At 49.0% G+C, this 71,760-nt stretch overlaps 1 protein-coding gene across 1 annotated transcript; it reads right to left on the bottom strand.

Moving 5' to 3' along the window:
• Positions 1 to 11,061: 11,061 nt before the first annotated feature.
• Positions 11,062 to 56,882, bottom strand: LOC147718159 (lymphocyte antigen 6D-like). Its single transcript, XM_086919232.1, has 4 exons — positions 56,763 to 56,882; positions 28,207 to 28,323; positions 21,257 to 21,502; positions 11,062 to 13,039 (listed from the first exon to the last, which is right to left on the bottom strand). The coding sequence occupies exons 1-3, from the start codon at positions 56,812 to 56,814 to the stop codon at positions 21,258 to 21,260; spliced, it is 414 nt and encodes a 137-aa protein (XP_086775358.1). The 5' UTR covers positions 56,815 to 56,882; the 3' UTR covers positions 11,062 to 13,039; position 21,257.
• Positions 56,883 to 71,760: the final 14,878 nt, after the last annotated feature.

Raw genomic sequence — 71,760 nt, 5'->3', positions numbered from 1 at the left:
CCAAGGAGCATTGGAATTTCAAAGTGGAGTCCACCATGCACGAAAGTTGCGACCCAGTCGCTGGAAATACAAGGAAACCGGATGGAACAATCCTTTACTGTCATGTACGCTAAAGAGGTATACCGCAACAACCTAAATATTAAAATTTCGGCAGAATGGCGTGTGTCCTGGAACAAGTCCACTAAGAAGATGACCTATATGCCCATACCCGCTGATTTTTCTCGCAGTCGAGATATTGCGCATGCTGAACAGTAAGCCTCAGAGGCGTGCACGATAAAGAGCCCGAATAACTGAAGATCGGAAAAACTGTTTGAATGACGGTGCCCAACGCACCGCTACTGTGGCACTCACCCGAAGGGAAACACTTGCACTGATACTATTGGAAAGTCATCCTCGCATTGTAGATTGGGTCGTACAACAACTGAGTCGCGTAGGATTGAGATAAACCTGGAAATCTAATCTAAGAGCCACAAATGTATGAAGGTTATAACCGGGCTATTCCAGCACATCATAATCCGATGTCTGAGAATGCGAGGCCAAGGCCTGTTAAGATAGACCTATCCATACATATATATCCCACTAACTAGAAAGGTAAAATAACTCAGTACTCAGAGGGTACTAGAGAGCTGAGAGCTTGGGATAACCTATACCCAGCCTCAACCATTAGAACCGCCACCGGAACAACTGCCAATGTAGGGAAGGAGGAGACCTCCAGACTCTCTTCTGAACGCTATGTGCCAGAAGCTGCGGAAAACGATGGAACAGAACCGATCAACTAGTAGGAATGTGACCACAGGCAAAATACGTCTACCCTTTATACCCGCAACAATAATATTCTGTCCCAGAGGGCCCTGTCGCAAAAAGGCCTACCTGGATTGGGTGTCCTAGTGCCCAACCTTATGAAAGGCTTTGCGCCTCTCGGACGATCTGGCGCAAATGGCGTCATACCGAGGCCTATCGCTGATCGTGGCTGACTAAGACATTGATTTGCAGCCTGTCAAATCTGGGAATCCCTTTCTAAGACGACTAAAAAAAAAAGAAGCCTGGAGACGCCGTCGGGCAATTCCTCAGCTATACCCAAAAAGGGGGGGGTCGCAACGCCCTGGGCTGAATCTCGTCACAAGCGCGCGGCTGCCTTACGTATTGGCGAAAAGGAAATACGAAATAAAAATAATAAATAAAATAATAAAATAGAAAATAATAAGTAAATAGATAAAAACAAAATCATGCTCAAGGATTTGTGGTAGCAGAACGATAATGGGCGTCAATCAAGCCATGTCACTCTGAGTTAGAGAAAGTCATACTCGAGGCCCTGTTGACCACACATGAACGTGAAGAACCTGGGTGTCAACATAATTAGTTCAGGTGGCTCTTGCGCTCCTATCGGTTAGTTGTCATCCTCCAATATATATATATATATATATATATATATATATATATATATATATATATATATATATATATATATATATACCACCATCACCCTCAAGGGATATCTGTATTCAATATATAGTAGTGCAAAGCACAGCGCAATGGAGGAGTAGAGGGGGAGCCAACCCTGTGCACACTAAAACAGAGAAATGAATAATGTATAGGCTCCTCAGCAAAGCTGTAGTCGTTATACCAGTCCAAAGGGCGTTGGAGTCATTGTAAAATACAAGGAGCGTGTGCGCACTCCGAGGGTCAGCCTATTGTTAAAGCCTGGAGGCTACCAGGCAATCTGCTCAGGTAAAGCAGGAGGCACTGAGACCTTGAACCAAAACAAACATGGGACGCGTGCGACGTGCGTAGGCCAAAGCGCCCAAAATTAAGCCCAAGTGGGTTACGCACACCGGAGTGTTATGACTCCATAACCGCACTCGGCTACTAGGGAAAGCCTTTGGCGGAGAAAGCGCGAGGCCGCACAATAATTCAAACAACCCTATGGAAATGACAGGAAAATCTTTGCAATGTGGAAACAGCATCGTTGGAACCTAATCTAGGAGAAAAATACTAGACACAAACCACAGTTACCCATTTCATCATGGAGCAACGCTAGCGCTGCATTTCAGCTCCAGAGGGAGCGTTTGATTCAGTTTGCGGCCGAGCCCAGGCCTCTCATGAGGATCAATGTCGCCGGCAAAAGCAGAGCGACCTCTCCACTCCCGCAGGAGCGATCTGAAAGTTGTATCGGTGGGTGAAACCAAAAACGCTACCAAGCGCACACTGCCGTCCAGTATAAATAGTGAAAACAAACACCAGGAGAATATTAAACTTAAAATTGTAGGAAAATATAAATTATAAACATTATTTGATAATTGGAAAAAACATGACTCGGGGCACCTGGGATCGAACCCTGCACCATGGAGATAAAAGGCAACAGCCTTGCCCCGAGGCCACGTGTAAACCAATAATCTCAAAGCTGATGAGGCCTGAAGACCCCGGCAGGGAAGCGTGGCATTTGAGGATCAGCGGGAGTACAGAGAGCCTGATAAGGCCACCCGCGTAGAGGATACACCGCCGTACCCACAGTCCCAGGATGGGGCAACGAGGCGACGAGCGCCTGCCTTTATTTAAGTGAGCCATGAAGCTGTGCGGTGTTCAGCGGCCAACAGGGACTGAAACTGCGCCCGAACGGGCTAACAGAGCAATCTACAGACTCTGCTGCGGGAGGAGGCGCAACACCTGTATGCCGTACGCCGTTCCCCGCTATAAAACACTGCCATGCCCACAGGCCATCGGGGAACGTAAAGCCTGGCCGGAGAGGCCGAACCGTTAAGTAAGCCAAAGCGTCCACGGAGTACGCCGCTCCCAGCGGGAGCCGCTCTGCCCTCATTAACGGTAAAACAACCAATGGCGCCCGCGAGTGCTGACTCAAGAAAAGTATGGCAATGCTGCTTAAGTCGACAAATACACACTCCTAGTACCAAAAACCACCTTCTTGCCACAAGCATTAAACATAGCGCGACATAAGAGCAAAGCATTTTAACATTGTGCGATCTAAACGCAAAGCATTTAATATAGCGCGATATGAGCGCAAGCATACTGGTAATAACATCAAAGCTAATCCAACAGTCAACTAAGACATTAATCATAGCATAATGTTGTGAGCACTTAACTGTCTGCGTGAGCAGCAAAGGAAGAGGAGGAGACACAGGGTACAGCAGCTCTTATTGGGCTATCCAGGATGTGATGTATGTACAAGCATCATGGGAAATGTAGTTTTATTGGCATACAAAACGTTTTTCATTGGCTGCTGTGAGTAGCAAATATAAGAAAGAGAAGCATAATCCGAAGCCTCGGGTCCTGTAATAGAATACTGCGCTGGTCATGTAACTCCCATCTGCTCTGCTGAACATCGGGTGTAGGCATAGTTACCCCTAGCAGCCTCTCCATTATTTCTAGGGATGGTGCAGCTTTCCAGGGCAGGGCAGCCTTACCTTACTAAGAGAGCTGTTGATGAGTGGTTTGAGCCTGAGAAGAAGAGGCGTGTCAGCCTCAAAACGCGTCGCTTGTTTGAAAAATATTGGGCAATTACGGATGCGAGCAGCAGCGAGGCAAGGAATCCTTCATGGTGGGGAGCGCTGGGAGTGCTCTTTCAAAGCTTCAGGGCATCTTTGTTTCCATACTTATACGTATATGTACTTTGTGGGCTCTGGAGATCAGCCCTAGGACTTGTCTGCTTCCTCTTAGAGACTTTCTTCTGTTCAACTGCCTCTATTTAACTGTCTTGATAGAAAACGACCAGCAGAGGTCAGTAAAATATTAGAATCACTTTAGCATTCTTTAGATTTTGGCCCATGGAAATTGTCTTCCACAATGACCTTGAGCTCGAGCAATCTTGTATTTTCAGTGGTATGACCACCAAAGACCCTGATTTTATATTAAAAACAGAGGTTGTACTAAACCAGTTCCAGCTGAAAGGCAACATTTCTCTCCATGTGTTCCCATACCAGGCGTGTCAAGCAGTTTGGTGATTACTTTCCCTCCATGTTAAAGAACATTAGATGTTTCAGCACCCAGGCTAATGTGCTGCATATCTAAATACATATAAGGTCCCAAAGGCAAGAACAATTGCATTGCAAATGCTTGTTTTGTTTACCATAGCTTTTTATTAAATTTCACAACACATCAACACACAAAGCATAAGGACCACTCGTCAACAATTGTATGCAATTCCAGGTGACACCGGCAGCAGAGATATAAAAGTAACAGCAAAATCACCTACATTAGGTGCATCTGTTTAAAAACTGCAGCGCTGCCTTAGATCTAACAATAACAAAAGCCCTTCAAGTGCATTGTGTTGTGGAAGTAGTTGAAGTATTAAGAGTAATAGTGGAGTATTTGTATGGTGTTGAGCATTTTGCTGCAGTCGGCATTGTGATGCCATCCTCCCCTAATCAACAGTCCCCATCTATGCAAACCTGTGCTCGATCTATCACTACAGTGCACCTACTGCCATGGAGGGCACATATTTCATCTAGGTCCCAATTTTTCCTGGGTAAGTTTCCCATTCAGCAAATCGGGAGCCTCTACCAGGCATCACGTTATTCTTGGCTTGGGCCCATTTCCAGAGATCCATCACCTGGTCTCCGAGTGTCGGTTGCATTATGGCTTTCCATGCCATCGCAATACTTCGCTTAGCAAGCACCAATGCCAGATCAACAATCTGTTTCTTCGTGCTGGTCATTAACCCCAACAAACACAGCAAGACATCTGTAGGCATGAAGATCAGTTAAGTATTTAAGTTTTGCGCCCAAGAATCCCACTATAACTACAGTGCCATACCATATGCAGGAAATAGGCGGACTGCTCTCCACATCCTGGGCATGCTGTTTCGGCTTCCGGAGACATGAAGCCTATTCTATGGGGGTTAAATACGTGTGATGGGGGTAATATACCTCATATTAGCAATTCTGGAGACCCCGTTCATCATTTTTAAGCTTTTCTCCCATTGTTGGTCTGATAAATCCAAGCCTAGCAATCACTCCTGCCATTCCCTGAGATGTCTCAGTGACTGTGCAGTGTTATGCAGCAGTGCTTTGTAAAGCAACTTGACAGCATACCTGCTGAAGCCAAGTGTCAATGATAATTTTCGTGGTTTTGAGTAGGGGTGGGCAGAGAACTCCGCTCCACCAGCAGAGCGGAGTAAGCCAGCCACCCCTCCCACACCCCAGGTGCCTGCCCAAAGCCCAGGCCCCGGGCCCGGTCCCTGCTTCTCAACCCAGCCAGGCTAGAGGGATCCGGGAGCCTGCCTGGCACAAGGGACCCTTGTCCAGGGCACACAGACTCTCGGCTGGCCACAGGATGAGGGCTCCTATTCCACAGATTTTTTTCATAATTCAGTGGAACTCTGCGTAGTGCCACTACGCCAACTCCACCCAGGGTTAATTCCTATAACCTTGCGGCAATCAACAGAACTGTTTTTGAGTGCTTAAAGTGCTCAATGAGGTCAAGTACTGACTTTTGGACACTATTTTTTGAAAGAAAAATCCATTGGAGATACAAATGTGGTTTTGTATGTTTTGCATACGATATTGGTCATTATTGCCATGCCATGCATGCATTGTACAGCAAATGTGCATGTAGCACTGTTCAAGTGTCTGTAATCTAAGACTAAATGATGTGAACAGAAACAAAGGATTAATCATTGTGAGGCGCAATTTTCTATTACACCCTAATATTCAAGTTGTGTGAGCATTTCTCTAACTTGTTTTTTGGCCTCATGTTTAATGGGATATTTTCTTTGTGGTTGTGGGCTGGACCTCACAGGTATGGTCTGGTAAGAGAATCCTTTGTCACAGCCCACGTGGTTGTGATATAATGTGGGAGCTTTTGCTAAGGATCACTCCTTGGCATGGGTGAGGGTGTGTTTTACTGATTTTGAAATGAGGTCAGAAAAAGCTGGGAAGATTACTGTTTCTCATAGTGGGCAATCCTTAACAAATTTAGATGGCCAAACATTTTTAGCCGAGAGAATGTCATAGCCGATTGAAAAGTTCTCTGAAAGGAAAACATTGATAATACATGGTATATTCCCCCCTCCATTTAAAGGTGCAATTCCACCTGGACGTAGTCACTCATTGCTGCTTCCACCAGACTCTCCATCAGATTCTTTTCAATTATCAGGACTTCTGCCAAGCTGTTCAGCATGGTCAGAACCAATTCCATGGTCAGAAGCAGAGTAGTCCTCAATATCGATGGCATGCTTGACTTCAATCCCAGCCACTTTCTTCTTTTTAAATCGAAGCTTTTTCTGTGTAGGTTTCTCTTCTTTCTTTATTATGAAGTCAGAAGAGCATTGTGAGTCTTTCTTTGGTTTCACATACTCCTCTGATCTGCGCTCTGATCATCCTCCTTTCTCTGAGTGTTTTTTGGATGGTTCCTGGCAGGAACAAGAAGGGCCTGTATCAGTATCCTGATATCCATCAGGCTTCTTGATTGTATCACAGTTGCACAAATTGTAGTGCTTATTAAAGGACTCCTGTTGAGGAGATCCACCCTGTGTTTTAGTCTTTTATTTTTTATTAGTATTATCCAATTGTTTTTTAGAAGACTCCTATGCCTGTTATACTTTTTAGAGTTTCCCTTAAGTTGTGCTTTATTAAGTCTGGCTTCTGAATGATCTCCACCTACGAATTTCTAGGTTTCTTCAATAATTTTAGGTAATTTGCACTCCTGATCTACCTGAGCAAACTGCGTGAGCTGCTGGCATATAGCTGATGCTGCCACTTCCCCTTTTACATTACTAAGTATTATAGAGGATAATGTAGAATACTTGCCTGTTAGTTTCATCCCCCAAGTCCAGAGCAGGGGCTGCCCCATTCTGAATCTGGTTAAGTACCTCAGGCAAAACATCTAATGATGGTGCACCATGCATTCTGGTATAGATGGCAGCATAAACTGTGTCCCGAGTGATGCAGTCTTCCGCTGGGTGGGGTATGTTCCCCATTGGCAGGCATATTATGTTTTTCTTGGGGTCCTGTATGGGGAAATACCATTTTAAGCTGATTCATTTTTTGTGCAATCCAGAATGGAATCTCATCCAGTCCGTTGGCAGCCTTACCCAATATTGCATTAATGGTTATTGGGCTAATTCCAGGCATATTCAATTGTGTTTGCGAAGCTTGAGAAGCCCTTTGTAGGATAGCCATTATGGTTCACATAATGAATTGTACTAGACGTCTAGAGAGTATAACTCAATCTGTGTGTAGTTCTCCAAGCTCTATATTTGTAATGTTTACTATGTCTGGATGTGGTGTATAATCAGTTAGGACTGGTCATGTTGCTCCCTCAATACTGAGAGGACATAGTCTGACCTTTTCTAATGTATGTGGTAGGGTGCCTAGGAACCAGTTCATGTGTTCCTGATAACTGAGTGGGATTTCTAAATCCTCATATTGCGCTATATTGGTTTGCTACTGTTACTTCAGTGTATGTGTGAAATATTCCCTGTGTTGGCATCTACTGCTGGGAATGTGACCCATGAATTGAATATCCCTGCTTTGTACAATTCATTAGCCTCAACCAAAAAAGTAACTTCCCTTCCTATTTGTCGGAGCTCATGTTATGTTAACATTTGTGTTAATGCATGTCTCTAAATAAGTGGCAGAACAACTTGTTATAGATAAGCCATTGAAGTATTTGGAATATCCGGAATTTACAGTAGGTACCTTCGTGGGGTGATTCATTTAAAGGTTCAATCAGGAACAACCTACATCTAGTAACAGGGGTTCCCTAAATAACTTAGGAGGATTTTTTTCCTAACACCACAGATGTCTCCAGTTAATTGGTGAGTGGGTGTTTGGGCACACAAAAGAAAAAACAACTCGGGAGACCCATTAAATAGGTACTCAAGCTAGTTTGTTGGTGGCGCCATTTTGTATGGTAGATACTTTCTCAGTAAAACTGAGCCTTTTTTTAGATAACATGAAAGTCAAAATTGCACTGGACTGAGCCCACGCAATCGATCAGTATATGTTGTCTTAGTCCTGGCTAGATCAGAGTGCACCATCTGTACCCCTAAACATGACAAGGTAGCAATTGTATTGTGCAACCTCAGTACATGACAACCCTGTATCCCCAAGTAAACCATGAAAACAGATTTAAAGCTGTTTCCTTTGATAGCTCAGGCATGACCAAAGAAAGACACAAGTAATACTGGAACTGACATTACAAGATTTATTGAAGCAATAAGATTCACATGTAAAATACGTGCACTGCAATTATCAATATAAGGAAACAGAACAGAGTAATCAGCATCACAAGAATGGTAACAAAATGAACAGTTCAACCATTATACTGTTATATAGATAATATGCTTGCATATAACTTTGCGCTCCCTTTCCTAGTGTGCCTAGGGTGAGGGAATTTGCCAGAATCCTATGTGATCTAAAACCTCAGTTACGTGTGGGTATGTTTCATCTGGAAGCCCGTCTTGGTGTAGAGCTGGGAACCATCCTTCTCAGGATGTAAATCGGATTCAGCTGGGCAGAAATTCCAGCCTGGGGAGACCTCAACAGTGTCAGCGAAATGCTCTTCTTCATCAATAAAGTAACCCTGGGCGAAGAACTACGCTCCGTTCGCGGAGTTTGCGGAGTTTCGGCAATTCCGCGCTCCGCGGAGAACGCGAAGTTGTCGAAAACTCCGCAAACTGCTGCGTAGCGTAGTTCTCGCGCGCTCAATAGCATTTTCGCGTGCGCGAGGATGCTTGTTGGTAAGATCGAGTTGCCGAACACGCAGAAACTGCAATCTGGCACAGAATAACTCGCGAACACGTTAGTAGTGACCGGAAATAAGGGGACGCGAGCGGGCGGGACAAACCTCATGGGTAACTTCGCGTGCTACACATCCCAAGCATGCAGGCAATCAATCAATCAATCAGGATATTTGTATAGCGCGCTACTCACCCAGAGGGTCTCAAGGCACTTGGGGGAGGGGGGTCCGCTACTGCTTGAACAGCCATGTCTTGAGTTGCTTCCTGAAGCAGAGGTGGTCTTGGGTCAGGCGGAGGTGGATGGGGAGGGAGTTCCAAGTCTTGGCTGCCAGGTAGGAGAAGGATCTTCCTCCCATGGTGGATCTTCGGATGCGTGGCACGGCAGCGAGGGCGTGGCTGGTCGATCGTAGCTGGCGGGTGGGAGTGTAGAAGGTCAGGCGGTTGTTGAGGTACCTGGGGCCCAGGTCGTGGAGGGCCTTGTGTGCGTGGGTGAGGAGTTGGAACGTGATTCTCTTGCTGATGGGGAGCCAGTGAAGGTCTCTCAGGTGTCCGGAGATGTGACTGTGTCGGGGGATGTCCAAGATGAGTCGTGCGGAGGCGTTCTGGATGTGTTAGAGTCTTTTCTGGAGTTTGGCTGTGGTTCCGGTATAGAGGGTGTTTCCGTAGTCCAGTCGGCTGGTGACGAGTGCCTGTGTGACCGTCTTCCTGGTTTCGGTGGCAAGCCATGGGAAGATCTTTCGGAGCATGCGTAGGAAGTTGAAGCATGATGATTGGACGGCGTTGACTTGTCTGGTCATCGAGAGGGAGGAGTCCAGGATGAAGCCCAGGTTGCGTGCGTGGTCCGTTGGTTTGGGTGCGCTGCCCAGGGCAGGGGGCCACCAGGAGTCGTCCCAGGCGGAGGGTGATGATCCAAGGATGAGGACTTCCGTCTTGTCTGAGTTAAGTTTCAGGCGGCTGTTCCTCATCCACTCGACTACGTCTTTCATCCCTTTGCGTAGGTTGGTTTTGGTGGTTCCTGGGTCGTTGGTGAGGGAGAGGATCAGCTGGGTGTCGTCGGCGTAGGAGATGATGTTGAGGTTGTGTTGGCGTACGATGGCTGCGAGGGGGCTCATGTAGACGTTGAAGAGGGTGGGGCTGAGTGATGATCCTTGTGGTACGCCGCATATGACTTCGGTGGCCTTGGATCTGTATGGGGGGAGGCGGACTCTCTGGGTTCTTCCGGTGAGGAACGAGATGATCCACTCCAGTGCCTTCTCTTGGATTCCGATGTTGCTGAGGCGCTGCACTAGGGTGCGGTGGCAGACCGTATCGAATGCTGCGGAGAGGTCCAGGAGGATGAGGGCCGCTGTTTCCCAGTTGTCGAGCAGGGCTCGGATGTCGTCAGTGGCTGCGATGAGGGCGGTCTCGGTGCTGTGGTTGGCGCGGAAGCCGGACTGCGAGTGGTCGAGGCTGGTTGGGCGAGCGCAATTGGTGATCCACTGTGTGAGGTTGTTGGCTGCTTGGTTGGGGTCCTTTGAGCTGGCGGGCGGGTTCTGGCTCAGTGAAGTGGTGAGCTGGTCGGTGGTGATCTTGTTCCAGTTCCTGCGGGGAACCTGTTGCGGGTGGTGGTGAGTCGTGGTCTTTCTGAAGCTGAAGTGGACGCAGCTGTGGTCTGTCCAGTGGAGTCCGGTGGAGTGGCTGAAGGAGATGTACTTGCTGGAGGAGAAGACTGGGTCTAGCGTGTGTCCGGCGCAGTGGGTGGGGGTGTTCACCAGTTGCATGAGTCCGAGGTTGGCGAGGTTGTCCAGCAGGGTGGTGGTGGTGTTGTCGTTGTTGTTCTCCAGGTGGAAGTTGAGGTCCCCTAGGAGGATGTAGTCAGCGGAGGCGAGGGCGTGCGGGCTGATGAAGTCTGCGATGTCTTCGCTGAATTGTGTGCGAGGTCCTGGGGGTCTGTAGATGAGGGTGCCTCCGAGTGTGGTCTTGGGGTCGGTGTGTATCTGGAAGTGAAGATGTTAAGCGGCTGTGAGGGTGTCGTCTGAGTTGGTCGTGATGCGGATGGTGTTCTTGTGGACGATGGCGATGCCTCCTCCTGTCTCGTTGACGCGGTCTCTCCGGATGATCTTGTATCCGTCCGGGATGGCGACGGAGATGTCGGGCGCTGAGGAGGCGTTCATCCATGTTTCCGTGAGGAAGGCGACGTCTGGAGATGTGGTGTTGAGCAGGTTCCAGAGTTCCACGGCGCTCCCGAAGACGAAAAATGGCTTGCGAACGGGTCAAGCAAGCTACTACGCATGATCGCGGAGCTATGCGTAGTTCGCGGAGTGCAAGTGCATCTTCGCGTAGCTCGCGGAGTGCGGCTACGCGAACTACGCCCAGGCTTACAATAAAGGAGTGAAGTCCCCAGAGTTAAGAAAGCATCATGGGGTGGTAGCAGTTTTGTCCACAATACTAGTCAATTTTAAAATAAAATGCAGATGCAGCTTAAAAACCAGACGAACTTCCTCTGCTTTAGCAAACGGTGAAAATCGTAGTCGTTTTCACTTGCTCTATAAACTTCTGTGGCATTTAAGATCTACAGGAGCCTTTGATTGAGGAATGTGCTAGTGTCAAGACACCTTCAGACAATTGCACCCTTTACAGAATTTTAATCAAATCACATTTAAACCAAATGTCGTTTGATTAATAAACTTTACCCATGTTACCATGCCAAAGGACCAGTCAGGCCGCAATTATTGATTCTACCTTTACAGAGCTGTCACTGAGCTGACAATAAAAAACAACACTTAGCCCTCACACAAAATGTCCACGGCTCTGATAATATGCCTATGATGAAATGTAAATGTAAGCTAAGTTATTTCATAAAATATTATCCCATACAGGCATGCAAGCAAATGTGTGTCAAGTGTCAGCTTTCAAGAAAGATGTCAACTTTAAACGTGAGTGTGTAAAATGGTGGCATTCCAGCCAGGTCCTAATGTGACCAGATAACAAATCCAGACCCATGGCGTGGCTCACCCAATTCATTGGCTGGGTGCCCTCCTCCATTTACAACTCAGACTTAGTACATGGGGCAGTCGGTCACTTGATAAAATGATTTGTAAAAGCCATGGATGTGAAACAAAGAGCCATATCAACATGCACAAATTTGTCAACACTACCTTCAAGGCTTCTCGTAGCAAAAAGGAAGGAGAGTGCTGACAATGAAAGAATGTTTAAAACAAGTGATCTCTTGGCAGGGACTCCCGACCATTGTTTTGTACATGAACATAGTCATGAGTTACCAGAGAGAACTACTGCACACAGGTGGGAAAGAGGTAGGCACATAGCTACAGGCGGGGGTGGGGGGGAGGTGTTTGCGTTATGACACCTCTCAAAATGCATTTTTAATTTGGTAGTTGGGCCCAGTGGCCAGATTTAGTTTGCTAGGTCCATACTGGTTGTTCTTGTTATCATTTCACAGAGGTTCTAGTTTGTTAATTTTTTGGATAGGGATATTAAATCTGTATCCTGACAAGTTTACAAAAAATATAGTAAGTCTGCACCCATTTAAAGACCCTCTGAATGGGTGCAAGGGTACTACTGTTTCAAATTTCCAAACTTTGGCAGTAGTAGTCTTGGAAAGCTGTAGCAATTTCAAGACTCCAGGCATGTTAATGATAATCAGACAACCAAAGGTGATGAGATGAATGCTTGGAAATAGTCTAACCAGTGGCAATTGCTGTGGGCAGCAGACCAACCCATTGTTTTTTGCTCACTGTGCCGCTCCAGACAGAGGCTGACCGAATGCAAATCAATATTGACCCTTTTCCTCGTGGGAACGGTCAATCCCAAACATCGGTCATCTGACCCACCACCTTGCAACCCACTGCAGTTTTAGTTCGAAAACTTGAGATTCATGTGCCCTGAATTTCACAGACTAAGCTGCGTCCCGCATATTAGACCGTTTCCTTCACCATCTAGTGAGTGGTAGAACCACCACATGTGTGGCTCCCTCTAGTTTGGTATTTATTAAGAAATTTCACAATAGAAACCAACAGAGCTGCAAAGTGACTGTAAAGCTTGCTGGCACCAACAAGCACCAAAGTAAACAAATAGGTAAACAGAGAGGAGAGAAATCCGTATTCAAGAGTTACACAGAAAGTTAAGTGTTCTGTACATCTTTATTTACAAAGTAAAGACTGAGAGGAAGTCTTTAAACATTTCATCCAGAGACAGCAGGCAGTGTCTATTCATCTTTATTCATTTAAAAACAGAGTCAGCTTTCTTCACCCAGGAGGCAAGACCTGCCTTCCATGTGTCCTGAGATAATGTCTTCTTCATGTGGAGTCGGTCAGGAGTGTGCAGCCTGGAGCCCCTGATCCACATCTGCAGAAAACAACAGAAACAAAAAAATCACCTTCTAGTAGGAGATACCTCATTGATCTTTTGTGAACAACACGTTTTACTTAAAAACCAAAGGCACAATATGTGCCCGGATACATCAATGAGACTTTCGACAAACACACCTCACTTCGATATTCCCATGCTCCCTTGCAAGCCAGGGGTGTAGCTTCCATTGGTGCATCAGGTGCAGTAGCACCCGGACACTGAGGCCTGAGGACCTCTCTGAATTCTGATGATTTCTGTATTTCATAGCTAAAACAGATGTTCCATCAACTTCCCAGTCCTCAGGTGACTCAATGGCTTCACAAATAGTTCACAAATGTATCAAACACATATTACACATACGAGCGATCAAGCCTGAAATGGATTCCTATGTTAAATAATGGGTGATTTGATTTTCTTGGACAGTGAACCAAACACCTTTCAACTGACACAAGGCAACCTTTTTGGCGGTATTTGGATCAGACTGTGATGAACTGTGCAAAGTTGGCTGGCATCACCGCGCTGCACCATAGCAGCAGCACTTCTGTGAGTTAGAGGTGTGTGAGTTGTAAATTCCAATCTTTTGTGACAAAGATTGTTGTAATGGCACAAGTTCCTACAAGAAAAAGATGGGAATGGGGAGTTCTTTCTGCAATAGAAGTCTGCAACAAAAAGTTGATATGGCAGGTTTAAAAAAAACTTGGAATGGGTGAAGTTGGAGAGTTAATTCGGGGGAAGGATTTCTCTTGTGACCCCCTACTGTCGCCAAGGCTCCTTTCTTGAAGGCAAGTGGAGCTAAAAAAAGGTTAATAGTCCTTCTACTTGGCCACACATGCTAAACACCAAACTAAATGCACAAACTAACCCATCCCTTTTACGCTAAACAGTACCAGTGGCAGCTGGCTTCAATACAAAATGGTGAGGGGTGAAGGTGCTCGACTCTCCGCTAATGCGGAGCTGGAACTCGACCGGTGCAGCACTTCTGCTTTCCACAAGCAGGAAAAAGAAGGTCTTCCTTCCAGCTTGTGGAACCCAACTCCCACCAATCTTGGAGCTGCCTGCATGCTGTGAAAGCTGTTCCAGGATTGGTGGGAGCAGGCTCACCCAGTGCTCCTTTTGAGGCTGGGAGCCAGAGCCAGCAATCCCCAGACTGTTTCACAACCTTTGGATTGCTAGATCTACACATCGCATGTCGGGCTGGCCGTTGCAAGACGGCTGGCCACTCTGACATGCCCACTGTAGACAAGTGCTGTCATCTTGCCTTTGCAGGATTCAGCCCCACCCTCACGTTGTACACAGCACAAGCTGGTGGGGTACTTAATAAATAAAATGGGATTGAATCGCCATTCTATTTATTTGTGTTTGTCTGCTGCACTCACAGCAGGCGGGGCGACGCTCCTGACTACGAGCCGCCCTTGCAAATTACCCTCCCTTTAAGGCTGCACAGAGCAGATCCCCTCCCACCTTTAAATTTCCATGTCTTAACAAGTTTAACTAAGAAATCCTATTTCTTACTCTTTTTCCTTCAAGCTTCAATGTTTCCTAATCTTCTCAGGCTACCTCCAGTTCCTTCTCCAATCAGTCCATTACATCTCTTCTCTTGCCCTCCAATCTCTTTCCTTGCCTTATCCTCGGCTATCTCTTTTCCATCACCAGAGAAACCCTCCGCAGAGGTGTTCTTTCTGACCCCCAAAGCCCTTGCCATCTTCTTCCAAACTTCCATTGTCCTCTTGAATGAAACTGTGTTCCCCCACCAGAAGCAGTGCCCTCGGAATACCGGAAATAACCTCGGCCATTTTATTGTCCAGAGAAGGAGTAGGTTACTCATTTGCTCACAGACAGACAGTTGGTAGACAGGCATCGAGGAGTCAAAATCCCTGGTGTGGAGTAATGGGCAGGAGCTGCAGCCAACGATATGCAACGTCATGTGCGACAAAATGTGATACCCAGCTTTGGGTTAGATGCTTGCGGGGGGTTAAGCCACCTTCATGTGGGTGGCCACAGGGCCGGGCCCTGTAGACAAGGCCCTGTGTGCATTGCTGAAGGCCATGGAGTGGGAGTTTGCGCAGGGCCTGGCCACAGACGAAACATGGGGGATAGGCTTTACGAATGACAAATTATATTAGGTTAAAGTAACATTAAAGTTAGGTATGATAAAAAATATTTGTTTTTGTTTACGAGAAACCTCAGATATTCTCAAAAAACAGAAGGTTAAAGGATTGTTATAGTTAGGTGAATATGTCAGTGACTACATTAATGGTTTGAACTAAAAAAACACAGAATTTCACCAGTTATAGTTAGCAAAGATAACTATAACTTGCACCCCCGCCATGCACCGCTTGTAACCTCTCATATTAGCTCACTCATAACATGTTCTATCACATAATTTATGACATCACTGATGACATCTCAAATTACATCACTGATGGCATCACATATTACATCAACCAATGAGTGTGCTAGTGTGTTGTATAGTTTACATATTGGCAGATAACTACCATATTACTTTTCTATCTATTTCGGTTATGCCTGCACAGCGTGAAATCTCTTGTATTTAATATATCTTAAAAGGGAATCTTATCAGTTCCCCGTGCTGAATTACTGTGTTCATTGGCTTTTGTGTGGAACATTTTTTTGTTAGCTTCCCCTGGCTGCATGCATTTACAATACTTCGACAAAAGCTGTACACACTGTTTTAGCCCAATTCACTGTTATGATGAGACCTCTTCCCACGGAAAAAGCAGAGATCTTCTAACAGTATGCTGGAATGTTTGCTTTTTATTACTTAGTTGTGTAAAGCAGGTAATTTAGCCTTAGGTCGTTTGTGGCATTTCCTATTCATGCCTCAGTACACTTCTTTGCACTTTGTACGCTCTATCGGATTGCTTTTTTCAACGTAGTCTATTTGGTCATTATGATCAAGTTCTTAATGTTGTAATAAACTTTGCATGTTGAAAATAAAGTTAGTATACAAGAGCTATGCTAAACACATAATATCGCTATATTTGACTACTAAACAGGCAGTCACAATTGCAGTTACTACGCAGTTAAAGGGACTTGATTTGACAGATGCAGTAGATGCAGTAACACCAGGACCAAAAGCTCTAGGCACCCCACTAAACCCACCTCATTGCTAAATTTTATGACTAAACAAGGCAGTCAAAAGTGCATTTATCTAGCAGGCAATAGGGTCATGAGTTCAATGGTGCAGCAGGTGCAGTAACACCAGGACCAGAAGCTCTGGGCACCCCACTAAACCTAGAATATTGCTATATTTTACTACTAAACTGGCAGTCACAAGTGCAGTTACCTTGTTGGAGCTCCAGGCTTCTACCAGCCATTATAAGCCCAGAGCACTCCATTGTTTTCAATGGAGCTCCCAACATTTCAGTGTTCTAATTATGCTTTGACTAGGCATTTTACCTCTAAATGTCTATACAGAACACTGGAGTGACTCAAGTGAAAAGACAGGAAAACGTGAATTATGTAGAGGAGGAGTCCACGATTTAGCCCATGTGCTGTACATTTATCCCAATAAAGAATTGGGAGAAGCCAGGCATCATTCTTTAAAACCTACATGTTTTAAATATAATCTGCTAACTATTAATGACCAGATTGTCTTAATTAAAACCCCCCAGATGAATTTGGCTGGCACAATTTCCATAGATTCTTAAAGTATTTTTTATCATTATTTTAAAAATAAATTATGTATATGGTCTGTTAACATTTTATAAAAATTTATAGATGCTGTATTTATCTTAAATTGACCATCTGTGAAGAGGTCTAAATCAATAGAACTGAATTGAAATTGACTGGAGGTTCTTCCTCATGTTTCCAGGACAAAGGAGTAGCTTTGAAGGGTCATTTGTCAGACCTCCTCATCATGCCATAGAGACACTTCAAGACAAAAGACGGTACCCAGCTGACCAGTGGCATTTCCATGTTAGAAATTAGCAGAGTGGTGTATCCTGGGATAGCCAGATGCCACACATCGCAGAAAGTGGTCATCATGAAGGAGGGAACCTGTTTATCCATTGGCTAACAACTGCATTCTCCCAAGTGTTCACAATTTGCTCTTCAAATGATGCTTCACCTTTGAAGATCACCTTTTGGGCTAAAACCTGTGTGGTTCCAGCCTGGGAGAGGTAAAACCTCTCTCCGTGAAGGCTGCTAATGTTGTTTTTTCCTGGGAGTTACTTGCAAGTCTCCCCAGCAGGGCAGAATGTTGTCTGAAGAGGAAAATCCCTGTGTGGCTGTGAATGGGCAAAGGGAATTTAAGGCCATAAAGTGGTAACTTTGTAAAAATATTTACATTAATTTCAATTTAGGCATCAAATTCAGCTGGTCTAAGCCATAAAGACTCAGCAAGAGATAGACAGGCTCCTGTGCCCCTATTACATACAGTGCCCTGGAAGTGCAATGGGATTGTGCTTCCATTTTTGCACCCCTGGGTTTCTGCCAGTGAGAGGTCCAGCTGCTGGGATTCGTCAGTAAGAGGTGCACCTGCTGGAATTCTGCCAGTGAGAGGTCCAGCTGCTAGGATTCTGCCAGTGAGAGGTGCAGCTGCTGGGATTCTTCAATGAGAGGTCAAAACTGGTGGGATTCTGCCACTGAGAGGTGCAGCTGGTGAGATTCTGCTGTGAGATGTTCAGCTGCTGGGATTCTTCCAGTGAGAGGTGCAGCTGCTGGGATTCTGCCAGTGAGAGGTGCAGCTGCTGGGATTCTGCCAGTGAGAGGTGCAGCTGCTGGGATTCTGCCAGTGAGAGGTGCAGCTGCTGGGATTCTGCTAGTGAGAAGTGCAGCTGCTGGGATTTTGCCAGTGAGAGGTGCCAATGAGAGGTGCAGCTGCTGGGGTTCCTCTGTGAGAGGTGCAGCTGCTGGATTCTGCCAGTGAGAGGTGCAGCTGCTGGGATTCTGCCAGTGAGAGGTGCAGCTGCTGTATTCTGCCAGTGAGAGGTGCAGCTGCTGGATTCTGCCAGTGAAAGGTGCAGCTGCTGGGATCCTGCCAGTGGGAGGGGCAGCTGCTGGATTCTGCCAGTGAGAGGTGCAGCTGCTGGATTCTGCTATGGGAGGTGCAGCTGCTGGGATTCTGCTGTGAGAGGTGCAGCTGGCGAGAGGCCTCAAGCCGCCAATGCCAAACTGAACAGAGCAGTTGTGATGGAGGCTTGGCACCAAACCTGGCTCTGGACTGGTGTGAGCCCCGTGTGCCCAGTGCATTGTGGTCCTCATTGCATCAGTGAGCCGCATACATTTCTATCTTTACAAGGAGGGCTGCGAGGAGACAGCACCAGGACCCTGGCAGGGTGCAAGGATATATCGACAGGCATATGGATGCCAGCTGTGAAAGGTGCCGCTTGTAAAAAACACCTGAATTCACGGTGTGGATTGTATGGGAGGGCTGTCCCTTCCGGAGGCTGCAAGAAGCCACAAATGATTGCTTGTGATGGCACGTGATGGAATGGAATGCAGCTCCGAGCAATTGCTAGTGGCTGAGATTCATGCAAACATCTTAGCCATATCTTTTTGTCTAAATAAGTGTTTGCAAGTTGTTTATATCAGATGTGGCCCCGAGCTCACCAATGAGGCCCAGAAAAGATGTAGTTGGGCTAGCAAGGCTTGGGCTCTGGGTCAGAAGGGGCTGGACTGTCTGGCCTGTCCCTATTGGAGGAGGGAAATGAAATGAAATGAAATGAGAGTTTATAAAGAGCGAACTACCACTCCTAGCGGAGTCTCCTGGCACTATCAACAACAGATCAAGTGAATAAAATAGGCCTAAAGGAGCTTTTGGCAGCAAGCAACTGATAGACCAAAGATCCACGTCTTTAACTGTTTTCTGAACTGCCCCTCATGTTCAATGGCTCTAAACTCATTGGGCATGCTGTTCCAGGCTTTGGCTCCCAAGACGGTCGCTGGTCTTCCGCTTCTGGTGACTAGCCATGCTGGAACACTGAGCAGGTTGGCCGTGGTGGACCTTAGCGTTCTTGTCGTGGTGTACGGCCTAAATCTTGCTGAAAGATATCCTGGGCCTAGATGACGATGGGCTCTAAATGTTGTCAGTAGGAGTTTGAACAGGACCCTCTTACAGACCGGGAGCCAGCGAAGGGTCTTCAGTGGAGCTGAAGCCAACGCCCTGCGTGGTAGTCCTAAGACCAGTCTGGCCGCTGCGTTCTGGACTACCTGAAGTCTCCTCAGGAGGATTTTGTTGGTTCCTGCAAGGAGACTATTACAGTAGTCCAGTCTCGATGATATGAGGGCCACTGCTACAATCTTTTTAGCCACAAGGGGAATTTAATTAAAAATCTTTCTCAAAGTTTTTTGAACCCAAAACAGGTCCCGGTCAGTTTCAAAACATGGGGCTTGAAGGAAAGGGCAGAATCAAACCACCCGCCTATGTTTTTGGCCACTTCCACCGTTGATGGCGGTGCTGTGGTGTCGTCTGGCCACCAATCCTTTGCATGAGGGGACAGCGAGAACCCCTTTAGTTGTAGTGTGTCCCTGTAAGTCATGGCACTGAGGAGACAAATGATGATGGAATGGAATGTGATCCATAGTAATTAACACTGCCTGAGATGAATACACCCAGCCAACCTTCTTTAATTGAGATTACTAGTCCTGTTTAACCCACAACGCAAAGCGGGGAGTGGTTTTCCAGGTTACAACGGTACTAATGAGGTAACGTTGTACCCCAGGCCTATGGATGTCTCTATCACTGCAGCACCTTCACCACAAAATGCAGCTATGTTATGTTATGTTATGTTATGTTATTAAAGCTTCTAGAGTGCACGGTTACACTAGGGTGTACTGTCGCTGAGCACTGCCTACATGATTACAAGAAATGATAAGACTGTTCAGGAAAGAGCCCGGTTTTACCTCTGGGGAGCCGACCCTGGCTTCAGGTCTCCTCCCTGGACAACTGGAACCGAGCCCAGTTCGCCCACTCACCATTAGTGGATTCACAGAGGCACTGGTTAACTCGTTTGGTTAACTAGTCCTCCCAATAACTTGGGATGCTCTTCAGATGGACACTGGTCACATTTGTTAACCAGAGAACATTAAAGGAACACACTGCAGGTGTAAGGGCTCGTGGAAAGCAAGTTAGCTGGACCTGACGTACATCCTTGGAAGGTAGGAATGACCTTTGGCCGTGACTGCTGCGTCCCCGCCCCAAACATTTGGAATGACCCCTGCTTGAAACCAGAGGAGCCTTAACTGAGGTCCGTCCCAGGACTGAGGATATAGAATGTGGCAATGCACTGACTGAGCTGACACCAGGGGGCAGGGTCAGGGCTGAAGCTGCCTGAGCATAACAATGGCCCCTGCAGACTGAAATCAGGGTCTGATCACAAGCTGCAAGGCAATGGGGGTGTGAAGTCAGCACTGGAATCACCTCTTTTGTGCAGTACCACCCTACCAATACACTGCCAATACATGTCTGACCTTACATGTTTCTTTTGAACTCATTTTAAGGCTGGAAAGAGTAAACCAACTGAGCCAGGTGGGACGCATTTCTTTGCGTGGATGACGTTTGCGTCAGAGCTCCTGTGTTACCTAAAACTTTAAGACCCATCATGGCGCAGTGCCAGTTTTAGGACTGATTGTGCTGGCCAGGGTTTTAAGGACTGTCTCAGCTCCATCTTTCCCGTTGGTGCATCTGGTTCAGCGCCACTGGTCACCTTGGCGTAAACAAAGACCTGGGCACTCAGTTCATGGAGAGTGCCATGCCCTGGAAACTGACTGCACCAACCAACTCATTGCCCAGCAGCCACAGACTCACTCACTCTGAGCTCAGGGGGGTAGCTTGGTCAGTGAGATTGGGGAGGGGATCTGGGGTGGGCAGGGGCTTCAGATTCCCCTGCAATCTCGCTGGCAAATAATGTTCAAATACATACACGACAAGATGGGCGCAAGAGAGAGGCTAAAAGGACACAAGTGCGGATTGGCAGGGGGAGTAAGTGAGAGAAAATACAATACTTTGTGTAAAATAACCAATGTTTTTGAAGACTTTCAATGTAAAGACGGAGAGTGTGTGTGCGTTTTTGTTTGTCTTTATGTAAAACTTCCTGGTGAAATTCGACAGACATCTCACCAAACCCGACCGAAAGCACCTGTGCCCAACATAATGCTAGAAAATATATGTATTAGGGGGTGTAGCACCCCAAAAACCCCCCCTAAAGCTACGCCGCTGTCTGAACTGAGGTCGTACTGCCACGGACATACCTTAGAGACGCACTCCCAGCAGCAGGGCAGTGACACCCACTGCGACGTAGAGCACTGCGTAGCTGGACCTCACACTTGGAGCCCCAGTGGACTTGGCGGTGGTGCTGGGTGCAGTTGTGACCGCGGGTGCTGGTGTTCCGTTGCACAGGTCGGTGGTGCAGCAGCTGTTAAAGCCAAAAATGTCGATCGTAGAGACTTGGTAATTTGAGCAGGCTGCAATACAGCCCTTGAGGAGCAGGCTTCCGGCTAGAAGACAAAACACAGAGGGGTATTCAGGCCCGGTTGTAGCGGGTGGGACAGGCCCACCCAAACATGAGCCTGGCCCCCCCAAAACATGAGCCTGGCCCACCCAAAAATGAGCCTGGCCCACCCAAACATGAGCCTGGCCCACCCAAACAGGAGCCTTGGCCCTCGCAGTGAGGGCTTGAAGGCAGGTGCCCACCGGCAGTGACCTCAAATAGTGTCTGTGTGTGTGTGCGCCCGGGCTGAGACAGCTTCCCGAGGGCGCACACACACACAGACAGTTTTTGAGATTATCACAGCCGCACCGAGTGCTTCACAGGTCTATAAAAAACCATTTACATATAAACGCGGCTTTGTTTATTTTTTCACCCCTTCACATCTCCACATGGCGAAATGCAACCAATCCTTTCTTTGACATGGGTCACCTTTGCCTACTGTTCTGCTGCTGGATAATTCTTTTTCTATGCAGCACAGGAGAAAATAAGTTTGTTTATTCCTCTTCACCTTTCCTGACCCCTGCAGCTGCTTATCACACCAGGCTGCCTGTGACACAAAGTTTGACTAATGGAGTAGTAGGTAAGAGAACGTGTTACTATTTGTTTTTCTTTTAAAAATCTGCACAGGCCCAGCACAACACATACTTCATGTGTGCTTCATTTAAACAGTGTTATCATTATCATGGCTGATGCAGGACAACAATTAGACAATACAAAATGCCCAGATAACGCTGGTGATGAAGGATCCTCCTGGAGAGCAATCATTTGTCTGTTAGTAGTTTTTAAATGCAGATGAACTGTATTTTATGTGGATAGCTCGGTGGGTTACTGCCTTTCTCACAGAGATCCTTGTGTTACTTGAAGTTCAAAAGTTACATTCCTAACATAGGACAGTGACCAATGAACTGTCAAAAAAGAGCGACATACAAACATGAAGGTATAGTTAGAACTTGGCTTTTTTTGTTTTGTGATATAGTTAGCATTTCCTCAGTCTTTCATTATTCTAATGTTGCTAATATGAGTATGTTTGGACAGATATACATTTTTATCAGTAAAGCTGACCCCCATGGAATACTTTTTAAATCCTAAGGTTGGGTTTCCACAGACCAAACCCTTTTAAAATATACTGCCCACCAGAATGGGTGACGTGATTCCTACACCTTGTAATCCTCATTGGCTAATGTGACATGCCCTGTAGACTGATTTACATACTTGTATGATTAATTGTCTCTGTATAATGTGTGCATGGTGTAAAGTACTGACACACACTACACTGATATGAGTAGCGCTATACAACAAATGAAATGCATATGAGAGAGTGACTATGTAGAGATGAGGGAACTGGAGGAGGGTGGCAGTGAGGGAATCAGAGGAGGAGGTCCATGGGGGGCTATGGAGAGATGAGGGGCGCTGGTGAAGGCTGGCAGTGAGGGAATCTGAGGAGGAAGTCAATAGGGGGCCATGGAGGGATGAGGGGCACTGTTGGAAGGTGGTAGCAAAGGTATATACGGAGAAAGAGGATATTGGTGTGGCGCCAAAAAAGACTTTCGCATCAGCGCTGAAGCTGGCCCTGTCATGGCCTTTCTGTTTTTGTTTATTTAATTAGCAGAGGGGTTACTGTGGAACATGCTTTAAAGTGCCTGCTAATTATATTTACTGCTATATTCAATGTTTTAAGTTTGAAGGTGATTTTACTAATGTTTTTACCAAGAAAAAATTAAGTGGAGCCCGATGGTGCCTGATATGGGGTTGGGGCCCAATGTCAGCTGTGAGATAAGGTGCACTGGAGAGGAGTAGTGGATAATCAAGCCTGTAAGAGAGTGCGTTGCAGAGTCCAGGGTCAGGTGGAGGTAGGTTTGAAGAGTGATTCTTCCACAGAGGAAGCCCGTGAAGGGTCACTTGCCTGATACTCCCACCTCAGAAACCTCCTCTTCCCTTCAAAGGAACATTACATGGAAAAAGCACTTTTGAGAGTGACAATATTTAGAAAGAGATTTGGAAAAGAGTGTGTTGTACTGGGCCTTGTAAGACTAAGAAGAAATAACGGAGCGCCCTGAAGCAGGTCTGCCTAGACATATATCCGACAAATCATGCCCGCAGTGGCCCATCCAAATGCACCCTTGGCCCACCCAAATACAAATTCCTGGAGCCGGGCCTGGGGGTATTCATAGACTGCCCATGCGAGGAGTGACCAGATGGACCATCTACGCAGCGCGGGTCCATCCTCCAGAGGAAGGGGACGCATGGGCCAGGTGGCTCCTGAAGCCTTACCCATACCTGTACATGAGGTGAATCAGGAGTTTAAGGGGCGTCGCAGGCCCCCAAAAGGGAGGGCAGGGAAGGGTGCAGTGGGGCAGCGAGTTCACATGAGCAGTCACATTCATGCAGACGCAGAGGCAGGTTTTAGTATGAGAACGGGTGCATGCACATGAGGCAGAGAGCACAGAAAGAGCTGCCAGAATTACAAATATGAAGAGGCACAGAGAGAAGGGTGCACATGACGCTGAGAACAAAAAAAGAACTGCCAGAATTACACATATGAAGAGGCACAGCGAGAAGGGTGCACATGAGGCAGAGAGCACAGAAAGAGCTGCCAGAATTACAAATATGAAGAGGCACAGAGAGAAGGGTGCACATGACGCTGAGAACACGAAAAGAACTGCCAGAATTACACATATGAAGAGGCACAGCGTGAAGGGTGCACATGAGGCAGAGAGCACCGAAAGAGCTGCCAGAATTACACATATGAAGAGGCACAGCGAGAAGGGTGCACATGAGGCAGAGAGCAAAGAAAGAGCTGCCAGAATTACACATATGAAGAGGCACAGCGAGAAGGGTGCACATGAGGCAGAGAGCAAAGAAAGAGCTGCCAGAATTACACATATGAAGAGGCACAGCGAGAAGGGTGCACATGAGGCAGAGAGCAAAGAAAGAGCTGCCAGAATTACACATATGAAGAGGCACAGCGAGAAGGGTGCACATGAGGCGGAGAGCACAGAAAGAGCTGCCAGAATTACCATATAAAGAGGCACAGCGAGAAGGGTGCACATGAGGCAGAGAGCACAGAAAGAGCTGCCAGAATTACACATATGAAGAGGCACCTAGACAAGGGTGCACATGAAGCAGGGAGCATGTAAAGAGCTGCCAGAATTACAAATATGAAGAGGCACCGATAGAAGGGTGCACATGAGGCAGAGAGCACAGAAAGAGCTGCCAGAATTACACATATGAAGAGGCACAGCGAGAAGGGTGCACATGAGGCGGAGAGCACAGAAAGAGCTGCCAGAATTACCATATAAAGAGGCACAGCGAGAAGGGTGCACATGAGGCAGAGAGCACAGAAAGAGCTGCCAGAATTACACATATGAAGAGGCACAGCGAGAAGGGTGCACATGAGGCAGAGAGCACAGAAAGAGCTGCCAGAATTACTATATAAAGAGGCACAGGGAAAAGGGTGCACATGAGGCAGAGAGCACAGAAGAGCTGCCAGAATTACACATATGAAGAGGCACAGCGAGAAGGGTGCACATGAGGCAGAGAGCACAGAAAGAGCTGCCAGAATTACACATATGAAGAGGCACCTAGACAAGGGTGCACATGAAGCAGGGAGCATGTAAAGAGCTGCCAGAATTACAAATATGAAGAGGCACCGATAGAAGGGTGCACATGAGGCAGAGAGTACAGAAAGAGCTGCCAGAATTACACATATGAAGAGGCACAGCGAGAAGGGTGCACATGAGGCGGAGAGCACAGAAAGAGCTGCCAGAATTACCATATAAAGAGGCACAGCGAGAAGGGTGCACATGAGGCAGAGAGCACAGAAAGAGCTGCCAGAATTACACATATGAAGAGGCACAGCGAGAAGGGTGCACATGAGGCAGAGAGCACAGAAAGAGCTGCCAGAATTACTATATAAAGAGGCACAGGGAAAAGGGTGCACATGAGGCAGAGAGCACAGAAGAGCTGCCAGAATTACACATATGAAGAGGCACAGCGAGAAGGGTGCACATGAGGCAGAGAGCACAGAAAGAGCTGCCAGAATTACAAATATGAAGAGGCACCTAGACAAGGGTGCACATGAAGCAGGGAGCACAGAAAGAGCTGCCAGAATTACTATATAAAGAGGCACAGGGAAAAGGGTGCACATGAGGCAGAGAGCACAGAAGAGCTGCCAGAATTACACATAGGAAGAGGCACAGCGAGAAGGGTGCACATGAGGCAGAGAGCACAGAAAGAGCTGCCAGAATTACACATATGAAGAGGCACAGCGAGAAGGTTGCACAGGAGGCAGAGAGCACAGAAAGAACTGCCAAAATTACCATATAAAGAGGCACTGAGAGAAGGGTGTACATGAGGCAGAGAGCACAGAAAGAGCTGCCAGAATTACAAATATGAAGAGGCACGGAGAGAATGGTGCCCATGAGGCAGAGAGCACAGAAAGAGCTGTCAGAATTACAAATATGAAGAGGCACCGAGAGAAGAGTGCACATGAAGCTGGTAGCACCAAAAGAGCTGCCCGAATTACTCATATGAAGAGGCACAGCGAGAAGGGTGCACATGAGGCAGAGAGCACAGAAAGAGCTGCCAGAATTACACGTATGAAGAGGCACAGCAACAGACGAATGTTCTGCTATAAAGAAACATACCCCCAGCATTAGCCTGTCTGCAAATATCAACAACACAGGTAAACTGACATTTTCTACATTTAACAAAGAAAGTGTGTTAAGGGTTTGAAGCATTGAAGACATTCTGTGTTTATGCCCGGACAACGTCGGGACAGGGGGCTAGTTGCATATATAAACAGGCACAGCGAGAAGGGTGCACATGAGGACGGGAGCACAAAAATACACATATGAAGTGGAACAAATAGAAGGGTGAACATAAGGCTGAGAGCACACAAAGAGCTAGCAGAATTAAGCATATAAAGTTGAGCAGGAAGAAGTGTAGTGTAGTTCCTATTTTCCCAAAAGGCTCTGCGCATTGGAATAACATAAACAGCAGTGTAGACGTAGGACTGAGGTCATCTAGGTCTCTACTGACTATGTTAAACTTAATTTAGGTTTGCGCCAGCTAGCTCAGAGGTCACTGGAAACTTTCTTGAATGAATAGGGAGGGACAAGCTCCCCTGGCTCAGACAAGAAGGGATTCAGTTTCCGACAACCGCATAAACATGACAACTTTGCTCTCTCAGAATAAGAGTATATCTCTAGAGTCGTGTGAAAACAATAGACAGCTATTTCACTCAGTCAGCAGTGCATACTTAGTTTCACCAGAGTGCAGATAAATAGAGAGACGGGCGTTTTTCAATAAAAGGTGTTATTTATTGAGCAGTCATCTTTCTCATGCAAGAGAAATGAATTGCCACAATTGCAATAATTAAAGTAAAGTAAATTGCGTACAGTAAAAGTAGTATTATGAAATAATACTGTAAAAGCATTGATACGGTTTCTTAGCCATATGATACTTTAAAATGGATAAAATATATACATACATAAATACACTGACTAACGTACTCAACTGGTGCTTCTAACTAAGCCTACCCCGGTGTACCTGACCTAAGCCTAATACGTGGGATGGGACGACTAAGTATCAGTTTTTAGTTAAGTTGGTTAAGATAATTTTGCCAAGAATCTGCATCAAGAATTCTCCTAAGGGTTTAGTCAGCTCCGTACCTTGGTAATAGAATGTGGGAGGTCTGGTATCTCTTTCTTCAGGACTCGATATCCCAGCAACCCGCAAGGGTAGGCTGGAAACACCGGAGCTGGATTTTCTCAGCTGGAGAAAAAGACAGCGTCTCTCTCAGTGCGTCAAACGGGAGGGGCGGCTTCCGTGGGCACTCGCATCAGTGGGCTCTCGGGCAAGTAGATGGCCACTCTGCTCCAAACCACTGTGTGTTTGCTTAAGGCAACTGTTGGTATTTTATACCTGGAAGGTGCCAAGTTTGACGTAAGGTTGGACATAAGACGTCACTAAGAACTAACAGTTCTTTCTGGACTTCAGGACTTCTTGTTCAAATCAAAACAAAAGCAGGGGGGGTTTTCCGGGCTGCTGGAGGCTTGGTTTGTTTAAAGAATGCGTTGTGCTTTCTAGGAGTCAATGGGAGTAGCCGTGCTGTGCTTTGGATTGCATGGGCTATTACTGAATATGGATCTGATTCTTATGCCTTTATCAGGATATTATTGATTATAACCTCACAAGGGCATAAATCGGGAACATAGAATTAGGGTCCTAGATAGGAACACGACAGAAGGGTGCCATGAGGGGGCAAGTCAAAGGGTGCACATGAGGGGCAGGAAGTTCTAAAGCACAGTCACTCACAAGAAGGAATTTTGCGAAGCGTTTATTGGACAGGGTGCACATGAAGCAAGGAGCTGATGAAGAGACATCACAACCAGGGTTATAAATGGGAGGAGATCGGCAACCACCTGTCGAGGGCACATGGCTCTTTCTCAGTCCCTCACAGGTAAAGAGGGTGACTGTAGACTGGTCAGGCACCTCACCTAACACCGCTACAGGGGAAGGCTTTGCAATTTGAGTTAGGGTGGGAGCGTGATGAGGACGCTGGCCAAGGACGGTCAGGTGGCCACAGCATCCTATCCACAGGTTACCGCGGAGGGAGAGGGCGGACACCTGGTACGCAAGCTCACAGGGTCATGCTGCAAACAACAACACATGATGTACCCAGAACAATACATTTGTCAAAGTCCTTACTCAATGTGGTTGTCCCGTTGAATTTGAAACAGTTCGTTTGTCCATCTGGGCAGGTACTCGCAGAGTTGCAGTCTGCGTTGTTGGTAGAAACACAGCTGTGGCACTTCAGCGAATGAGCTGCAAAGATGAGAAAACAGCGAATAATACGGAGATCCCCCAATGAGACGGTGTCTTTTGTGAAAAAGGCAGCTTTCCTCTGAAGCAGGCTGAGCTCACAAACTCTGTCATATTTTAGTTCAAACACGCGCTGTAAAAGCCTCTGTTGTGGACTGACAGTTATCACTACCCCATCTCACTTCTTCTAAGCATTACCCACCCCTTACCACTCAAAGACCACTCCCCCACCTGCAAATATCAACATTACACAACATATCTATCTCAGATCCTTGTACCCCTGCTGCCTTCTCCTGAATCCCTTCTGATGGATGGTTCAGTCTGCTTGCACTGGGCTCAAAGAGGCTTGTCTTTCACTCTTTCATCACAGACACAGGCTGCCTCTGCTATCAGTCTGTAATCTTGCTCTTTTCACCCTGATTTTTCTGCTCCATCAGCAGGACCAGAGCTCTCTTCTTCCACCACAAGAACACCTTTCCCCTAAAGGTATCCTCTCTGCTAGAGGTGGGCGTAACTCGTGTCATTACGTGTAGCATAATCACGTAGAATTACCTAAAGATTCCACAAGATTCTGATCAATTATGTGAATATGCAATTCTGCATTTAGCTCTATTTCCGTAGCATGAAAATCCCCCCTTGCACCCAAAATGAATGTGAGGATGGATGTTGCACTATGAAAGTAAAGCTAAATGCAACAACATGCAAACAGCTGCGCGAGCAACCACTTGGGCCCGCTGAATGTGCTCTCACCGTGGAATTTATTGCCTCCAAATGATTCTTAATTACACAAGCGGGTGTGTTATTATCTGCATTTCATGCCAAAAACTAATGTAAAATGACTAAAATTACTCTAATGACCCCTGCATAAAATTTAAAAAAGCTCAGAGGCTGTTGCCAGTAGAGACGTTAGGAGTTTAGGATATGGGTTGGTTCACATTGGGGCAGCCTGGAGCTCAGGGGTTGTTGCTGGTGGAGGAGGTAGGAGTAAAGGATATGGGTTGATTGACACTGGGACAGCCTGGAGCTCAGGGGTTGTTGCTGGTGGAGGAGGTAGGAGTAAAAGATTGGGGTTGATGGACACTGGGACAGCCTGGGGCTCAGGGGTTGTTGCTGGTGGAGGAGGTAGGAGTAACGGATATGGGTTGATTGACACTGGGACAGCCTGGGGCTCAGGGGTTGTTGCCAGTAGAGACGTTAGGATTAAGGATATGGGTTGATGGACACTGGGACAGCCTGGGGCTCAGGGGTTGTTGCTGGTGCAGGAGGTAGGAGTAAAGGACACGGGTTGATTTACACTGGAACAGCCTGGGGCTCAGGGGTTATTGCTGGTGGAGGAGGTAGGAGTAAAGGATATGGGTTGATGGACACTGGGACAGCCTGGAACTCAGGGGTTGTTGCTGGTAGAGGAGGTAGGAGTAAAGGATATGAGTTGATGCATATTAGGACAGCCTGGGGCTCAGGGGTTGTTGCTGGTGGAGGAGGTAGGAGTAAAGGACATGGGTTGATTGACACTGGGACAGCCTGGAGCTCAGGGGGTTTTGCTGGTGCAGGAGGTAGGAGTAAAGTATATGGTTTGATGGACACCGGGACAGCCTGGAGCTCAGGGGTTGTTGCTGGTAGAGGAGGTAGGAGTAAAAGATATGGGTTGATGGACACTGGGACAGCCTGGGGGTCAGGGGTTGTTGCTGGTAGAGGAGGTTGGAGTAAAGGATATGGGTTGATGGACACTGGGACAGACTGGAGCTCAGGGGTTGTTGCTGGTAGAGGAGGTAGGAGTAAAGGATATGAGTTGATGGACATTGGGGCAGCCTGGAGCTCAGGGGTTGTTGCTGGTGGAGGAGGTAGGAGTAAAGGATATGGGTTGATGGACACTGGGACAGCCTGGGGCTCAGGGGTTGTTGCTGGTGGAGGAGGTAGGAGTAAAGGATATGTAAATGTAAATGTACAAGTATTTATATAGCGCAAACCACCCACATCGCAGGCATCTAAGCGCTTGCTTAGGGAACCCGTCCTAGTATTCCCCTGTGAGATAACCCCGGCAGGGTATCCACAAGGTGAAAGCCAGGCATCCCGCCGCGAGGGGCCGTTGTGGAGATTAAGCAAGCTATTGCCCAGAGTCGCAGAGTGTGAACCCGTGAGTCGAGAAGGCACCGGAGCGAGAATTATCGAGACCGTGGAATTATTGAGCCCAAGCCCCGTCGAGGCGGGGAATTGAACCCTGGTCCAGTGCCGATCTCAGCTTCCGGGTCTGCCGCCTCTAACCCCTGAGCCACACTTCTCCATATGGGTTGATGGACACTGGAACAGCCTGGGACTCAGGGGTTGCTGCTGGTAGAGGAGGTAGGAGTAAAGGATATGGGTTGATGGACACTGGGACAGCCTGGGGCTCAGGGGTTGTTGCTGGTGCAGGAGGTAGGAGTAAAGGACATGGGTTGATTTACACTGGAACAGCCTGGGGCTCAGGGGTTATTGCTGGTGGAGGAGGTAGGAGTAAAGGATATGGGTTGATGGACACTGGGACAGCCTGGGACTCAGGGGTTGTTGCTGGTAGAGGAGGTAGGAGTAAAGGATATGAGTTGATGCATATTAGGACAGCCTGGGGATCAGGGGTTGTTGCTGGTGGAGGAGGTAGGAGTAAAGGACATGGGTTGATTGACACTGGGACAGCCTGGAGCTCAGGGGTTTTTGCTGGTGCAGGAGGTAGGAGTAAAGATATGGTTTGATGGACACTGGGACAGCCTGGAGCTCAGGGGTTGTTGCTGGTGGAGGAGGTAGGAGTAAAGGATATGGGTTGATGGACACTGGGACAGCCTGGAGCTCAGGGGTTGTTGCTGGTAGAGGAGGTAGGAGTAAAGGATATGGGTTGATGGACACTGGGACAGCCTGGAGCTCAGGGGTTGTTGCTGGTGGAGGAGGTAGGAGTAAAGGATATGGGTTGATGGACACTGGAACAGCCTGGGACTCAGGGGTTGTTGCTGGTAGAGGAGGTAGGAGTAAAGGATATGGGTTGATGGACACTGGGACAGCCTGGGGCTCAGGGGTTGTTGCTGGTGCAGGAGGTAGGAGTAAAGGACATGGGTTGATTTACACTCAAACAGCCTGGGACTCAGGGGTTGTTGCTGGTAGAGGAGGTAGGAGTAAAGGATATGGGTTGATGGACACTGGGACAGCCTGGAGCTCAGGGGTTGTTGCTGGTAAAGGAGGTAGGAGTAAAGGATATGGTTTGATGGACACTGGAACAGCCTAGGACTCATGGGTTGTTGCTGGTAGAGGAGGTAGGAGTAAAGGATATGGGTTGATGGACACTGGGACAGCCTGGGGCTCAGGGGTTGTTGCTGGTAGAGGAGGTAGGAGTAAAGGATATGGGTTGATGGACACTGGGACAGCCTGGAGCTCAGGGGTTGTTGCTGGTAGAGGAGGTAGGAGTAAAGGATATGGGTTGATGGACACTGGGACAGCCTGGGACTCAGGGGTTGTTGCTGGTAGATGAGGTAGGAGTAGAGGACATGGGTTGATTGACACTGGGGCAGCCTGGAGCTCAGGGGTTGTTGCTGGTACAGGAGGTTGGGGTAAAGGAAATGGGTTGATGGACACTGGGACAGCCTGGGGCTCAGGGGTTATTGCTGGTAGAGGAGGTAGGAGTAAAGGATATGGGTTGATGGACACTGGGACAGCCTGGGGCTCAGGGGTTGTTGCTGGTAGAGTAGGTAGGAGTAAAAGATATGGGTTGATGGACACTGGGACAGCCTAGAGCTCAGGGGTTGTTGCTGGTGGAGGAGGTAGGAGTAAAGGATATGGGTTGATGGACACTGGGACAGCCTGGGACTCAGGGGTTGTTGCTGTTAGAGGAGGTAGGAGTAAAGGGTATGGGTTGATGGACTCTGGGACAACCTGGAGCTCAGGGGTTGTTGCTGGTAGAGGAGGTAGGAGTAAAGGATATGGGTTGATGGACACTGGGACAGCTTGGAGCTCAGGGGTTGTTGCTGGTAGAGGAGGTAGGAGTAAAGGACATGGGTTGATTGACACTAGGGCAGCCTGGAGCTCAGGGGTTGCTGCTGGTACAGGAGGTAGACGTAAAGGATATTGGGTTGATGGACACTGGGACAGCCTGGGACTCAGGGGTTGTTGCTAGTAGCGGAGGTAGGAGTAAAGGATATGGGTTGATGGACACTGGGACAGCCTGGGACTCAGGGGTTGTTGCTGGTAGAGGAGGTAGGAGTAAAGGATATAGGTTGATGGACACTGGGACAGCCTGGAGCTCAGGGGTTGTTGCTGGTAGAGGAGGTAGGAGTAAAGGATATGGGTTGATGGACACTAGGACAGCCTGGAGCTCAGTGGTTGTTGCTGGTGATGGAGGTAGGAGTAAAGGATATGAGTTGATGCACATTAGGACAGCCTGGGGCTCAGGGGTTGTTGCTGGTGGAGGAGTTATGAGTAAAGGACATGGGTTGATGGACACTGGGACAGCTTGGAGCTCAGTGGTTGTTGCTGGTGGAGGTAGGAGTAAAATGTATGAGTTGATGCACATTAGGACAGCCTGGGGCTCAGGGGTTGTTGCTGCTGGAGGAGGTAGGAGTAAAGGACATGGGTTGATTGACACTGGGACAGCCTGAGCTCAGGGGTTTTTGCTGGTGCAGGAGGTAGGAGTAAAGGATATGGTTTGATGGACACTGGGACAGCTTGGAGCTCAGGGGTTGTTGCTGGTAGAGGAGGTAGGAGTAAAGTATATGGGTTGATGGACACTGGGACAGCCTGGAGCTCAGGGGTTGTTGCTGGTGCAGGAGGTAGAAGTAAAGGATTTGAGTTGATAGACACTGGGACAGCCTGGAGCTCAGGGGTTGTTGCCAGTAGAGACGTTAGGAGTAAATGATATGGGTTGATGGACACTGGGACAGCCTGGGGCTCAGGGGTTGTTGCTGGTGCAGGAGGTAGGAGTAAAGGATATGAGTTTATGCACATTAGGACAGCCTTGGGCTCAGGGGTTGTTGCTGCTGGAGGAGGTAGGAGTAAAGGACATGGGTTGATTGACACTGGGGCAGCCTGGAGCTCAGGGGTTGTTGCTGGTACAGGAGGTAGAAGTAAAGGATCTGGGTTGATGGACACTTGGACAGCCTGGGGCTCAGGGGTTGTTGCTGGTGGATGAGGTAGAAGTAAAGGATATGGGTTGATGGACACTGGGACAGCCTGGGGCTCAGGGGTTGTTGCTGGTAGAGGAGGTTGGAGTAAAGGATATGGGTTCATGGACACTGGGACAGCCTGGGGCTCAGGGGTTGTTGCCAGTAGAGACGTTAGGAGTAAAGGATATGAATTGATGCACATTGGGGCAGCCTGGGGCTCAGGGGTTGTTGCTGGTAGAGGAGGTAGGAGTAAAGGATATGGGTTGATTCACATTGGGACAGCCTAGGGCTCAGGGGTTGTTGCTGGTGCAGGAGGTAGGAGTAAAGGATATGGGTTGATGGACACTGGGACAGCCTGGAGCTCAGGGGTTGTTGATGCTGGAGGAGGTAGGAGTAAAGGATATGAGTTGATGGACATTGGGACAGCCTGGAGCTCAGGGGTTGTTGCTGGTGGAGGAGGTAGGAGTAAAGGATATGGGTTGATGGACACTGGGACAGCTTGGAGCTCAGGGGTTGTTGCTGGTGGAGGAGGTAGGAGTAAAGGATATGGGTTGATGGACACTGGGACAGCCTGGAGCTCAGGGGTTGTTGCTGGTGGAGGAGGTAGGAGTAAAGGATATGGGTTGATGGACACTGGGACAGCCTGGAGCTCAGTGGTTGTTGCTGGTGATGGAGGTAGGAGTAAAGGATATGAGTTGATGCACATTAGGACAGCCTGGGGCTCAGGGGTTGTTGCTGGTGGAGGAGTTAGGAGTAAAGTATATGGGTTGATGGACACTGGGACAGCCTGGAGCTCAGGGTTGTTGCTGGTGCAGGAGGTAGAAGTAAAGGATATGAATTGATGCACATTAGGGCAGCCTGGGGCTCAGGGGTTGTTGCTGGTAGAGGAGGTAGGAGTAAAGGATATGGGTTGATTCACATTGGGACAGCCTAGGGCTCAGGGGTTGTTGCTGGTGCAGGAGGTAGGAGTAAAGGACATGGGTTGATGGACACTGGGACAGCCTGGGACTCAGGGGTTGTTGCTGGTGCAGGAGGTAGGAGTAAAGGATATGGTTTGATGGACACTGGGACAGCCTGGAGCTCAGAGGTTGTTGCTGGTAGAGGAGGTAGGAGTAAAGGATATGAGTTGATGGACATTGGGACAGCCTGGAGCTCAGGGGTTGTTGCTGGTAGAGGAGGTACGAGTAAAGAAAATGAGTTGATGGACATTGGGACAGCTCAGGGGTTGTTGCTGGTGCAGGAGGTAGGAGTAAAGGATATGTTTTGATGGACACTGGGACAGGTTGGAGCTCAGGGGTTGTTGCTGGTAGAGGAGGTAGGAGTAAAGTATATGGGCTGATGGACACTGGGACAGCCTGGAACTCAGGGGTTGTTGCTGGTGCAGGAGGGAGAAGTAAAGGATATGAGTAGATGGACACTGAGACAGCCTGGAGCTCAGGGATTGTTGCAGGTAAAGGAGGTAGGAGTACAGGATATGAGTTGATGGACACTGGGACAGCCTGGGGCTCAGGGGTTGTTGCTGGTGCAGGAGGTAGGAGTAAAGGATATGAGTTGATGCACATTAGGACAGCCTGGGGCTCAGGGGTTGTTGCTGCTGGAGGAGGTAGGAGTAAGAGAAATGGGTTGATTGACACTGGGGCAGCCTGGAGCTCAGGGGTTGTTGCTGGTGGAGGAGGTAGGAGTAAAGGATATGGGTTGATGGACACTGGGACAGCCTGGGGCTCAGGGGTTGTTGCTGGTAGAGGAGGTTGGAGTAAAGGATATGGGTTCATGGACACTGGGACAGCCTGGAGCTCAGGAGTTGTTGCCAGTAGAGACGTTAGGAGTAAAGGATATGAATTGATGCACATTGGGGCAGCCTGCGGCTCAGGGGTTGTTGCTGGTAGAGGAGGTAGGAGTAAAGGATATGGGTTGATTCACATTGGGACAGCCTAGGGCTCAGGGGTTGTTGCTGGTGCAGGAGGTAGGAGTAAAGGATATGGGTTGATGGACACTGGGACAACTTGGAGCTCAGGGGTTGTTGCAGGTGGAGGAGGTACGAGTAAAGGATATGGTTTGATGGGCACTGGGACAGCCTAGGGGTCAGGGGTTGTTGCTGGTGCAGGAGGCAGGAGTAAAGGATATGGGTTGATGGACACTGGGACAGCCTGGGACTCAGGGGTTGTTGCTGGTGCAGGAGTTAGGAGTAAAAGATATGGTTTGATGGACAGTGGGACAGCCTGGAGCTCAGGGGTTGTTGCCAGTAGAGACGTTAGGAGTAAAGGATATGGGTTGATGGACACTGGGACAGCTTGGAGCTCAGGGGTTGTTGCTGGTACAGGAGGTAGGAGTAAAGGATATGAGTTGATGCACATTAGGACAGCCTGGGGGTCAGGGGTTGTTGCTGGTAGAGGAGGTAGGAGTAAAGTATATGGGTTGATGGACACTGGGACAGCCTGGAGCTCAGGGTTTGTTGCTGGTAAAGGAGATAGGAGTAAAGTATATGAGTTGGTGGACTCTGGGACAGCCTGGGACTCAGGGGTTGTTGCTGGTAGAGGAGGTAGGAGTAAAGGATATGGGTTGATGCACATTGGGAAAGCCTGGGGCTCAGGGGTTGTTGCTGGTACAGAAGGTAGGAGTAAAGGATATGAGTTGATGCACATTAGGACAGCCCTGGGGCCCTTGGGTTGTTGCTGGTAGAGGAGGTAGGAGTAAAGGATATGGGTTGATGGACTCTGGGACAGCCTGGGATTCAGGGGTTGTTGCTGGTAGAGGAGGTAGGAGTAAAGGATATGGGTTGATGGACACTGGGACAGCCTGGAGCTCAGGGGTTGTTGCTGGTAAAGGAGGTAGGAGTAAAGGATATGGGTTGATTCACATTGGGACAGCCTGGAGCTCAGGAGTTGTTGCTGGTGCAGGAGGTAGAAGTAAAGGATATGGGTTGATGGACACTGGGACAGCCTGGAGCTCAGGGGTTGTTGCCAGTAGAGACGTTAGGAGTAAAGGATATGGTTTGATGGACACTGGGACAGCTTGGAGATCAGGGGTTGTTGCTGGTGGAGGAGGTAGGAGTAAAGGATATGGGTTGATGGACATTGGGACAGCTTGGAGCTCAGGGGTTGTTGCTGGTAGAGGAGGTAGGAGTAAATGATATGGGTTGATGGACACTGGGACAGCCTGGAGCTCAGGGGTTGTTGCTGGTGAAGGAGGTAGGAGTAAAGGATATGGGCTGATGCACATTGGGACAACCTGGGGCTCAGGGGTTGTTGCTGGCAGAGGAGGTAGGAGTGAAGGATATGGGTTGATGCACATTGGGACAGCCTGGAGCTCAGGGGTTGTTGCTGGTGGAGGAGGTAGGAGTAAACAATATGAGTTGATGCACATTGGGACAGCCTGGGGCTCAGGGGTTGTTGCTGGTAGAGGAGGTAGGAGGAAAGGATATGGGTTGATGGACACAGGGACAGCCTGGGACTCAGGGTTGTTGCTAGTAGAGGAGGTAGGAGTAAAGGATATTAGTTGATGCACATTGGGACAGCCTGGTGCTCAGGGTTGTTGCTGGTGGAGGAGGTAGGAGTAAAGGATATGGGTTGATGGACACTTGGACAGCCTGGGACTCAGGGGTTGTTGCTGGTGGAGGAGGTAGGAGTAAAGGACATGGGTTGATTGACTCTGGGACAGCCTGGAGCTCAGGGGTTGTTGCTGGTAGAGGAGGTAGGAGTAAAGGATATGGGTTGATGCACATTGGGACAGCCTGGGACTCAGGGGTTGTTGCTGGTAGAGGAGGTAGGAGTAAAGGATATGAGTTGATGCATATTAGGACAGCCTGGGGTTCAGGGGTTGTTGCTGGTGAAGGAGGTAGGAGTAAAGGACATGGGTTGATTGACACTGGACAGACTGGAGCTCAGGGGTTGTTGCTGGTAGAGGAGGTAGGAGTAAAGGATATGAGTTGATGCACATTGGGACAGCCTGGTGCTCAGGGGTTGTTGCTGGTGGAGGAGGTAGGAGTAAAGGACATGGGTTGATTGACACTGGACAGCCTGGAGCTCAGGGGTTGTTGCTGGTAGAGGAGGTAGGAGTAAAGGATATGGGTTGATGCACATTGGGACAGCCTGGTGCTCAGGGGTTGTTGCTGGTAAAGGAGGTAGGAGTAAAGTATATGGGTTGATGCACATTGGGACAGCCTGGTGCTCAGGGGTTGTTGCTGGTGGAGGAGGTAGGAGTAAAGGACATGGGTTGATTGACACTGGACAGCCTGGAGCTCAGGGGTTGTTGCTGGTAGAGGAGGTAGGAGTAAAGGATATGAGTTGATGCACATTAGGACAGCCTGGGGGTCAGGGGTTGTTGCTGGTAGAGGAGGTAGGAGTAAAGTATATGGGTTGATGGACACTGGGACAGCCTGGAGCTCAGGGTTTGTTGCTGGTAAAGGAGATAGGAGTAAAGTATATGAGTTGGTGGACTCTGGGACAGCCTGGGACTCAGGGGTTGTTGCTGGTAGAGGAGGTAGGAGTAAAGGATATGGGTTGATGCACATTGGGAAAGCCTGGGGCTCAGGGGTTGTTGCTGGTACAGAAGGTAGGAGTAAAGGATATGAGTTGATGCACATTAGGACAGCCCTGGGGCCCTGGGGTTGTTGCTGGTAGAGGAGGTAGGAGTAAAGGATATGGGTTGATGGACTCTGGGACAGCCTGGGATTCAGGGGTTGTTGCTGGTAGAGGAGGTAGGAGTAAAGGATATGGGTTGATGGACACTGGGACAGCCTGGAGCTCAGGGGTTGTTGCTGGTAAAGGAGGTAGGAGTAAAGGATATGGGTTGATTCACATTGGGACAGCCTGGAGCTCAGGAGTTGTTGCTGGTGCAGGAGGTAGAAGTAAAGGATATGGGTTGATGGACACTGGGACAGCCTGGAGCTCAGGGGTTGTTGCCAGTAGAGACGTTAGGAGTAAAGGATATGGTTTGATGGACACTGGGACAGCTTGGAGATCAGGGGTTGTTGCTGGTGGAGGAGGTAGGAGTAAAGGATATGGGTTGATGGACATTGGGACAGCTTGGAGCTCAGGGGTTGTTGCTGGTAGAGGAGGTAGGAGTAAATGATATGGGTTGATGGACACTGGGACAGCCTGGAGCTCAGGGGTTGTTGCTGGTGAAGGAGGTAGGAGTAAAGGATATGGGCTGATGCACATTGGGACAACCTGGGGCTCAGGGGTTGTTGCTGGCAGAGGAGGTAGGAGTGAAGGATATGGGTTGATGCACATTGGGACAGCCTGGAGCTCAGGGGTTGTTGCTGGTGGAGGAGGTAGGAGTAAACAATATGAGTTGATGCACATTGGGACAGCCTGGGGCTCAGGGGTTGTTGCTGGTAGAGGAGGTAGGAGGAAAGGATATGGGTTGATGGACACAGGGACAGCCTGGGACTCAGGGTTGTTGCTAGTAGAGGAGGTAGGAGTAAAGGATATGAGTTGATGCACATTGGGACAGCCTGGTGCTCAGGGTTGTTGCTGGTGGAGGAGGTAGGAGTAAAGGATATGGGTTGATGGACACTTGGACAGCCTGGGGCTCAGGGGTTGTTGCTGGTGGAGGAGGTAGGAGTAAAGGACATGGGTTGATTGACACTGGGACAGCCTGGAGCTCAGGGGTTGTTGCTGGTAGAGGAGGTAGGAGTAAATGATATGGGTTGATGCACATTGGGACAGCCTGGGACTCAGGGGTTGTTGCTGGTAGAGGAGGTAGGAGTAAAGGATATGAGTTGATGCATATTAGGACAGCCTGGGGTTCAGGGGTTGTTGCTGGTGGAGGAGGTAGGAGTAAAGGACATGGGTTGATTGACACTGGACAGCCTGGAGCTCAGGGGTTGTTGCTGGTAGAGGAGGTAGGAGTAAAGGATATGGGTTGATGCACATTGGGACAGCCTGGTGCTCAGGGGTTGTTGCTGGTAAAGGAGGTAGGAGTAAAGTATATGGGTTGATCGACACTGGGACAGCCTGGAGCTCAGGGGTTGTTGCTGGTAGAGGAGGTAGGAGTAAAGGATATGAGTTGATGCACATTGGGACAGCCTGGTGCTCAGGGGTTGTTGCTGGTGGAGGAGGTAGGAGTAAAGGACATGGGTTGATTGACACTGGACAGCCTGGAGCTCAGGGGTTGTTGCTGGTAGAGGAGGTAGGAGTAAAGGATATGGGTTGATGCACATTGGGACAGCCTGGTGCTCAGGGGTTGTTGCTGGTAAAGGAGGTAGGAGTAAAGTATATGGGTTGATCGACACTGGGACAGCCTGGGGCTCAGGGGTTGTTGCTGGTAGAGGAGGCAGGAGTAAAGGATATGGGTTGATTGACACTGGGACAGCCTGGGACTCAGGGGTTGTTGCTGGTAGAGGAGGCAGGAGTAAAGGATATGAGTTGATGCACTTTGTGACAGCCCTGGGGCCCTGGGGTTGTTGCTGGTAGAGGAGGTAGGAGTAAAGGATATGGGTTGATGGACTCTGGGACAGCCTGGGATTCAGGGGTTGTTGCTGGTAGAGGAGGTAGGAGTAAAGGATATGGGTTGATGGACACTGGGACAGCCTGGAGCTCAGGGGTTGTTGCTGGTAAAGGAGGTAGGAGTAAAGGATATGGGTTGATTCACATTGGGACAGCCTGGAGCTCAGGAGTTGTTGCTGGTGCAGGAGGTAGAAGTTGAGGAAATATAAATTTTATGGTCAAGTAATGTTCCCTAGCGTGTACCCCACCGTCTCCATGTACCAGCTTAAAGTGCATGTAACTTCCCTCCTGTGCCAGCTATGAAGACGCAAATACATTTGCGTCCAACGTTAACATGTCCTCTTTCAGACCCACCCTGAATGGGTTGAATATTCCGTTTCCAAGTATACTATGCCAACGTCTTTTTATGGTGTACTCTACGCGTTTTTCAGCTCTGGCAAACTAGGCCCTGAATTCTGCCATCAAGTTTTTTCCTCTGTTTTCTGACTCTGAAAGCCTCAGCCCAGGCTGTCTCTGTACTTATGACCTCTGTCTTACTCCCTGTGCGGCTCATGGCGCTTAGCCCAGCCTGCTGCCTGCCAAGACTGTATTCAACCTTCGAATTATCTGTTCAACTCCTCGAAACTGCATTCCTGCCTACTAGTTTAAGTAAACATCCCCCCAGCTGCAGAGCAAAGGGCCCGGCCTCACTGTCTCCGTGCAAGTAATTCATAGCCTCTGTTACCATGGAAGGCCCATGCCCCTCGCATCCCATGCAGACACTTAGGCGCTTATACACGCACTCACAGTCAGTATAGAATAGCTTCTGCCCCAGAGACCTTTCCCTCTAGATAGTATGGTTCCCAAACATCAGATATCAGATATGATAGAAGTACGAGTTGATCTGACATGCCAGACTTCTGTCTCTTTCCGCCAGTGTAAATGTCAAGTCCCCTGCACCCGTCTGTTTCACGTCAATCATACGTCATGCAGCTGCGCGCGCATCCATGCCTCAGATTTCTGCTGACATTACAAAATTCTGCTTTGTTGCCACCCCCTTGTGACACCTATCTGTGACGTTTCTAGTACACACCTCCATGTTCACGCCCAGTTCACGCCTTCTAATTACGTATCACTACCACGTGGATGCTGTTATCTTGTTTCTCTCAGCTGTTACGCCTACTGTATTGGTTTCTATAATGCAACTTAAGTATATAAGCTATGTATTGTCAATAAAATATGGCTCTATCCCTTCCTGCACCCCAGTGGTGGCAGGAACAAGATATCCGGTCTTGACCATTCCTTTTTAAGGAATAAAACGCCTAAGAACTCTAACACCACGGACTCTGCCTCTTTCTTTCCGATTGAGTTATTATTGATTAAGTACTTACCTGCATAGAAATTAGGACGGTAAACCAAATATTTACCACATTATTTTGGCGCCCGAATAGGGACCCCTCCCCCACCCCACGCGCCGGTTGGTGCGTTGCAAGCTCTGTCCCCTGCCATCAGTTAGACGGAAACTACGCGTACTGGCAGGATTTCCTGTATCTCCCTCTGGCCCACGGAGGTGACGAAGACTGCGATCAGCACCCAGACGAGGCGGTGAGGAGTGCGGAGGATCCCGACCAGAGCCTAGCCGAAAGAAGCTACGTCCGAGGTGTCAAGAGGCCCACCAGTTCCCGAAGTATCCACGTGTCGAGTCGAGTCGAGTCCAGTCCGGTCCAGTCGAGTTTTCCGAGGCCTTCTGTTTCCGTGCTTCCCGGTGAGTACCATTGCTGGGACGTATCAAGACGGGTTTGGGTACACAAACGCGGTCTGCACTGTTTTAGACAGTGTATCTATACTGTTTAGCAGTATATCAGTTATTTTCAAGTTTTTGCACTGTTCTCAGCAGTGTATCTGTGCTGTTTAGCAGTACATCCGATATAGGGGGTAGTCATATATGTCTCAAATGTCTTCCATGTGATTAATGTTGTGGTATGAGTGTGACTGTTTTTTTTTGTGCATTATTGTGTTCTTGTGTAACTAGCTGTATTCAGTATTAAGTAGCAAGGATTGAGCATTCAGTATTAAGTAAACAAAATGCCGTTTTTCAACAAGTTAAAGCAGATAGGAACTAGGAAAGGGATACTAGAGGAAGAAATTCCTATCCCCCCTAGGGACACTCCTGGAAATTTTATGTACCACAAGCATGGCTTAGACGCCATATTGTATCTAGATTTATGGGCCGATTATACTAAGCATCTAGACGAAAGACATAGATGGCCTGTTACCGGAACATGGGATGCCGAGTGCATCATGAAAGTAGAAGAAGCACTATGGAAAAAGAAAGCCAGACAATCTCAGAAAGACGCCATAGAATTTTGGCGTAAAGAATCACATAAGCGTGCTGAAAAAGCACTCCGTAGAGAAGACAGACTTAAAGAATCAGATAAGGCCCAAGAAAACGAATTAGTTACTGAAGGGATCCGAGTAAAATCAGAGCAAATAGACCGTGCACGAAATAATCTCGTAAATGGCATGTATCTAGTAGCCGAGGGTTCGCCTGAGGCCACTTCAGGAATACCGAAAAATCTGCCGCCACCACTGGTTCCAACTAAAGTAAATCACAGGACTACTAAAGACATATTCCTGAATTCCTATCTAGAGGATGGAGCACCCGCTTACACCAATCTGCCTGTCCGCGTCCCGCCTACCGACGGTGACGGAGGTGGCAACCGGCCTACAGACCCTATCCCACCAATACCGCAACAAGGTTTCCCCGTTCGACAGTCCTCCGTACCTGCACCTCCACCACTTCCTGCACCTAAGATTGATATACCGAAACCACTTCTACCTGATCTTACTAAAAGACAAGTCCAAGTACACATACAGACTCCACAGAGAGATAATGTCCAAGCTTCCGCCTCAGGAGGTGCGACAGGGGGTCTTCAGACCCCACCAGCAACACACAGATTACACCTTAGGGATATACAGAACCACTTTACGCTCCAATCACCCCGTCTTGACCTACTCAAAGAACCGCTTCCAGTTTGCAGATACGATCCAGTACCCGGCAAAGACGATAGGATGTTGATAGCATCACTACGATTGCGACAAGCTACAGATTACCTAATATTATTCTCAGGAATGAAAGAGCACTTAGATAGAATATACCATTTTGTCCAGACTGGGGAAGACCCTGAAAGTATTAAAGAGGCCATGGCACATCAGAAAGTGGACACTCAAGCATATATATTACGTTTTTTCATAAATTGTCTAATAAGAGAACGAGACAGGCCTGAGACAGAACAGGATGAAATAGAGGCACTCAACAAGTGGGGTCAAAATATATCCGAAGGAAAACATGATAAAGGGGGTTGCATAGCCAGTATGTACAAGAGAATAAGAAAAGCAGTGATAGAAATACACGAAAAAGAGAAAGAAAAAGCTTCCTCCGAGGAGGAGGAAGAACCTGAAGAACAAGAAAAGACTACAGACACGATAGCGTATGTAGGTAAGGGAACTTACCTTAGGAAAGGCATTCGTCCGGAAAGCAAGAGAGTTTTTCTCTCTGGCATAACAAAACCGAATTCTCCGGAACATCAGTTCCAAGAGACTGATAAAAGGCTTCGAGAACGAATGGGGTACCATGTACTCAATTCTATGGATGAACAAGAACTAGCCCGGTCAGCAGTACTATGGGCTGACAATCCGAGCATATACAATGATGACACAGTAGCGCAGACATTTCTGAACCTCTCCCCAGACGAACAGAAATTAGAAGGTGTATACATGATTCAGCACCTCCTCACGTTATACAGAAACCAACATTCTGATCCAGGTCCCTTACACGAAACATTAGAGGCATTACTCATGGACAGATGGAGAGGTCTAAGTACCAAGTTAATACAAATAATTCTAGAACAACGACATAGATACAACACTTACTTAAGTACAGAATATGTTCCCGCTCCGCCCCCAGAAAGAAAAATGTATCATATGGAGCGTCTGCATGGCATTGAAAGTCAGAACCCCTTACGAGAAGTGCATCCAGTTATGGGTACCGATAATAACCTGAAACGTGTGTATGTACACACGCCTCTGACCAAGTTAGAATTATTGGAAATGAAGAAACTAGTACCCTGTCATGATAAAGACCCTGCAGGTTTTCACAGAGAACTTAAAGATATGTTGCTGATGGGGGATTACACATATGAAGATATCATGAAAATGTTAAAAGTCCTGCTGCCCACAGGCATCTACGAGAAACTCAAGGAAAAAGAATGGGAGGTAGGAGACAAAAAGATTGTATGGGCAGAAATAGAAGACGAGGAGGAAAAACGTACCCCAGGGCTAGGCCTTGGGGAGAAAACTAAAGCATTACCAGGTTTAATAGTACAGGTTCTGCCAAGATTACTGACAACTAGAAAGGAAGATTGGGACGCAATTTCGGCCTGTAAACAGAAGCAAGATGAAGATACTAGTGACTTTTATTCAAGATTCGAAAATGTTTCATTATTAATAGTGGTCTTAAACCAAGTAGCGAGTCGTACCCGCATCTTTTTGTATCAAAGTTAGTCGAGAACTCCCTGTTAGCAGTTAAAAACCGTGTATACAAGGTTGAGAGTACATGGCAAGCAAATACGCCATCACAGATGTTACAAATGTTACAATACCATCAGAACAGAATCAGAGAAGAACAGGATCATGAACAGAAACGCATGAAAGACACGAAAATGAAAATGTTAGTGGCCCAATCAGTTCCAGCCGACAGCCAGAGAAAGGGTACGACCCAGACAGGTCACGCCGCAGCTCCCGTTAAAGGGACATGCAACTATTGCAAGCAGCCAGGTCACTACGTACATGAATGCCCAGTCCTGAAACATAATATAGCAACAGGTAAAACTAAGGAAAGACCGCATCCACCTAGACAAGACCAGGTCCAGCAACAGACTTCACAGAATACACAGCCTACGCATGTTTCATCTCATACAGCACAGACGGTAGCCGTACCACAGCCACAGCCCATTGCCGCGACTCAGCAAGTTTCACAACAGATGTACCAGTATGCCCAATCTGCTTACCCCGATTATCCACGATACACATGAAACAGCCTAGAGAGGGAAGTTGGCTTGCCTCTTATTGAGATTCCTGTAGATCAAGAGGGTCCTTATGTACACAGTCAAGTATTGGGAAAAGACAGAAAGTTTTTAATTGACACAGGGGCAAGCCGCACAACAATCAGCCATGAAGAAGTTCCAGGGGCACCCCTCTCAGGCTCACAGAATGTTTCCCTTGGTTTTTCAGGACAGCCTATTGTAAATGAGGTATCAGAACCAGTCCCCTTGACTGTGGGTCCATTATCACGTGTTACAGACCTATTACTTACAAAATCATGTCCAGAAAATCTGTTAGGAATAAAGACATTGAAGGCTCTAGGAGCAGTGATATGTTGTTCTCCGGAAGGAGTTAGACTCTTTTTGCGAGATTTCAAGGGTCACTATGTATTACGAGAGTTTGATATCAGATTGAAAAATGTACCAGATCACCTGTGGGCACAAGGCCCAACCGATGTAGGCTGCATGCACATTACCCCATACCGTGTTACACTGAAACCAGGTGTTGTTTTACCGAGAATCAGACAATACAAGTTACCGCCCGATGCTGTAGTGGCTTTACTGAAAATCATTGAAGAGCTCATTGCCCAAGGAGTGGTCGTAGAGACCGACTCCAATATCTGTAATTCCCCTATCATTCCGATTCTTAAACGTACTGATCCCAATGCACCGCCAGTATATCGGCTGGTGATTGATTTACGAGAACTGAATAAATGCATCGTTCCACAGTACCCTGTGGTTCCCGACATCTCTTCCCTATTGACTGCTATTGATTCAGAAGCAACGTTCTTTACTGTAATTGACCTCAAGAACGCCTTCTTTAGTGTGCCTATTGATCCAGAGAGCCAATATCTTTTCGGATTCAGTTTAAATGGACGAAGTTTCAAATTTTCACGCGCACCTCAAGGATTCACAGAAAGCCCCAGCATCTATAGTCAAGCACTGAAAAGACAACTAGATTGTATTCAAATGCCAGTTAACACCGCCTTACTGCAATACGTCGATGATCTGTTGATCACCGCACGAAATGAACCCGAATGTGAACAAGCATCATTGACAGTTTTACACTTTCTGGCCGACAAGGGACACAAGGTGTCTCCTTCGAAGCTACAATTCTGTGTTCAGCAAGTTGTGTACTTGGGTCACTTGCTGTCCAAAGTGGGGAGACAGCTCACTCCTGATCGCATCCAGTTAATCGTAAATATGCCACAACCCCAGACACAAAAGGAAGTGCGGGCCTTTATAGGCCTCACCTCGTATTGTAGACAATGGATTCCTCAGTATGCATTTCTAGCTAAACCACTCATTCAGTTGACAACACAGGAGGCAGCAACTTCGACTGCCCTTCCGTGGACTCAGGAACATACACAAGCCTTTGAAGAATTAAAGAAAGCTTTATGTCAAGCACCAGTTTTAGCGACACCATGTTACAGCAAACCTTTTACACTTTTTGTTACAGAACGTGATGGTACGGCGTTGTCTGTCCTCACTCAAGATCAAGCAGGTTCACATAAGCCTTGCGCTTATTTTTCAAGTACATTGGATTCAGTAGCCCAGGCGCTCCCTGCGTGCTTAAAGTCAGTAGCAGCAACAGCACTAGCAATCAGACAGAGCGACTCAATTGTTTTAGGACATCAATTAACAGTACAAGTTCCACATTCTGTAGAGGTTCTTTTAAACAGAACTCAGACTCAACACTTGACTATAGCACGACTGACAGGTTATGAATTAACACTATTCCAGCCACACATAGAAATCAGACGCTGCAGCATTCTGAACCCCGCTACATTATTACCTTCAATAATGACAGATCCAGCCCCGCATGATTGTATAGAGATCATTAATGCAGTAACAAAGCCCCGACGAGACTTAACAGATGTTCCATTGACAAATCCAGACCTGACACTTTATGTGGATGGTTCATGTATGAGAACAAGTACAGGAGAATTAGTGGCCGCATATGCAGTGACCACTGAAACTGAAGTCAAAGAAACATATCGTATTGATACGTTGTCTGCTCAAGCGGCAGAGCTTATTGCTCTGACCCGAGCCTGTATATTAGCCAAGAACAGAAATGTTAACATATACACTGATTCCTGTTATGCGTTCGGAGTCGTACATGACTTCGGAATGTTGTGGCAAGAACGAGGTTTCTTGACCTCTCACGGTGCCAAGATCCAACACGGTCCCCTCATTCAAGCACTGTTAGAAGCAATACATCTGCCTTCAGGCATATCCGTCATGAAGTGTAAAGCACATACTAAAGTTACAGATTCTGTTTCCCAGGGTAACGACCTGGCAGACCAGACAGCAAAACATACAGCATTGACTCACACTCAGACAACTGACATAACAAAGACAATAGTACCGACACACTGTATGACAGTTAGGGATCCCGCCCTAGATGTAATCGATATCCAGACACATGCTACTGCAGATGAAATAAATAAATGGACCGAACTAGGAGGGATCCAGACAGATCAAGGATGGATGACGAAGGGAAAATCTACATGGTTTCTCCCCGACTCTATGGTTCAAGTTATAATCAATACAGCACATAGTCCAGCACATCTAGGAGAGAAAGCGATGTTAGACAGTTTACAGAATCTCTGGTATAACAAACACTTACGAGCAGCAGCAAAACAGAAAGTGCGTACTTGCATGATCTGTTGTCAGTTCAATCCAGGTAAAAGCGTCCCCGTAGAGCAAGGTGGATTTCATCCTCCCGATCACCCTTTTGAAGTCCTCCAGATGGATTATATCCAGATGGACCGTTGTTGAGGATTCAAATACGTCCTCGTAATTGTTTGTGCACTTTCCCGTTGGACCGAAGCATATCCAGTCCCAGATTACACTGCGCCGACCACTGCCAGGCAGCTGGTTCGAGAATTCTTCCCACGATACGGCTTGCCTCGTGTCGTGTACTCAGATAACGGACAGCCATTCTCATCCGAACTTATGAAGCAGGTTTCCTTGCTGCTAGGATATCAGTGGAGATTCCATTGTGTCCGACATCCCGAAGCCGCAGGCCTTGTAGAGAGGCATAACCAGACACTAAAGACCCGCCTCGCTAAAGTTTGTAAAGAGAAAGGGGTCGACTGGATAGTCGCCCTGCCAGTTGCATTGTTCTATATGAGGATGGTCGCCCACTCGAGATCAGGACTATCCCCGTATGAAGTGGTCTTTGGCAGACCACCGAATATGTGGGGGACGCCCATACCAAAGAAAATTACCGATGTTGATTGTAATATGCTGACAGATTACCTTGCCTCCTTGATGTCTGCACTCCAATCATGTCGTTCACAGGTTGCCGCAGCCTTTCCTGACAACACAGATGTAAAGCCGCATGATGTCCGTCCAGGAGATCTGGTCCTAATTAGGAACTTCGACAGGAAAAGTCCGCTGGAGCCCCGCTGGAAAGAGCCGAAGACCGTCCTTCTCACAACGCGGACCGCTATCAAAATCGAAGGCAGAAAGGGGTGGATCCATACAAGCCATATAAAAAAGTGCAATGAACTAATGCCAGGAAAAGACTCGTCCACCCCTTCCAAAGACTGTATCGAACCTAGTGACTTTAAAGTTCCGAAACAAGAGAAAACTCCCCAAGAGGAGTACAGATTGAAACTCCGATCTAGCAAGTCAGACAGTTTAATTGTTTAAGTCCTCCCCTAGGTGAATCGGTTAAATAGTTTCTGACATGTATCCCCTAGATCGAGATAGAGAGAGAGAGAGACAACTCAAGAAACGTACATATTGTAAATCACTCCGTAGTCACTGTATAGTGACACTATTGATTATGTTTTTTCTAAGCCTTCTGATTATTGTTGCTAGTATATTGCTTTCTATATACTACCCTATTTTCAAGCGTGAACAATCTGCTCATAATGACACTGCCGAACATTCCTTTAGTGAATTACCTCCCCACGAACTTTCTTACAGACTTGCGCTGCGCAACAACACATTCATTAGTATGTTACATCACTCCCATCAGACTAACAACGCTACAAACTGCTGGATATGTGGCCGACTCCCTCCCTACCAGAAATACAAGGGAGTTCTGCCCCTCTTTCCGTATCCGTTCACACACAATGGCTCCTGTGGTGCCTGGTTTAGAATAATTAATTCCGTAGATCCTGATATTGCTGTTTTTAAAGGGAGCTGGGTTTGGGGAAACTTGAACTTAGTTCTGCTTAATGCCTGCTATCCTGACAAGAAGGGACTTCCCATTAGAATAGGAACTGATCTAGAAAATGAAGTATATGGATTAGGTAATTATATAATTAACCTTATGATTCTTACTGTTGAATCAGAAGCTGCACCAGTTCTCCCTGCTATGTCAGTGCTACCAGTCACTGGTGAATTATGTGTCAGTAAGAAGGGTTCAGTACACTTAGGTCATAGCAAATGTACTACTGTGGTCGAATTCAGTGACCAAGGCAAATCTTCTTTTAGAGCTACTCGTCATTCCTACTTTGTTTGTGGTCATACCGCATACATACGCTTACCTCCAGATTGGGATGGTACCTGTTACATTGCATTCCTTCTGCCACCTGTTTTTTTAGCTCCTCCTGATTATCACAGAAATACAAATCTAGTAAAGAATAGACTCCGAAGAGATCTCCCGATTGTCGACTATACTGAAACGGCATGGGAGCAGTACACAGATTTCAATAAAGGATTCTGGGTTGATTGACACTGGGACAGCCTGGGACTCAGGGGTTGTTGCTGGTAGAGGAGGCAGGAGTAAAGGATATGAGTTGATGCACTTTGTGACAGCCCTGGGGCCCTGGGGTTGTTGCTGGTAGAGGAGGTAGGAGTAAAGGATATGGGTTGATGGACTCTGGGACAGCCTGGGATTCAGGGGTTGTTGCTGGTAGAGGAGGTAGGAGTAAAGGATATGGGTTGATGGACACTGGGACAGCCTGGAGCTCAGGGGTTGTTGCTGGTAAAGGAGGTAGGAGTAAAGGATATGGGTTGATTCACATTGGGACAGCCTGGAGCTCAGGAGTTGTTGCTGGTGCAGGAGGTAGAAGTAAAGGATATGGGTTGATGGACACTGGGACAGCCTGGAGCTCAGGGGTTGTTGCCAGTAGAGACGTTAGGAGTAAAGGATATGGTTTGATGGACACTGGGACAGCTTGGAGATCAGGGGTTGTTGCTGGTGGAGGAGGTAGGAGTAAAGGATATGGGTTGATGGACATTGGGACAGCTTGGAGCTCAGGGGTTGTTGCTAGTAGAGGAGGTAGGAGTAAATGATATGGGTTGATGGACACTGGGACAGCCTGGAGCTCAGGGGTTGTTGCTGGTGAAGGAGGTAGGAGTAAAGGATATGGGCTGATGCACATTGGGACAACCTGGGGCTCAGGGGTTGTTGCTGGCAGAGGAGGTAGGAGTGAAGGATATGGGTTGATGCACATTGGGACAGCCTGGAGCTCAGGGGTTGTTGCTGGTGGAGGAGGTAGGAGTAAACAATATGAGTTGATGCACATTGGGACAGCCTGGGGCTCAGGGGTTGTTGCTGGTAGAGGAGGTAGGAGGAAAGGATATGGGTTGATGGACACAGGGACAGCCTGGGACTCAGGGTTGTTGCTAGTAGAGGAGGTAGGAGTAAAGGATATGAGTTGATGCACATTGGGACAGCCTGGTGCTCAGGGTTGTTGCTGGTGGAGGAGGTAGGAGTAAAGGATATGGGTTGATGGACACTTGGACAGCCTGGGGCTCAGGGGTTGTTGCTGGTGGAGGAGGTAGGAGTAAAGGAAATGGGTTGATTGACACTGGGACAGCCTGGAGCTCAGGGGTTGTTGCTGGTAGAGTAGGTAGGAGTAAAGGATATGGGTTGATGCACATTGGGACAGCCTGGGACTCAGGGGTTGTTGCTGGTAGAGGAGGTAGGAGTAAAGGATATGAGTTGATGCATATTAGGACAGCCTGGGGTTCAGGGGTTGTTGCTGGTGGAGGAGGTAGGAGTAAAGGACATGGGTTGATTGACACTGGACAGCCTGGAGCTCAGGGGTTGTTGCTGGTAGAGGAGGTAGGAGTAAAGGATATGGGTTGATGCACATTGGGACAGCCTGGTGCTCAGGGGTTGTTGCTGGTAAAGGAGGTAGGAGTAAAGTATATGGGTTGATCGACACTGGGACAGCCTGGAGCTCAGGGGTTGTTGCTGGTAGAGGAGGTAGGAGTAAAGGATATGAGTTGATGCACATTGGGACAGCCTGGTGCTCAGGGGTTGTTGCTGGTGGAGGAGGTAGGAGTAAAGGACATGGGTTGATTGACACTGGACAGCCTGGAGCTCAGGGGTTGTTGCTGGTAGAGGAGGTAGGAGTAAAGGATATGGGTTGATGCACATTGGGACAGCCTGGTGCTCAGGGGTTGTTGCTGGTAAAGGAGGTAGGAGTAAAGTATATGGGTTGATGCACATTGGGACAGCCTGGTGCTCAGGGGTTGTTGCTGGTGGAGGAGGTAGGAGTAAAGGACATGGGTTGATTGACACTGGACAGCCTGGAGCTCAGGGGTTGTTGCTGGTAGAGGAGGTAGGAGTAAAGGATATGAGTTGATGCACATTAGGACAGCCTGGGGGTCAGGGGTTGTTGCTGGTAGAGGAGGTAGGAGTAAAGTATATGGGTTGATGGACACTGGGACAGCCTGGAGCTCAGGGTTTGTTGCTGGTGAAGGAGATAGGAGTAAAGTATATGAGTTGGTGGACTCTGGGACAGCCTGGGACTCAGGGGTTGTTGCTGGTAGAGGAGGTAGGAGTAAAGGATATGGGTTGATGCACATTGGGAAAGCCTGGGGCTCAGGGGTTGTTGCTGGTACAGAAGGTAGGAGTAAAGGATATGAGTTGATGCACATTAGGACAGCCCTGGGGCCCTGGGGTTGTTGCTGGTAGAGGAGGTAGGAGTAAAGGATATGGGTTGATGGACTCTGGGACAGCCTGGGATTCAGGGGTTGTTGCTGGTAGAGGAGGTAGGAGTAAAGGATATGGGTTGATGGACACTGGGACAGCCTGGAGCTCAGGGGTTGTTGCTGGTAAAGGAGGTAGGAGTAAAGGATATGGGTTGATTCACAATGGGACAGCCTGGAGCTCAGGAGTTCTTGCTGGTGCAGGAGGTAGAAGTAAAGGATATGGGTTGATGGACACTGGGACAGCCTGGAGCTCAGGGGTTGTTGCCAGTAGAGACATTAGGAGTAAAGGATATGGTTTGATGGACACTGGGACAGCTTGGAGATCAGGGGTTGTTGCTGGTGGAGGAGGTAGGAGTAAAGGATATGGGTTGATGGACATTGGGACAGCTTGGAGCTCAGGGGTTGTTGCTGGTAGAGGAGGTAGGAGTAAATGATATGGGTTGATGGACACTGGGACAGCCTGGAGCTCAGGGGTTGTTGCTGGTGAAGGAGGTAGGAGTAAAGGATATGGGCTGATGCACATTGGGACAACCTGGGGCTCAGGGGTTGTTGCTGGCAGAGGAGGTAGGAGTGAAGGATATGGGTTGATGCACATTGGGACAGCCTGGAGCTCAGGGGTTGTTGCTGGTGGAGGAGGTAGGAGTAAACAATATGAGTTGATGCACATTGGGACAGCCTGGGGCTCAGGGGTTGTTGCTGGTAGAGGAGGTAGGAGGAAATGATATGGGTTGATGGACACAGGGACAGCCTGGGTCTCAGGGTTGTTGCTAGTAGAGGAGGTAGGAGTAAAGGATATGAGTTGATGCACATTGGGACAGCCTGGTGCTCAGGGTTGTTGCTGGTGGAGGAGGTAGGAGTAAAGGATATGGGTTGATGGACACTTGGACAGCCTGGGGCTCAGGGGTTGTTGCTGGTGGAGGAGGTAGGAGTAAAGGACATGGGTTGATTGACACTGGGACAGCCTGGAGCTCAGGGGTTGTTGCTGGTAGAGGAGGTACGAGTAAAGGATATGGGTTGATGCACATTGGGACAGCCTGGGACTCAGGGGTTGTTGCTGGTAGAGGAGGTAGGAGTAAAGGATATGAGTTGATGCATATTAGGACAGCCTGGGGTTCAGGGGTTGTTGCTGGTGGAGGAGGTAGGAGTAAAGGACATGGGTTTATTGACACTGGACAGCCTGGAGCTCAGGGGTTGTTGCTGGTAGAGGAGGTAGGAGTAAAGGATATGGGTTGATGCACATTGGGACAGCCTGGTGCTCAGGGGTTGTTGCTGGTAAAGGAGGTAGGAGTAAAGTATATGGGTTGATCGACACTGGGACAGCCTGGAGCTCAGGGTTGTTGCTGGTAGAGGAGGTAGGAGTAAAGGATATGAGTTGATGCACATTGGGACAGCCTGGTGCTCAGGGGTTGTTGCTGGTGGAGGAGGTAGGAGTAAAGGACATGGGTTGATTGACACTGGACAGCCTGGAGCTCAGGGGTTGTTGCTGGTAGAGGAGGTAGGAGTAAAAGATATGGGTTGATGCACATTGGGACAGCCTGGTGCTCAGGGGTTGTTGCTGGTAAAGGAGGTAGGAGTAAAGTATATGGGTTGATCGACACTGGGACAGCCTGGGGCTCAGGGGTTGTTGCTGGTAGAGGAGGCAGGAGTAAAGGATATGGGTTGATTGACACTGGGACAGCCTGGGACTCAGGGGTTGTTGCTGGTAGAGGAGGCAGGAGTAAAGGATATGAGTTGATGCACTTTGTGACAGCCTGGGGCTCAGGGGTTGTTGCTGGTGGAGGAGGCAGGAGTAAAGGATATCGGTTGATTGACACTGGGACTGCCTGGGACTCAGGGGTTGTTGCTGGTAGAGGAGGTAGGAGTAAAGGATATGGGTTGATGGACACTGGGACAGCCTGGAGCTCAGGGGTTGTTGCTGGTAGAGGAGGCAGGAGTAAAGGCTATGAGTTGATGCACTTTGTGACAGCCTGGGGCTCAGGGGTTGTTGCTGGTGCAGGAGTTAGGAGGAAAGGATATGAGTTGATGCACTTTGTGACAGTCTGGGGCTCAGGGGTTGTTGCTGGTGGAGGAGGCAGGAGTAAAGGATATGGGTTGATTGACACTGGGACAGCCTGGAGCTCAGGGGTTGTTTCTGGTGGACGAGGTAGGAGTAAAGGATATGGGTTGATTGACACTGGGACAGCCTGGAGCTCAGGGGTTGTTGCTGGTAGAGGAGGCAGGAGTAAAGGATTAGGGTTGATGGACACTGGGACAGCCTGGAGCGCAGGGGTTGTTGCTGGTGGAGGAGGTAGGAGTAAAGGATATAAGTTGATGCACATTGGGAGAGCCTGGGGCTCAGGGGTTGTTGCTGGTGGAGGAGTTAGGAGTAAAGGATATGGGTTGATGCACATTGGGACAGCCTGGGGCTCAGGGGTTGTTGCTGGTGGAGGAGTTAGGAGTAAAAGATATGGGTTGATATACACTGGGACGGCCTAGGACTAAGGAATGGTAGTTGGTAAGAAAGGTCGGAGTATAGGTCAAGGCTTGCTGGACACTGGGACAACCCAGGGCTCAGGAATGGTAGCTGATAGGGAAGGTAGGGGTAAATAACATGTCTTGATGGGCACTGGGACGACCTGGGGCTCAGGATGGGAATTGGTAGAGAAGGTAGGAGTAAAGTAAAGGGGTTGATACACACTGGGACTGCCCACAACTCAGCGATGGTAGCAGGTAGAGATGGCTTGATGGACTGGCTTGATGGACAGGGCACAGGTATTGTAGCTGGTGGAGAAGGTAGGAGTAAAGGACATGGCTTGATGGACACTGGAACACCACAGGGCTCAGGGATGGAAGCTGGCAGAGATGGCTTGATGGACAGGGCACAGGTCTGGTGAAGAAGGTAGGAGTAAAGGACATGGCTTGATAGACACTGGAACAGCCCAGGGCTCAGGCATGATATCTGTTGAAGAAGGTAGTAGTAAAGGACATGGCTTGTTGGACACTTAGATGGTACGGGGCTCTGAGGTGGTTATTGGTAGATAAGGTAGGCATAAAAGACATGGCTTGATGCACATTGGGACGCTCAAGGCTCAGGCATGTTAGCTGGTAGACAAGGTAGAAGTAAAATACATTGCTTGATGCACATAGGGAGACTCAGGGGTTGTTGCTGGTGTACACGTTAGGAGTAAAGGACATAGCTTGATGCACATTGGGACAGTCTGAAGCTCAGGGGTTGTTGCTGGTAGAGGAGGTAAGAGTGAAGGATATGGGTTGATGGACACTGGCACACCCAGGGCTCACGGATGGTAGCTGGTGGTCATTGTAGGAGTAAATTACAAAAATAGTACTTTGCTGACCTTTACATCCAAGCAGGAGATAATGATAATAAGTAGGGTTGAGCAATGGTTCTAAAGGAATAAGTCACATATTGGGTAAGTATTGTGCATATAACAAGACCTGAAGTAAGTCTAAATCACATTTCTGTCACAGGAAGCAGGACAAGGTTGTGAGCATCAACATATGTACTTACCGGAAACCTACATTTGTGATGTTATGTGAATTTGTATAGCGCCACAAATCACCCATGAGGGTATCCAGGCGCTGTTGGCAACCGATATGGTGTATATCAGGTGGTGATTTACGTTTCATATTGTAAAGTGTTTTGGTGCTGTGCCGCATGAGCACAGGTTCGAAGACAGCGGCTGGGCCAATATGGCGGATTCTTCCCATATAAAAAGCGCCCATGAAATGTCTGCATAAATATCTCACCGGTAGTGGTGGGCGGAATTTGTGTCGTTGCGCTACGCAAAGCTCCGTGAAACGGTAAAAACTCTGCACGCAAAAGTTCTGCGAACAGGCGAAATTGCTTGTTACGCCCGTTCGCAATACTTTTTTCTTGTTTGTGAACGATGTTTGCTTGCTCAGGGAGAAATATCTTGCAAATACGCATTTTGAAAGCAGAATTTTTGGCAACTCCGCATTCTCCGTGGAACGCGAAATTCCGCAAATTCCGTGAGCGGGACGGAATTTACCGCCCAGGCCTACTCAATAGATGGAGTATTCCGCCCCGGTATGATTACAGATTACAAGTGGCCCGCGGTATTCCAGGAGGAGACTGCTCCAGTTCTCTAAGGGGTACCCAGTGTCGCAGGGCCCGAATACTCAATTCTGGAAACTCTGGAGCCGACCATTCTAGGCGCAGACTCCGGACCCAGGCTTGTAGGGGGATGTAGTAAGTGACCAACACGCACTGTTGTAAGTAACACTTTATTCAAGTATAGAAATACAGGACGACATCCATAGCCTGCCAGTCAGGTACTGACAGGGAGTGTGTCTTGGAATGTTGACAGCACATGGGTCAGCCCAAACGGAGCCGGAAACATAGGGGGAAACGGAATGTACCAACTTACATTTTAGGTAATTACAACAGGGGAGCTGTGGGGGCAGTGAATGGTTGGGAGAGGGAAGCCCAGAAACTCCCATTCTGCAGAAAATAGACCCCACAGCTGACACCAGGCCACTCACAGCAGCCTGGGGGGGACATAAAAACAATCAACCCTCAGCTGACCGCAGTTGGGGGGTGTCGGGGGCAGAAAAAAACAGCCCACAACTGACCCCGGGACACTCTCAAACTACAGCATGGGGGGGGCAGAAAAAAACACCCCCACAACTGACCCCGGGACACTCATACTCCAGCATGGGGGCAGAACCCCTTCCCCCGCACAGCTAACCCAGCTACACACATACTGCAGTATGGGGGAACAGCAAACAACTCCCAACCCCAGGACTCTCGTTTACAGCACTCGCATCTAGAGCGCGCGCGGGCGGGGGGGGGGATTTGAAGGTGGGCACGCGGCGCCTCATGCCTCCCAGGCCCCCCTCACAGCTCCATCTTCACCTGCAAACCTTACCGAGTCCGACGAGCAGCGCCGCGGCCAGGAGGGAGCCCAGGACGCCCCGCATGTCTTCCGAGGCCGGGCGGGCACGGGGTCAGTCTGTGCGTAATGTCTGTGCGTGAGGACTGTGCGTGATGACTGTGAGTGATGTCTGTTAGTGAGGTCTGCGCGTGATGTCCTGGTATTTGTGCTTAATGTCTGAGAATGACACTATGCGCGTGATGTCCGTGTGTGTTGTCTGTGCGTGATGTTTGTACGTGAGGTCTGAGATTGATCTTGTGTGCGTGATGTCTGTGCGTGATGCTTGGATGTGGTGTCTCTGTCCGATGCCTGCCTGAAATCGTTACCTAAGGTTCGTGCGTCTCTGCGCCTGCCCGAGGCCACGCAGTGGCCATTGAGAGGGCGGGCTCCTAGTCGCGGAGGGCTGTCCCGCCCCCAGCAGGATGTCCAGCTTACCCTCCTCACTGGTTGGAGGAGGCGGCTGGCCGTGAATCTCATCCGGGGCGGCAGGGAGGGGCCTCCATGGGTACTTAAGCTCCTTTACCCCGCAGGAGAGCCTCTTTGCTGCTCCGGACGCCGTCGTGTGCTATCGGGACACTCTTTTCGCTATTTGAGGTGAGCGAGGCCTTGGCCTAATCTCCCCCCCCTTTCTTCCGCCTGCTCCCTCCCCGGAGTCGTGAGCCTGGCGAGGCGGCCCATTAGCGTGGGCTGCTGTGGGGGGGGACGTCCGGTTCCCCGAGGTGGTCCCTCGTCAGGCCCAGCCGCGGCAATCGAGCGGCCTTGCTGATGGCGTGTCCCCATGCCTTCGGATATCTTCCGATCTGGGTCCTGCAGTATTTCTGTTCCTCCCCTTCGGCGTGGCCCGCGTTGCGGCGAAGCGGCGTCGCTTGGTTCGCAACCTCTGGGGGGTGGGGGGCCCAACCTCGCGGTGGTGGGGGTCCACGTGCCGGTTCCTAAACGTAAGGTTTTTCCCCTTAGCCCCGGCAGCCGAGAGTAAAGGCATACCCACAATCCAGCCCCCCCCACCCCGTATCCGGCTTCCAGCGGCCATCTTAGGCGGGGGTATTTCAGACGGCCATTTTCTGCAGATTTGTTTGGGCGGGCATGTGCGCTCGCGCCCTTTCTGTGAATAAGTGAACGTTGGCTATTTCAGGAACATGGGCTCCGGTACACGGGGAGTGTTTTGTTGTCACTTTCAGGGAATGTGGTGCGTGTCGGTGTTCGGTCCAAGTGGGCGCGGGACCCGACGAGCACTTCAGGCTGTGTTTAACGTATCTACTGTGCACATATTCTGTATTGCCTGTTCATTGCCTATTCATTGTGTGGGCTCGGGACCCGACGAGCACTTCAGGCTGTGTTTAACGTATCTACTGTGCACTTTCTCTGCTATTGCCTATTCATTGTTGCCTATTTGCCTGACTATTTAATGAGTTGTCACTATACGTCCTGCTCGTGTTTGCGGTGCGCGTGGGGGGACAGGGCAATTAGTGTACATGCCTGGTTTGCAATGTTCGGTAGGCGGTCACTTGTTGCTTATTTGACCCGATCGCTCCGCGTAACCCCCCCCCCCTAACCCTCCCAGCCCGCCGTGCGCTTTGCCTTTGAACGTACGGCGATGCATCCGGGCACCCAGCCAGTGTGAGTGGAGGTGTGGGGCGATCTGTTCTGGAGGGGGGGGCGAGCACGATGAAGGCGGATCGGGCTTGGGGGGAAGGTGGCCACATCTCTTAGGCCCAGTGGGGGCGCACAAGGGTTTACCGTGCGTGGGGCGTTGTGGTCGATGTCTTGAGAAGAGAATGCCCCCCCTGGCTACCACCTGGTTTTCCCGCGTCCTGCTGCTACATGCTCCCGCGCAGTGCCAGTAGCGTATGTACTTAATAACGTGTCTCATATAAGTTTCGTTTCTCTAGGAGCCGCCTGTGTGCGTTGGTCGCTTGGGTCAGGCCCAGACCCTACCCATTCCATTGGTAGCGTTGTAAGTTGCCAGCCCGGCACCCCCCAATGACGGTGCGGGGGTCCATGCGCAGGCTGGTCCTTAACTTGTTCCTCTGTGTGTGGACATGTTTTCATTCCAGGTTGTGCGCACCAGTCCTAACGTTCCTCTTTCTGTTGTAGGTGCGCAAGGCCATTGAGGCTTAGGGCGCGGGCATCTGGTAACCTGTCGTACTTTGTTTTACAGATTTCAGTTCAGTTTCGAATTCGCTTACCGCATCTCGGCCCTTGTCAGAGCCGCCGTCAGAAACCCCCCCCCCCTCGCCAGGGCTAGCGCAAGGTATGTATTACATAGAGTGATGGCGCTACTTTGGTTTCTTCAAGGGGTAATGCCCGCTTCCGGCTGGGTACAGGCATGGGCAGGGGGACGCTTGTTGTCAAATTTTGGTTGTCTGGGCATTTGCTTTCCGGTTACAGCCGGTAGTATGTTCCAGGTCCAGTGGCTTACTCTCCTTTGTCCTACGCAGTGCACTCAGTCGTTGGAGCAACATCCGGGGGCGCCCCCCTTAGACACGAAGCTCGTAGCTTCATCAGGAATAGTTGAAGAGGTATGCATGTCTTTAGAGTGGGCCTGTTCTATGGGGGGGTGCTGGTTTTGGCCCCCCCTCATTTGCAATATCGTTCTCGTTTTCTCGACAGGTCCTGAGCGTGCATTCCCTCCCATACCTCCTTCCCGCCCTCTCCTTACATGCCTTGGCTGGGGAGTACCTCATGGGGGTGGAAGGATTGGGGGGCGACCAGTCATTGGGTGGGGTGTGTGTGCTTTCCTGGAAAAGATGTTGGACATGGAGGCTCATGGTTATCTCTTTTTCAGGATACATTCGAAGGCACCATGGAAAGTCAGGGGTCCCCCGCACTTTTTACGCAGACGTCCCAAGTTGATGATTCGGGTCTAGGACCTTCCCAGGATCCACAGATGAAGGCTTTGTTGGATATGATAAAGGTTAATGGGGTGGCATGGGCCAGTGGCCTCTTGTTGGCAGAACGAGGCCAGAAATAGGAAAAGCAGCCGAACAAACACGGATCCAGACGAACATCATTCTGCCTGACCCCCAAATGGCACCCAAGTTGGGTCACCGCTCTGAAAAAATCTCTGTATTCCCTATCTGCCTGGGAGATAGAGGGGATTAAAGCACACATCCTCCCTCCACAGGACTTACAGGGTTAACCAATCCTGCTATTTCCACGCATTAGAATCAAGATGAAAAACTGTGCTGGGGGAATTTATGGCTTTCAAAATAACGAGGTTTCCTGAAGTTTGTCACGTGACATGACCACTGCGAGCCACCTAAATCCATAGTACTAGTCTATCATCAAGCGCGGAGAGAAACTTGGAGACAGAGAGCTTACTCGGTTGCTGCTGGGATTATGACCTCCGTCATGACTTCAAACAAAGTAGTTTTAAAGGGACAGCTGAAATTCCAGGAGCCTAGTCCCGACAGGTCGACGATTTCGAAGGGCTGGAAGAGGTCCCCCGCTACACGGTGGAGGAGGGCACTGGACATTCCAGGAGCCTAGTCCCGACAGCTCGACGACTTCGGAGGGCTTGAAGTGGTCCCCCGCTACACGGCGGAGGAGGGCACTGGACATCGAATGCTGTCTTATTTAAAGCGCTTTGATAACCTATTCGGTTCAAGTTACTGAAATGTGCAACGTAACTGATTCTATGTAAATTGCTGTGTTAACATGTAACGAAACTTGTGCTATGTAAAGCGCTCTGATAACCTAATCGGTTCAAGTTCGCGCTATAGAAAACTCTAAAAATAAAATAAAATAAAATAAACCCCCCTAATGCCCCCGGGCCGGCCCCCGCACCGCAAATAACTGAGATAGAAGTGGCAGAGGACCCGGCCACAGTGAGGCCTAAGCACACTAGGAAGCCGTCAGTAAAGGACTTCCCAGCGGAACCTCCCACTAAGACCAGGGCGGCGGACCCGGTCAGGAATGTCATTGTGCACGCCCCGGCATCCCCGCCGGCGGTGATCCGGGTGTGCCCTCCCTCGCCCCTTTGCCCGGCGGTGCCTAGCATGGAATTTGCTACCCGGGAAGATCTGGGTAAGATTACAGACTCGCTAGCTTTGTTCATGTTGGAAATCAGAGCCGGCCTGCGAGCTGCCCCTGTGCAGTCGCCCGACTTAATGCATCCTCAGACTGTAACACCGTTAGCCGCGGCGCCACTTCTTGCCGCTAAGGAGGCAGACGTGGTCCAAGTGTGGGGGGGATTGTCTGTGCAAGGGGGGGATAATGCAAGTCCCCTCTCGGGGGTGGTTGCACTGCCTGTCAGCACGGCTCCAAAGTCTGTTTCCTCACCGCCTCTTTCCCAGGTGTTGCCGTTGGCCCCGAGTGTGTCCCAGGAGGCCCTCTCTCCCGCTGCGACTACGGCTCCGCTACAGGTTGTCACCCCGGCCGCTCCCCTTCCTCTGCCAGCTATTGCCCCCCCGGCTACCCTGTCTTCTGAGGTGGCCATTCCTGCGCCCACAGTTTTGATGACTATGGCGCCTCTTTTGTCTGGCAAATGTTCCCTTGCCTGGCAGGTCCCGCAGGCAGCGAAGGAGGGCATCTGGCGTAGGGAATTTATAGACATTTTTTCCCTCCTCATGTTGGGGGCGGATGGGGTGGATGTGAGAAGAATTGGGTCCAAGGATGAGGAGAAGAAGGCCCGCTTTCAGACTTGGCCTGAAAAGACTATTAAAAACTGGCGTCAGGCATTTACCATCCTGGCAGGGGTAATCACGGAGCGTTTCCCTGAACAGGCACAAGGTCTATTCCAGTACAACAGTGTCATAATCAATGAAGCTGAAGCATCCACTGGGATGGGGTGGTACTTATATGATTGTGAGTTCAGCAAAAAAATGTCTGTCTGTCCAGAACTGGAGTGGGACCAGGTTGAAGTGAGACTGTGGATGGTACACATGGGTAGAGGAAAAATAGAGAGTGGTGCCAACAGTGTTGTCCAGGTTAAGAAGACAGAAAATGATAAGGCGTTCACTCAGAGGAAAAGTAATTTCAGACAGTCCTTTCGAGGGGGGCAGTTTTAATAGACAGTACGCCAAGAAGAATGTGTCCTCCACTTGCAGGATGTACAATGCCGGGAATTGTACTTGGGGGAAAGCATGCAGATTCTCCCATGTTTGCAATAAATGCGGAGGGTCCCACCCGGAGTCCTCCTGCGAGAAGCGGTCTTCCTCTGCCAGCGCTGCCAATAAAGATAAATAGTGCCCCAGAGATCTCATCCCCCCCCTTTCCCCCGCCTGCTGCGCCCCCCCTGCCAACTCGGCTCTCCACTCCTTCTGCTCCAGCGGGGGGTTCAGTCTCTGTGCTGCCCGGGGGGGACCCTTACCCCCTTTGTTCTAAAGGCCCGTCTCCAGTCTTCATACCCAGCCTGCTGCCCCTCCTTCATGCCTATCCCAATGAAAAGGATAGGGATGTTCTGACTTCTGGTTTCTTGGAGGGTTTCAAGATCCCCTACCAGGGTCCTAGGGTCAGCAGGGATGCTGAGAATCAAAAATCTGTCAGGGAGCTTCCTGAGGTGGTCGACAAGAAGATTAGCAAGGAGGTAGCCTTGGGGAGGGTGGCAGGCCCTTTTCCTTCTCCCCCTTCCTGACTTTGTGGTGTCCCCCCTGGGTGTTGTCCCCAAAAAAGAACGTGGGGCTTACAGGCTGATTCATAACTTGACCTTCCCAGAGGGGAACTCTGTCAACTCCTGGCTGCCAGAGGCGGCCTGCTCTGTCTCCTACTGTTCCTTAGACATGGCCATCGACTTAGTGAGAAGAGCAGGGGAGGGGGAATGGCTAGCTAAGGCAGACATTGAGGCAGCCTTCCGCTTGTTACCTGTACACCCTGACAGCCAGCACCTGTTGGGTTTCAAGTGGAAGGGGGGGTACTACTTTGATAAGTGTATGCCAATGGGTTGCGCTGTCTCGTGTGCCTTCTTCGAGGCCTTCAGCACCTTCCTGCAGTGGGCCCTCACTGAGGAATACAAAGTGTCAGCAGTTTCGCATTACCTAGATGACTTACTCTTTATCGGGAGGGAGGGCACGCAGGAGTGTCAGGAGGGCTTGGACTGTTTCATTGAACTAGACAGTCGCTTGGGCGTGCCGCTGGCACCAGGTAAGACCGAGGGCCCTGCTCAGGTGCTGACCTTCCTGGAGATCGAGCTCGACACGGTCCAGGGGGTGTCTCGTCTCCCGGCAGAGAAGGTGGTTGGCTTGAGAAACAACATTCATGCATTGTTAGGCAGGGATAAGGCGCCTCTGGGGGTCATTCAAAGTCTGCTAGGTAAGCTGAATTTTGCTGCTAGGGTCATTCCTGTGGGGCGAGTTTTTGCGAGACGCTTAGCCAAGGCTACTGCCAAGGTCCACAAGCATTACCACTTTGTTAGATTGACCTCTGGACTCAAGAAGGATTTGCAAATGTGGGATGACTTCTTATCTGATTTTAATGGCAGAGTGATTTGGAGGTCCCCGTGGGTGGAGAGTCCTGAGTTGAACATGTTCACGGACGCCTCGGGCCGCGAGGGCTTCGGTGCCATTCTGGGTGAGCTGTAGTGTGCGCAGGGATGGCCCAATTCTTGGCGCAAGCGGGGTATTACTGCTAACATTACTGTCCTGGAACTCTTCCCCATTGTGATTTCTCTACACCTTTGGCCTGAGACACTGTCTAACAGAAAGGTCCTGTTCTGGTCGGACAATATGGCGGTGGTGCAGGCAATCAATGGTCTATCTGCCAGTTGTCCGTTAGTGCTGTCTCTACTCCGGGAATTAGCTAGCAGGTGCCTGCGCTGCAATGTTGAATTTAGAGCTAGACACATTGCAGGGGTCACTAATGTCGCAGCTGACGCTCTTTCTCGTTTGCAGTTGGACCGTTTCCGGGCAGCTTGCCCCCAGGCGAGAGAGGAGATGACCCCCTTTGCACCAGGGCTTTGGCACATCTTGGAGTGGAACAGCAATTAAGAGAACTAGGAGAGAAATCTTTAGCGCTGGGTACAAGGAAACGCTATGCGAGTCACCGCGCTACTTTCAGTAAAGTCATCTCTGACCTGGGATTGCAGGCTTTGCCGTTGGAGACTAGAGTTCAGGCATTCGTTGTGTGGGCAAAGAAGCAGAAAAAGTCTCATTCCTGGGTTTGCGGCCACTTAGCGGCCATTAGTCATGAGGCGAGATTGTGTGGGGGGAATGATCCTGCCAAATCCTTTGTGAATAGGGCCGCTTTGAAGGGTTGGGCTCGAGAGGATCCCAGGGTCCCAGATGACAGGTCCCCCATTGATTTCCCATCGCTTCAGGCTATGTTACAAGTGTTGCGGGCAGTCGTCCACTCGCAGTATGAAGCAGCCTTTCTCCTAGCATTCTTTGGGGCCTTCAGGAGTAGCGAGCTGGTGGCCCGTTCTAAGACTGATATCTCTGGAGATGCGCTGGGAGTGGAGGATATCGCTTTGGTGAGTGGGTTGTCCATTACGCTGAGGCGGTCTAAGACAGATCAAGCTGGTAAAGGGTCTGTTATCAGACTCTCCCCCCTTGGGGATCCCCGTTTCTGTCCGGTGGCAGTCCTAAGGGCCTTCCTTGCTGTGCGGCCTGCTGGGCCGGGTTACCTGTTTGTACATGCTGACCTCACCCCCTTGACAAAATACCAGATGGACAAAATCATGCTGGCCTGCCTGGACAGGGCTGGTCTGTTGGTACAGGGGAAGAGGTTTTCTAGCCATTCCTTCCGTATAGGGGCGGCCACATCAGCCTTTCGTGCTGGAATGTTGCCAGTTCAGGTGCAGTCTGTTGGGCGTTGGGAATCAGCTTGCTATAGACGTTACATTAGGCCTTGATTCCGATTGTGTTTGATTTTGCATTTTGTTTGCTGTGTTTTGTGATGGCTTTTGTTTTCTTGTGATTTACTGAATAAACACCCTTGAACATATTGCGTCTTTCTTTGACAGGTTCGCGTGCATGGGTCTTGGGGCATTCTATGGTTGACAGATTGGCACGATGGGCTGCCGTCAGGCAGTGGACTAGTACCTTCACGAGTATAGACTGTGTGTGGTGGGGTTTCCGGGGCATGCGTTGGCATAGCTTACTCTTCCGGCTTCGGGAGGCCCTTGCCTCGGGTGGACTTCCTCCCCATCACTTGATAATCCACCTGGGTGGCAATGACATTACGTACTTGGGGAAATCCACTCTACTTCGCAAAATGAAGACTGATTTGGGCATCATCTGTGGCCTTCTGCGGGAATGCGAGGTCTGGTGGTCCGAAATAGTGCCCAGGAGAACCTGGCGTGGGGCTAAGTCCGGTGAGGCTATTGAGAGGTCTAGGAGGCGGATCAATGCGGCCATGAAAAAGTTCACCCAGCGCAGAGGTCTAGGCTTCATCAGACATGACATGATTCAGGACAAGGTGAAGGGTTATTTTGAGGTTGATGGTGTTCACCTCACGCCCGTAGGCTTAGACCTCTTCCTGCTGGACTTGAAAGAAGCACTCATGAGCAAAGGTTGCAGGTAGCAAAGGTAGCAATGGTGGGGGGGCCTGTGCGGCAGCGGGTACCACCGCACAGGCTGTGGCGGAGTTACTGGGCGATCCGGAAGAAGAGAGGTGCAAACGATGTACTTCAGCGGGCACATAGGGGTGCCAGAGCCTAACCTGTAACCTCATGGGAGGTGCAGGAATTCCTGTCGGCGCCCCAGTAGTCCTTCGGGCGGTTGTGGGCCTGTGCAACCGGGGGTTTGCCTAGTCACGCCCCGCAATGGGCATGTCAGTAGTTATATGTTTATTGTACAGCAGTTGGGTGGTTCGCCACTGTGCTGTTTGGCTCAACAGGCGGGCAGGTGGCGAGAATGCGGCCTGCCCAGGATCGCCCGTAAGCTAACCCACCGTCATTACATATGTTGTATGTAATAAACCTGCAGCAATTTTTTCCCAAACCTAACACGGTGTCTGTGTATCATTTGCGGGTTTGGGCATGTGGGGGCGGGAGACCTCTTGTGGCCCTGATGTGACTATGCGCCTGCCCGAGGCCACGCAGTGGCCATTGAGAGGGCGGGCTCCTAGTCGCGGAGGGCTGTCCCGCCCCCAGCAGGATGTCCAGCTTACCCTCCTCACTGGTTGGAGGAGGCGGCTGGCCGTGAATCTCGTCCGGGGCGGCAGGGAGGGGCCTCCATGGGTACTTAAGCTCCTGTACCCCGCAGGAGAGCCTCTTTGCCACTCCGGACGCCGTCGTGTGCTATCGGGACACTCTTTTCCCCTCCCTTCCTCAAACCCAGAGTGTCAGTATGAGGGGATTGTGGGGGAGTTTAATGTGTTTATTTCTCGTTGCAGGCGGAGTTACTGGGCGATCCGGAAGAAGAGAGGTGCAAACGATGTACTTCAGCGGGCACATAGGGGTGCCAGAGCCTAACCTGTAACCTCATGGGAGGTGCAGGAATTCGTGTCGGCGCCCCAGTAGTCCTTCGGGCGGTTGTGGGCCTGTGCAACCGGGGGTTTGCCTAGTCACGCCCCGCAATGGGCGTGTCAGTAGTGTTTATTGTACAGCAGTTGGGTGGTTCGCCACTGTGCTGTTTGGCTCAACAGGCGGGCAGGTGGCGAGAATGCGGCCTGCCCTAGGATCGCCCGTAAGATAACCCACCATCATTACATATGTTGTATGTAATAAACCTGCAGCAATTTTTTCCCAAACCTAACACGGTGTTTGTGTATCATTTGCGGGTTTGGGCATGTGGGGGCGGGGGACCTCTTGTGGCCCTGATGTGACTATGTGCAGTGAGGGCGTGTTATACCCTCTCAGTCTGGGGGCAGTGCCACACCCGCACTGGCCTGACAGGATTCCTGCACCGACGTCTGACTGAGGATGAGGGTGCGAGGACAGACACCACCTCATGCGGTAAACACCCCCCCGGACTGGTGGCTGGTTACCGCCTCTGATGCATCCCTCTTCGGCAGAGTTTTCACCTCGAGGCCCCGGGTCCGAGACGAGTGCCCGGCCCCAGGGGGCATTGCACCGGATACATGCTGACGCCCCTGCTTTGGAATATTAAAGGCACTGGTGAGGTGTTTTTACCACCTAAGGGGCGTATAGCAATGCGGTCTTCTGTGCTGTCCGCGGGTACTTGACGCACATGGGGCGGGGGTGGCAAAGGCGACCCCTTGTGTCTGTGACTCTGGTTTTCGGGTGGGCGTGGGGACATTGCACCAAGACAAGCGTAACTGGCAATAAAATGCAGTATTCGGGGCCTGATTTCAAACCTCCCGCATGGCTTGGTGAGTCACGAGGCCTTTTTTCCAAGAATGAGGTTTGGCGGAGACTTTTCAAGAAATGGGCAAAGAGGCCCCGGGCCCCTGGCTCCAGCCTTTCAGGGGCCCCAGATAGAGCCAGCCTTGCAGAATCTTTCCCTAATGCCCTTGAATATTTCTTAAGACAGACTGCTTAAATTACAGCTTTCCTTCAATTTTGAATGTGGGTGTATCGGAGTCCATTTACAGGCATTTTGCAGAGAAATATTTACATTTTTTCAACACCCTGAAACCTCCATTGTGTGGGTGATCGACGCTGTAAAGTAGTAAGTCAGAATCAATGATCACCACACACAGGTTAGACCGTTCATCGTCCCGGCCACACCAGGACCCTTTTCTTTCAAACAAAACCCCACCCCCCATTTAACCAATCACCTCCCACAACACATAATGAACAGGTGAGTCAGCGCGGTCCCTTTGGGCACCGCCTGTCAGACTAAGGTAAGAGAAGCGACCACATCACACTCCTCCAAAAATTCAACAACAATTGAGAAATAAACACAAATTCAATTTAAACATGTCACATAATTCATCAAACGTGTAGAACGAGCAGGACTTGGCCGTAACTGATACCTTCCAACACCCTGTTGTTGAGAATCAGACTCAGGTATCAAACGTTCAATGGGGGAGACATAAGAACAGGCTCAGGCTCCACACCAGATGGTGACACAGAAGGGAACTCACCCTGCTGCCCAGATGTCACATTGTCGGTTAGTGGAGCAAAAGGTGGAATTGAACCCATATCATTAAATTCATCATCTGAACCTACAGAGTCCACATCAGATGGTACCACATGGTCATAGCTTTGAACATCAGCAGGAGCTTGATACTATTTGAAAAAAGACACATTCCGCGAAACAACCACCCCATCCCTCACAGCAGGGACCTTTGTCCCGTGAACAGATTGCACAACCCAGGGCTTAGGCTCAAAAGGTAAACTGAACTTCCCCCTAAGGCAGAGGTCTTCAAACTTTTGGATGCCGAGACCCTCCAGTCAAAATTTTTAGGCGTAAGGACCCCCTCCTGACAAAAAATTCTAAACCTATAGGCAGAGGTACTGGAATAATGAGGCAGGTGAGGACCAAATTATGCGGCAGGCTCGACAAAATTATATGGTAAGAAAATATAAATAATGCTATCTGATGCTGCATATTTTGGGATAGTATTGCTTTATTTTTTTTAAATTGTTTACACACAGTAACACTGAGGAAATATTTCACCTCAACAGTACCAGTTTATAATGAAAATGTAGCAATAAACAACAAAAAGATGTCTAGTCAACCTTTTTGAAGGGCCTTCCACTCCGCAGGAATACACGTAGCCACATTAAAAGCTCACCTGGCCCTGGCTGGGAGCAGCAGGGGTCCCCCAAAAACCCTGGTGGTCTTATGCAGAGTTAAACAGTTTACCCACACCACTTTCCTCTCACCCCTCCCTACACCATTCCTCTCTCCTCTTCCAAGCCCAGATCCCTCTCTCATTTTGCAAGCCTTTTTCTTTCACCCCTTTTTACAACTTCTGAACTCTCCCCATTCAACCTCTCACTACACCTTTTGCCATTCTGTCATTTCACTGCCCAAATCTCTTGCATTTATCTCATGGCCTCTTTGGACCCGTCACCTCTCTCGCCCCTCAACACTTCTCATTCACCTCAAGTCTCTCCCTTCAAATTTCAGTCTATTTGTATTTTACACCTCTCCGGTCCCCAATTCATCTTTCACATCTCCCCTTTGTTCTTCCACACCTTCTTGAACCAATGTCCCTCTCCCTTGTTACCTCAGGACTCACCTCAGTACTTCCTCTCTTCCCCTACTACTGCTGTCACTCACCCACGTTGCATCAAATTCTCTTTTTACGCCACAGATCATCTCTCAGCTATTTTCTCTCACAGTTTAATAGTATCCCTCCTCTGTTCCCTCACCTTTGCTCACACTCACTTCTCAGTTTCCGCACATCCTTCAGCGCTACACATTTCTCCTAATCCCTGACCTCTTAAATCGAATTCTCTGGCTCCCTTGCTGGCCTCTCTCATGCCATCTACTTTCACCCTCTCATCTCTCCTCACCGCCTGTGCCAATCTGCTTATTGTTCCCTAATTCAGGAAGGCATGAATAGTCGTCCTCACTGTTTTGGTGCAGGCCGCACAGTTAAGGGAACCTGCACCCTCCTTTGCTTCGCTCCACCAAGAATCTATGGGGCATATTACCAAGCAATAGCGATAATTATCGCTATTGCTTGGTTAGCGTGAAAAATGTACCGCTGAGCTGCGGCGATTTTTACCGCAAATAAACCTTGGTATTACCAAGGTTTATCGCAAATGCGATAAAAATCGCCGCAATGCATGAATATCGCTGAAAAGTCAGCGATATTCATGCATTACCGAGCTAATGCTCTTAGCCATGTTATCCACCTCCCATTGGATAACATGGCTGAGAACTGCTCAGGGCAGGTGTTAGCTTTTGGGGATATTCGCGCTTAGCGCAAATATCTCCAAAAGTTGGTAATAGGAGATAGCGATGTTAGCGACTGTTTTCAGTCGCTAACATCTTGGCACGCCCACTTTGCATGTAATTAGTGATAAATATCACTGACATGCAAAGTGGGGCCCAAGATGGTCGCTATCTCCTACTGGCTGTCGCTAACTGGTGTTAGCGACAGCTAGGTAATAGGGAGATAATTTTATCTCCGCGTTCTTGGCTTTTAAAGCCAAAAAAGCGGAGAAAATCCCCCTTGATAATATGCCCCCATATCCGTTAGGAACCTATAAAAACCTGGCTCTACGCCCTGTAAGTTACCCCATTTGGCTGTTTCTCCTTCCCCTTCTGTGCGTTTCTCATTTGCCATTTCAGGCAACAGATGGTTATTAGCCCCAGGACACCTTTTTGTAACAGTAGCACACTACTAATGGAAATAATATTAATAGACAGAAGTGTGACCAGGAATGTGAGACCCCCCTTTCTATCACTTCACGAACCCCCTGGGGGTCGGGCGCCACAGTTTGTAGACCCCGGCTTTAGAAGGATGTGAATGTTTGCCCATTTGCACCGGGATGCTAACATCTGTTATGTTATTTTAACTTAATATCACGCCAGAATCACCCCAACGGGGTATCTCGGTGCTGCGGGTAAACACCAGCAGTAGGACCATAGGGCAAATTTAGAATAAGTAAGTCTTTAGTAATTTTGTGAATTTGGCGTAGTCTTTGCAGGTGCAAATATAGAAGGGCAAATGATTCCAATAGGTAGGGGCCAAATAATAAAAGCGCTTGAAATGCAATCCCCCCCCCTTCTCTATTTCACTGAATAACCTTTCACTGTCACCAACAAAAAAATGTAGAAAATCACAAATTGAAACTTTTATTTATTTTACTTTTTACATAGGGGAAACATCCGTTACAACGCGGATGTTTCAACGCGGTGCTGTTACGACGCGTCTGTAACAACGCAAGTCGTTACCACGACTTGCGCTGGAGGGCGCTAGAAGATTAAAAATAGTAAATTTACTATTCCAACACCTTCCCTAGTGTCCACGGGGACTGGTGTTAGAATAGTAAATTATACTATTGGATATCCGCGCCCCCAACGCAAGTCGTGGTAACGACTTGCGTTGTAAGGGACGCGTTGTAACAGCACGCGTTGTGACGGAACGCGTTGTACCGTCACCAATCCTTACATAGTTGCCAAGTGACACGTTAGAAATGTGACATTATCAACTGGTGACTCTTCAGGCAACAGCATGTTGCATTCTGGGACTCGTCATTTATTGACACTGTAAGCAAGTGTTTAACATCCCAACAAGCAAAGTGTTACTGACTAAAAAGCTATGATTGGCTTAAGGAATCACACAAGACTAATGGAAATAATATTAATAGGCAGAAGTGTGACCAGGAATGTGCGACCCCCTTTCTATCACTTCACGAGCCCCTTGGGGGTCGGGCCCCACAGTTTGAAGACCCGTGCCCTAAGGTGTCGGTTCTTTACCAGTACAATACCACCAACTGAAAATGTCCGGGGCTTAGCCCCATGCCTGGAAGCCACTTTGTCATTCATCACCTGCCGATTTGTCAGCTCCTCAGCCACAACAGCATAGCTTGCAGGAACCGCCTCCATTTGGGGCACAAAATCACTAATAGGATGATTCATGCAGAGATACATCGGACTGACTTTCGTGGTGGAATGAGGAGTCATCCGATATTCCTTCAAAAACAGAAAAATAGCACAGTCCAGATCCTGGCAGTCAGTGACGGCAATCCTGATTGCTTTGTTAAGAGTACGCATAAAGCGTTCTGCCTCACCATTGGCCTGAGGCCATAAAGGGGTGACTTTACGATGGACAATACCCCTAGCTTGCAAAAATGCCAAAAACTCATGGCTGGAAAAGGGAGGTCCGTTATCAGTACGCAATTCAGAATTCAAACCGTTTGTTGCCATGATCTTATCAAACAGCGGTACAGTGCGACATGCTGTGGTGGTGTCCAATAGTTCCACTTCAGGATATTTAGAGAAGTCATCAATCACCACCAGCATGTGGCGCCCATCAGGTACACAACCAAAATCGGCACTTGCCCTCTGCCAAGGGAACGAGGGGATGCCTTCTGTAAGGATGGGAACCACCCCCAGCAGCCTGACACAGCGCACAACTCAACACTGTATTTTCCACCAGGGTGACCAATCCGGGAAACCATACCTTAGATCTTAAACAGGACTTGGTCTTCACAACCCCCTGATGTTCCAAGTGGGCAAATCCACCA

The sequence above is a fragment of the Lissotriton vulgaris genome, chromosome 4_2 (genome assembly GCF_964263255.1).
Source record: "Lissotriton vulgaris chromosome 4_2, aLisVul1.2, whole genome shotgun sequence".
In the NCBI taxonomy this organism is placed as follows: Eukaryota; Metazoa; Chordata; class Amphibia; order Caudata; family Salamandridae; genus Lissotriton; species Lissotriton vulgaris.
Note: the sequence above shows the minus strand (reverse complement) of the source record. Positions and strands in the feature narration are given on the sequence as shown.

What these genes read in the sequence shown, in the direction of transcription:
- LOC147718159 (XM_086919232.1), bottom strand. Translation starts at nt 56,814, where the DNA reads ATGCGGGGCGTCCTGGGCTCCCTCCTGGCCGCGGCGCTGCTCGTCGGA. An exon ending in GGCGCTGCTCGTCGGACTCG is followed by an intron (nt 28,324 to 56,762) that starts GTAAGGTTTGCA and finishes TCATCTTTGCAG; the next exon opens with CTCATTCGCTGAAGTGCCAC. An exon ending in CAACGGGACAACCACATTGA is followed by an intron (nt 21,503 to 28,206) that starts GTAAGGACTTTG and finishes TTTGTCTTCTAG; the next exon opens with CCGGAAGCCTGCTCCTCAAG.